At 40.0% G+C, this 64,949-nt stretch overlaps 1 protein-coding gene, 2 non-coding genes and 1 pseudogene across 6 annotated transcripts; 2 read left to right on the forward strand and 2 right to left on the reverse strand.

Moving 5' to 3' along the window:
- Positions 1-2,691: 2,691 nt before the first annotated feature.
- VEZT (vezatin, adherens junctions transmembrane protein) lies at positions 2,692-43,051 on the forward strand. 4 transcript variants are annotated; one of them, XM_049782827.1, is made up of 11 exons: positions 2,692-2,831; positions 5,446-5,528; positions 9,451-9,623; positions 12,032-12,307; positions 16,277-16,411; positions 20,013-20,163; positions 22,188-22,516; positions 27,534-27,727; positions 36,309-36,409; positions 37,492-37,699; positions 42,035-43,051. In XM_049782827.1, the coding sequence occupies exons 1-11, from the start codon at positions 2,750-2,752 to the stop codon at positions 42,547-42,549; spliced, it is 2,247 nt and encodes a 748-aa protein (XP_049638784.1). In that variant the 5' UTR covers positions 2,692-2,749; the 3' UTR covers positions 42,550-43,051. The 4 variants fall into 4 exon arrangements, with proteins under 4 accessions (XP_049638784.1, XP_049638782.1, XP_049638783.1 ...); XM_049782825.1 differs by lacking the exon at positions 2,692-2,831 and having other exon boundaries at positions 5,436-5,528; positions 16,265-16,411; XM_049782826.1 differs by lacking the exon at positions 2,692-2,831 and having other exon boundaries at positions 5,436-5,528.
- LOC126023647 (U6 spliceosomal RNA) lies at positions 20,620-20,723 on the reverse strand. The gene has a single exon (XR_007500751.1). It is a non-coding gene; the product is annotated as a U6 spliceosomal RNA (small nuclear RNA).
- Positions 25,561-25,691, reverse strand: LOC126023384 (uncharacterized; annotated as a pseudogene).
- Positions 29,339-29,445, forward strand: LOC126023591 (U6 spliceosomal RNA). Its single transcript, XR_007500704.1, has one exon. It is a non-coding gene; the product is annotated as a U6 spliceosomal RNA (small nuclear RNA).
- Positions 43,052-64,949: the final 21,898 nt, after the last annotated feature.

Consider the following 64,949-nt stretch of genomic DNA (forward strand, 5'->3'; position numbering starts at 1 on the left):
ACATTGTTTAAGAGAGACATTTGACTCATCTTCCTGTTCGTTTGAACTGTTCTCAGTCTAGTACATTTCCCACTCTTTCTTACTTTTCCAAATATAAGGATATATACCCCAAGTATGTTTAACCCCTTCCTGTTTTCTCAGCAGTGATACAAGCCATTAATTTGTGTCCCTGTGCTACACTACAAATAAGTTTCTATAGAGGAGCACTGTTCATTATTTTAGGTAGGGTAGTGTGGTCCTGAGTGAATATTTCTTCATCTATGAAACAGAAATGTCAATAGTAATAATCATGATGAGAATGATACCATTGAGAGTTTATTATGAGCCTGGTAGTTCATGCAAGAAAAATTCCCTAAGCTCTGTACACTCTCTCAGGACTTCTGGGTTCCTTATTTTTTATCACCAACTTTGTGCCATGGAGAAAACTGAACGCTCAAATTAAAATTTGCAATTATCCAGAAAATGGCTTTTCAATGGATATTCATTCAAAGTGGTGTCTTTGATAGTATTAGGGTGATTGTTCCAAAATGTTCTCTTTCACAGTTATATAAATATGAAGTATAAAATACATGCTTCCTATGTGCCAGGGACTGTTGTAAGTGCTTTATATGTTTTTAATTCCCATAAAAGCTTGTGTTATTATTCTTAGTTTACATGAGATTTTTGAAGCCCAGAAGACTATAAATTCTCATAGGTTATCCAGTTACTAAGAAAATGTTGGGATTTGAACCTATAGTCTGAGTTTGTGCTTTTTTTTTTGGGGGGGGGGGGTCATACCCGGCAGTGCTCAGGGGTTACTCCTGGCTTTATGCTCAGAAATCACTCCTGGCAGGCACGGGGGACCATATGGGACGCCGGGATTTGAACCACGTACCTTCTGCATGAAAGGCAAATGCCTTACCTCCATGCTATCTCTCCGGCCCCATGAGTTTGTGCTTTTTAACCACTTACTAACCCATTGTTAATACTTTTATTAGTCATACTTCTTTATTTATTTATTTTTGGTTTTTGGGTCCCACCGGTGGCACTCAGGGGTTACTCCTGGCTCTGAACTCAGAAATCGCTCCTGGCGGGCTCTGGGGACCATATGGGATACCGGGAGTCCATCCAGTGTTGGATGCCCTACTGCTGTATTAGTCACACTTCTGGCAGCATTCAGGAGTTACTCTAGGGTCTGCATTCAGAAATTACTCAGCAGGCTCAGGGATGCCAGGTATCAAACACAGGTCGGCAGTGTGCAAGGCAAATCCTTACCCACTGTGCTATCTCTCCGACCCCCCACTTTTAAACTTCATTTTGGGGAAAGGAGGGGTGTAGTTATCTGACTATGCTCAGGGATCTCTCCTGGAGGTACTCAGGATATGTTGTATTGGGGATTGACTCCAGGTCAGCCACATGCATGGCAAAGGTCTTATCCACTAGATTACCTCTCCAGCCCTTCATGTTCTTAACTACGTTGAGCATATAGTAGATGATATTCATTTGTTTTTTCCTTTTTCTAGTTTTTTTTTGTTTTGTTTTGTTTTTTGTTTTGTTTTGGGGTCACACTCGGCAGTGCTCAGGGGTTACTCCTGGCTCTATGCTCAGAAATTGCCCCTAGCAGGCACGGGGGACCATATAGGATGCCAGGATTCGAACCACCGACCTTCTGCATGAAAGGCAAACGCCTTATCTCCATGCTATCTCTCCGGCCCCTGTTTTTTTTTTTTTTTGTTTTGTTTTGTTTTGTTTTAGGCTACACTCAGCTATGCTTGGAGCTTAGTATTGGCTCTGGACTCAGGGATCACTCCAGCATACCTAGGGGGACCTAATGGGATGCCAATGATCGAACCCAGGTTGCCCATGTGCAATGCAAATGCCCTATCTACCCTCTGTGCTATCACTCCAACTCTATACCTTTTTTTAATGTATTCATGAATGTGATGGTATAAATAATGGTATATAATTATAAAATTATGGAGGCCAGGGAGATAGTACAGGAGGTGGGACAGTTGCTTTGCATGTGACTGTAATGTCTGTGATCCTGGTTCAAAGCATCATGTATGCTCCTCTGATTACAGAGCCAAGAACAGCCTCTGATCTTTGCCAGGTGTGGCCCAAACCACACACTCTCCCAAATTATAATTAAAACAGTCCAGTCATTTCTAATCCTTTTTGTCTTCAAGTAATAGTTATTTTTACTGTATATTTTTTAAGTATCTATCTTCAAAATTGACTATTTTGTACTCTAATACTACAAAAGCATAAAGAAACCACTTTACAGATGTTTGTTTATTATTTTTAGTTTTGGGGCCACACCCAGTGGTACTCAGGGGTTTTTCCTGGCAGGCTCAGGGGACCAAATGGGATGTCAGAAATCAAACCTGATCTGTCCCACATGCAAAGCAAATAAATGCCCTACTGCTGTGCTTTTGCGTCAGCCCAAAATTTGTTTATATTTCTAACTTCTTTGTTGATGGTTGGTACTCACTAGAAAATAAGTATGTGTGGTTTTTATTTAGAATTGTTCCCTTTTTGGGTTCCTCTGTTGATTTTTTTTTCAATACTAAAATGGCATTTAAAGCAATTGAATTCCTTATAGAAGAAATCTTCAGGAATTTGCATTTTCTGACCTTGTGAAGTTTGGTATTGAATTTGACCTCTAAAACTTTTTAGATAGAAATTATTTTAAATTTTTTTATTTTATGTTTTTTCAGAATTCTCCACTTTACCAGTACTTACAGGATCTGGGACACACAGATTTTGAAATATGCTCTTCTCTGTCACCAAAACCAGAAAAATGCACAGCAACAGAAGAACAACAGAAGCCTCCTCCAAAATCTTTGCCCAAAGTAAGGAAGCATCTCATTCTCCTGGCTTAGTCTCTGTTTTCAATATACTGATTATTTCAACTAATATTCCTCCTTACTCTCACAAGGAATGATCAAAAAATAAAATCTCCTTTTAAGCAACTCTCACACACTGGTGAAATCATTTTTTCTTCAGTTGTACAGGACTTACTGTTCAGGTTAAACACAAAACTGCTGTTTCTTGGACTATCTACATGGATAATTTGTATAATAGGGTTAGGAAATAATGAGGTGAGAATCAGCATTTATCAGTTGAAATTTCCTGGAGGGAACTAGAAGAATACACAAAATCTTTAATAAAAGCCCATCTATTTAGTTATAGGAACTGAAAAAAAAAGTAATTATCTTTTTAAAAGACAACACAAGGCTGGAGAGTACAGTAGTTAAGGCACTTACCTTGCATGCAGCTGACCCAGGTGTGATCCATGGCAATCCATATACTATGATTCCCCAAAACAAAGTAGCAACAACAAAGACAGAACAAAATTTTTGGAGATTACATTATGATATGGGTGTATCTGCTCAATTTTGAATGTCTTTCTTATCTGTAACATACTTTATATCATTAATATTTCATATTTTGATGAGATGATACAGCATTTACAGCTGAGAATCTAGAGAATTTCCATTAGTTATGTTCTATAAAATGCACTTACCAAATTCATTTATGCTCTTTAGCTATATTGACTAAAATAAGAAATGATTCTAGAATATTTCAATTTTAACAAAAGGAATTCGGGGAGAAGGCATTTAAAATTTTTAGATACACTCTTTTGAGAGGGTAAGAGTTTTTTCTCCTGTTCTTTGTAGAAAACCCTAAAATGTGAGGCAACCAAACAGGGCCCATTTGCATTATAAAAGCAAACTTTTCTAGGATGCCAGGAGGCCCTTCCCCACCATGCTCCTGATACAGGGGTCACTCTTTGCAATACTTGAACTGTAAGTACTGGGGCCTGAAAGGTGCTTTGGTCTGTGCAGTTTAGACAGTGGTGCTGTGAACACCAAATACATGTTTGTTTTTGTTGTTGTTTTGTTTATATCATTTTTTGTTTTTTGGGTCACACCCGGCAGCACTCAGGGGTTACTCCTGGCTGTACGCTCAGAAATGGCTCCTAGCAGGCTCAGGGGACTATATGGGATGCCGGGATTTGAACCACCGTCCTTCTGCATGCAAGGCAAACACCCTACCTCCATGCTATCTCTCCGGCCCCCAAATATATATAGATTAACACCTAAAAGGTGGGCATTGGGGAAATTAAAGTCCTTATATAACCATCAGTTTTGCAACTCTCTGTTTAAATGCTTTTATCTTCCTGCCTTTTTCAAATATGAGTGTTTCTGGAAAACCAGGGATTTTTAAAGCAAAACCTGTAGATATATCTAATGAATCACTTATAGATTAAGACTTGGATTTGAAAATTTTGGGCATACTAAGACAGAGAATGTACCTAAGGATCAATGAGTATTGATTGCCCCTAGTTTGTATGCATATAATAAAGGTTTTATTGACATTTGATCATTTTCATTTATGATGACTGATTTAAAATATGTAAATGGCATGACTGATTTGTAAATAAGGAAAAAAATTTAAATCGTAACTCCTCAAGATGAGGAACAATTAAAATAACCTCACTCACTAGAGAATGTTTTTCAAGTCGGCACAAGTATAGAAAGTTTTTTGTTTTGTTTTGGTTTGGTTTTTGGGCCACACCCGGTGGTGCTCAAGGGTTACTCCTGGCTATCTGCTCAAAATAGCAGGTACGGGGACCATATGGGACACTGGGATTCAAACCAACAACCTTAGGTCCTGGATCAGCTGCTTGCAAGGCAAACACTGCTGTGCTATCTCTCCAGGCCCGGTATTTCTTGTACTAAGTTCTGAACAACAGCAGTTATGTATATTTATATTTTCACTTATTCCTTTGCCCCTTTTCCAATATGTGGAATATAATAATACTCAGTGGAGGTAAAATCCATTAATTGCCATGCTCAGTGAGTGAACTACTAAGGTAAATTGAATTTGGGGTTGATATAATAATAAAACTGGTTTCAACAATTTTTTCCAAATGGATTAGGGTATCTCTACCGTAGTGTTATAGGATGAAATATTTGTAATGCACGAGAAATTGGAGTACATAGCACTTGGGGGCCATCTGTGGTACTGGAGAACAAACTGTGGTCTGACACATGTAAGACACTTAACCCCTGTGCCCCAGAAAAAAAAATCAAAAACTAACTTTCCAGGTCATGTTCCAAAATTACTGGATCAGAGCATTTAGTTTGGAGTCCCAAGATTATTTCCAGCTAAGAATCTCTTGGTGATTCTAATGTAAGAGTAAACCAAGAAACTAATAAAGAAGCTGTGTGTGTGTGTGTGTGTGTGTGTGTGCGTGTGTACATTATAAATCTTATAATAAAGAAGCTGTGTGTGTGTGTGTGTGTGTACATTATAAATCTTATAAACAGGATGATTTTTTTCCCCTACCTTTTTCTGTCAAAAAATTTGATTAATTTGTACTAAGTTAACTGCAATGCTCGTTTAGGGGATGTGGTTTAATAACCCTATATAATATTCATCTCCTTCAGCGAGGTAAAGAAAGCCTGTTAAAAGTGGCTGAAACCATCAAAAGCTGGATTGTTTCTCAGTGCAACCAGAAAGATGACTTACTGCGCAAACTGGTAGGTAGGTTTTCACTTCTTGTCCTTTTTCTAGGGGTTCCAATTTGTTAGTAAGAGAAACAATGAATCACAGCTTGTTTACTAAGGATTTGGTAGCTTGATCTTTGGCTTGAAATTCTTTGGTAACTGGGGATGGTTGAATATGTTCTCAATATTGTTATAGTTCTTCAAAGAGGTTATTAACGACTTAGGAAAGAATATTCTAATAGTTAATGAAAACTTATTTTGCATTACTAATTTTCTTTTTTTATAAGTATATTTTTATTTATTTAAACATCTTGAATACAAATATGATTGTGATTAGGTTTCAGTCATGTAAAGAACACCCCCCTTCACCAGTGCAACATTTCCACTACCAATGTCCCAAATCTCCCTCCATCCCACCCCACCCCCACCTGTACTCTAGACAGGCTTTCCAGTTCCCTCATTCATTCACATGATTATGGTAGTTCTCAGTGTAGTTACTGCCATCTCTTCCACTGACAAGTACTCTTCTGTGAAGTAAAAGGAATATATTAAGGATTACTTTCAATAACAGTATCTTGGGATTTTTGTCTCCAATGTCCAGAGGCTATTATTATTCCCTTTTATTGTTTATACTATATTCTACATATGAGTGAGATCATCTGATTTTTTTTTTTAGGACTCATTTCAGTTATCATGACAGCCTCCTGTTTCATCCAAAATGAAAAAAAGTGCTTAATTTCATCTTTCCTAGTGTGCTTCATTCTAACCATAACTTTGAACTGTTTAGCAAATAATTGGCCTTCCCATGGTTGCCTTTAAGGTGCTTTCCTTTGGGGCTAGAGCAATAGAACAGTGGTAGGGTGTTTGCTTTGCATGCAGATGACCCCGGACAGACCCAGGTTTGATCCCCAGCATCCCATATGATCCCCCAAGCCTGTCAGGAGCAATTTCTGAGTACAGAGTCAGAAGTAACCCCTGAGTGCCACCAGTTGTGCCCCACACACACACACAAAAAGGCGTTTTTCTGCTATTTTGACTTGCTCTTTTCTTTGGGGATCTAGTTTGTTGCCTTGTTAAATCACAAGATTTGGTGGAGCTCAAAGTGAGCTGTGAGAAAGTTACCAGAATTGGCACCTGCCAACACTGGTTAGCCAGACTGGAAGAGGCTGCTGAGATGGTGTCTGCTCCAACCCAAGGATTGTCCTAAGACTTCCAGTCTCAGCCAGATGCTATGGGATTCTTTAACCGATGATTCTAATTCTTTTCCGTCAATGTGTGCTGCATCTCTAGGTCAGCCATTGATTAATTAGGCTCTTCAAGGGAAGTTTTTGTTGCTCCCTTTCTTTGATTCTTCCACTTTGATCCTCAGTGTTGCTGCTTCAGGAACTTGAGGGGTTCCTTTTTCCTTCTGATCCCCAGGAAGAAAGTTCCACTTTCAGCACCTCACTGCATGAAAGGCTGCAGCTAAGAGGAGGGTTCTTTATGCATGAGAGATTTTTCTATGTCCTCTACCAGTCTCAGTACTGTCCTTCTGTTCTTGGTTGTGGAAATTACATATTTATCTATTTTTTTCAGATGTTCTTTTTCTTTTTCTTTTTTTTTTTCTTTCTTTTTTTTTTTTTTTTGGTATTTGGGTCACCAAAAACTCCTGGCTCTATGCTCAGAATCGCTCCTGGCAGGCTCAGGGGGCCATATGGGATGATCGGGATTCGAATCACCGTCCTTCTGCAAGCAAGGCAAACACTCTGTCCATGCTATCTCTCCGGCCCCTGGATGTTCTTTTTAAAGATTATTTAATAATATAACTGTAGACTTGTTGTGTTCATGGGGGAAAGTCAGTACAGGCTTTTCTTCTTGGTCATCTTCAACTAGAGCACCATGGTGGAATTCTTCCTTCCTAATTCTGTATTGCTGCAGTCTTTTTAATAAGCAGCTCTTGGGGCCGGAGAGATAGCACAGCGGTAAGGCGGTTGCCTTACATGCGGAAGGTCGCTGGTTCAAATCCCGGCATCCCATATGGTCCCCCGAGCCTGCCGGGGGTGATTTCTGAGCGTAGAGCCAGGAATAACCCCTGAGCATTGCTGGGTGTGACCCAAAAACCAAAAAAAAAAAAAAAAAAATAAGCAGCTCTAGCTCTTCCTTGGCAGGGCCTTTTTAAGACACTTCACTGTACGTGTCTCTTTTCACCATAACATAATAATAATTACCTGATATGTTTCTTATACTCGATATACTTCATTTTATGTATATTAATAACAACTGCCAGAATTGACATGTATGTTTCAAATGTTGACTTACTTAATTTTTACAATAAACCTATGAATAAGGAATTGTGATTATTCTTACTTTGCAGATTTAAAAAATGGAAGACAGATTATTAGCTGGTTAAGTTATTGGACCATATATAAACTTAGATTTTTAGTATTGGCATTTAAATTTGTTCAGTGATCCAAAATTCACAGTATATTTTTTCACAGTATATATATGTCTATATAGAAGAGACTTACTAATGTTTAGGCAAATCAGAATTATTAACTTTCAAAGTTCTTTTTATTTGGGGGGGGGCCATACCTGGCAGTGCTCAGGGGTTACTCCTGATTCTGTGCTCAGAAATCACTCCTGGCAGGCTCAGGAGACTATATGGGATGCTGGGGGTCAAATCTGGGTTTTTCCTGGGTCAGCTGCGTGCAAGGCAAACACCCTACTGCTATGTTATCACTCTGGCCCCAAAGTTATTCATTTGTTTGAGACTTCAGTGTGAATAAATTTAAACAAAACTATTGGAATATTTTTCTTAGTATAGCCAATATATTTCCCCAGTAGTTTGAGTCTATATTGTCTTAGATCTTGATCTGTTAGTGCTGCCTTCAAAAATCAGTATTGGGGAGGTTAAAACCCCATTTTCTCAGACAGGTGTGGTGTCAAAGAGTAGTGTTAGGAAAGTGGGATTTGGCAGGATGTGTTTGAGCACATCTTTGCAGAGAGAGCGCCCATTGTTCTGACTTTCACAGCCCCCTGTCAGCCGTTTTCAGTCAAGCTTCTTTGAACTTATCCCTATGTGGGTATGTAGAGGTCTCATGAAGTGTGCGCATTTTAGCTTTTATTGGAATAAGGCCATGTTCAGTTGGGTCTGTCACATGCAAGGCAAGCATCCCACCCACTGCATCTCTGAAATCTTGATATGTGTCCATTTTTAGGCCTTGATCTTGCCGTCATAATTCTTTGGTAATAGCTACATTGTTATAGTACCCAAAGACAGCATCTTAATAGAATATTTTCTGTTTCATTAAGTATGCTTAGATTTAACTTTATCAACCTACAGTACTTCACTTCTCTTTATTTTTTTAAACTTTATTGATGATTGATTGATTGGTTTTGGGGCCACACCCGGAGGCGCTCAGGGGTTACTCCTGGCTCTGCACTCAGAAATAGGGCCCGGAGAGATAGCACAGTGTATTTGCCTTGCAAGCAGTTGATCCAGGACCAAAGGTGGTTGGTTCAAATCACGGTGTCCCATATGGTCCCCCGTGCCTGCCAGGAGCTATTTCTGAGCAGACAGCCAGGAGTAACCCCTGAGCACCGCTGGGTGTGGCCCAAAAAAAACCAAAAAAACAAAAAACAAAAAAAAAGAAATAGTCCCTGGCAGGCTGGGGGACCATATGAGATGCCGGTAATTGATCTGGGTCCCTCCTGGGTCTGTCGCATGCAAAGCAAATGCCCTATCGCTGTGCTATCTCTCTGGCCCTGTCTCTTTATTTTTTATTTTACCTCTTATTGTTTAGTAATGCCTACTTCAATCTTATTATTTTGTACTTAGAGTGAAAATTAAATATACTTAAGACAGATTGGATTACTTCTTTTAGTCTGTACTGAAAATAATTCTTCTAAAGTTTATAACCACATTTGAGCAAAATTATGCATGAATTAATAACTCTTCTGGTCTTTTAATGGCAAGGACACTGGATTCCGACTCGACTTGCTACATACCATTCTGCAGCAGGAAGTCCTGTTACAAGAGGATGTGGAGCTGATTGAGCTGCTTGATCCCAGCATCCTGTCTATAGGGCAAACACAGCAAGAAAATGGACACCTGCCAACTCTCCGCTGCCTTGCAACCCCTAACATTTGGTACTACCCAGATAAAAGCTCTCCTTGGCTTGCCTATGCTTTCTGAAGCTCAGGCATCCCTTATTTTCTATATTTATATTGTAATTAATGGTTGTCCAAAATGTAAAAAAAAAATATTAAGGGGCCTTTCTAAAGCAAGTGCTATGTAAAGTGAGTCTTGACTGAAAATCCCATTTGGTTTCTGTATATGCTCAACTCAATATATTAATTAGTCTGTGTCAGATCTGACGGGCAGATCTATAATATGTACTTCTCTCCCTCAAGTCTGTTATCCATCTCCTACACGTGTATGCACTCAGGACAAGCCAATTTTTTGTTGTTTGTTTTTCACTGTTAATTGATGATGTAGTCAAATCGTAGAAATATCAAGGATAGGACGATAAATAGTTGTCTTTTGCTTTCTTTTATTTTTTGGTTTTTGGTTTTTGGATCACACCCAGCAGCACTTTCTTGTCTGAGAAGAGATTAGGGGGAACATAGTTTGGTGAGTCACACTACCCTACAATTCTTCAAGTGCTTGAAGTATTTGGATCTTATGCATAAGTTCCAAGCTGTAATCTGTTTTGTTTCATGGTTAAGTGGGATTGGAGTTTAGATATATATACAAGTACAAATGGAACTGTTATGATCTTTTTCTTTTTTAAGTAAGTTTATTAAATGAACTAAATCCTTGTCTGAGGTTTTTAGGCTTTTGGGCCACACCCAGTGCCGCTCAGGAGTTACTCCTGGCTTGGGGGACCATATGGGATGCTGGGGATTGAACCAGGGTCTGTCCTAGGTCGGGCACGCGCAAGGCAAACGCCATACCACTTCGCCACTGCTCCGACACCACTTGTCTGAGTTTTTTACACTTAACAGTCACGTTTATTGTAAATAGCCCATATTATAACAGACAGCAAAATTTAATATTTTCCAAATTTATAACTGCTATATCATGATGAAGTTGGGTTTTGTTTATATTTTTAGTTGTTGGGTCACACTGGCATTGCTCAGGGGTTACCCCTGGCTCTACGCTCAGAAATCACTCCTGGACCATGTGGGATGCCAGGATTCGAACCACCATCCTTCTACATGCAAGGCAAACTCCCTACCTCCATGCTATCTCTCCGGCCCCGATGAAGTTGGTTTTTGTTTTTGTTTTTTTGATTTTGTTTTTGGATCCACCCGGTGACACTCAGGGGTTACTCCTGCCTATGTGCTCAGAAATCGCCCTGGACTTGGGGGACCATATGGGACGCCGGGAATCAAACCAAGGTCCGTCCTGGATCTGCCATGTGCAAGGCTCATACCCTACCACTGCACTATCGCTTTAGCCCTATCATGATGAAGTTGGGGGTGGGGAGAGAAGAGAGGAGAGACTGAGACTCAAGATAGTTTTTATTGAGAACAGGGAGAGGAAATATTTGTTCTAGAAAGAACACTGGCTTTTCCAGAGCAGAAAGCTAGCAAAGAGGCACAGAGACAAGCAAGTGAGATACATGTTCAAAGGAAAATACAGGCTTGAAGGGTGAGCTGAAGTAAAGTACCTTCTCATTCAGAAAAACAAGAGCTGGAGAACTAGAGAGATAGCTCACATGCTCCTGCATAAAACTGGAGTAGGAGAGGCCCTGGGTTTGGGCGTGGCGTCCTATGTCCTCATGTTCCCAACACATGGAGATTTAGGAATTGGGAATAAAACATCTTTGGATTATAATATCTCATAGTTTTGTTTTGGTTTTGGTTTTTGGGTCACACCCGGCAGCGCTCAGGGGTTACTCCTGGCTCTACGATCCTGGCAGGCTCAGGGGACCATATGGGATGCCAGGATTCAAACCACTATCCTTCTGCATGCAAGGCAAACACACTACCTTCATGCTATCTCTCCGGCCCCATATCTCATAGTTTTTAATACTTAAAAATTAAAATTCTAAATGTTAATTTTAAAAATTAAAATGTTAAAAATTAGTATCTATAGATATTTTTCATATTAAACTAAATAGAATTAAAAGACTGTAGTTTATCAACCAGATCTGACAGAAAATTTTTGTTTGTTCTTGGGGGGGTCACACCTGGTGGTGCTCAACAGCTGTTTCTGGCACTTGGGAGACAGTGCAGTGCTGAGTATCTAACCTGGGCCTGCTGCATGCAAAATGTGTGCTCAGTCCACAAAGCTAGTTCTCTGGCCCCTAAATCTTCCTATTTTTTAATGTTTCTAATTTTAACATCCAAGCACCACTCATAGTTACCAGATAATATTTAACTATTCATACATCCTTTAAGTGCCATGTTTTCTTGTCATACTTTATAAAGAAGGCAGCATTTTATCTACTTTAGTAAGCATAAATATTTTATTGCTTGTGCTGATGCACATAATTTGTATTTCTCTAGTCTGATGGATATATTTATCTTGGTTTCTCTCTCTATTCTAGGGATGTCTCAATGCTATTTGCCTTCATTGGTCTACTCATTATGCTTCCCACATGGTGGATTGTGTCTTCTTGGCTGGTATGGGGATTGATTCTTTTTATTTATCTGATCATAAGAGCTCTAAGATTATGGAGGACCGCCAAACTACAAATGACCCTCAAAAAATACAGTGCCCATTTCGAAGAGACAGCTGCAGATAGCCGAGCTTTTACTAACCTTGTGAGAAAAGCTTTACGTCTCATTCAAGAAACTGAAGTTATTTCCAGGGGATTTATACTGTGAGTTCATTTTATTTTATTTATTTATTTATTTATTTAGATTTTGGGGTCACACCCAGTAACATTCAAGGGTTGCTCCTGGATATGCGCTCAGAAATCACTCCTGGCTTAGGAGACTATATAGGCTGCCAGGGGATCCAACCACGGTCCATCCTAGGCTAGCATGGGCAAGGCAGATACCTTACCACTTGTATACCAGATACCTTACCACTTGTGCCATTGCTCTGGCCCCTCATTTTATTTTATTTTTTTGAGGGGGTCACACCCGGCAACTCTCAGGGAATACTCCTAGTTCTACGCTCAGAAATCAGCTGGGATTCGAACCATGGTCCTTCTGCATGCAAGGCAAACTCCCTACCTCCATGCTATCTCACTGGCCCCACCCTCATTTTATTTTTTAATTACTTCTTTTCTACAACATACTTTAACTAGAATATTTATCATGATTTTTTATTTCTATATTGTATTTTAGGAAAAGTAGGCTTCTCTGGCATCTATTAGGTTTATTAACTGCTCAAGGAAGGAATACATATATACTATATGCTATATTTAATATGTAGAATGAATCTGCTTACCTTCCAATCGCTAGTAAATACTTTGACCCTGCTTTGCCTCATTCTTATTTAACAAAATCAGTCATTATCCTTTTTTCTGAACACATTTTTTATCATTTATTTATTTATTTGTTTATTTGTTTGTTTGTTTTTGGGCCACACCCAGCGGTGCTCAGGGGTTACTCCTGGCTGTCTGCTCAGAAATAGCTCCTGGCAGGCACGGGGGACCATATGGGACACCAGGATTCGAACCAACCACCTTTGGTCCTGGATCAGCTGCTTGCAAGGCAAACGCCGCTGTGCTATCTCTCCGGGCCCTCATTTCTTTATTTATGCACCATGATCACAAACATGTTTCAGTTATAAAAAAGAATACCCCCTTCACCAGTATAACCTTCCCACCACCAATGCCCCCTCTCTCCCTCTACCCCCTTCCTGTATTTGATAAAGGCATTCTATTTCTCTCACTCACTACCTTTATCATGATAGTTGTTAGTGTAGTTATTTCTCTAACTGCACTCATCACTCTTTGTGGTAAGCCTGATATCATTGGCCAGTCAGTCCTTCAAGCCTCATCTGTATTGTCTCTGGGTATTATTAACATACTGTTTTTCTTTTTCATTTTTTTTAAATTTTTTTCTTTATTTAAACATCTTGATTAGAAATATGATTGTGATTAGATTTCAGTCATGTAAAGAACACCCCCCTTCACCAGTGCAACATTCCCACCACCAATGTCCCAAGTCTCCCTCCATCCCACCCAACCTTCACCTGTATACTAGACAGTCTTTCCAGTTCCCTCATTCATTCACATGGTTATGGTAGTTCTCAGTGTAGTTATTGCTATAGCTACACTCACCACTCTTTGTGGTGAGCTTCATGTAGTGAGCTGGAAGTTCCAGCCCTCCTCTCTGTCTCTGAGGATTATTGCAAAAATGACTTTTATTTTTCTTAAAAACCCATAGATGAGATTATTCTGTGTCTATCTCTCTCCCTCTGACTTATTTCACTCAGCATGATAGATTCCATATACATCCAAGTATAGAAAAATTTTATGACTTCATCTCTCCTGATGATGGCTGCATAATATTCCATTGTGTATATGTATCACAGTTTCTTTAGCCATTCATCTGTTGAAGGGCATCTTGGTTGTTTCCAGAGCCTGGCTATTGTAAATAGTGCTGCAATAAATATAGGCGTGAGGAAGGGATTTTTGTATTGTATTCTTGTGTTCCTAAGGTATATCCCTAGGAGTGGTATAGCTGGGTCGAATGGGAGCTCAATTTCCAGTTTTTGGAGGAATCTCCATATCGTTTTCCATAAAGGTTGGACTAGACGGCATTCCCACCAGTGCTGCAGTGAACATAGACATGCAGAGGGCATTTTTGTATTGTGTTTTTGTGTTCCTAGGGCATATCCCTAGGAGTGGTATTACTGGATATATGGGATCTCAATTTCCAGTTTTTTGAGATATATCCATATTGTTTTCCATTAAGGCTGGAATAGACCATAATCTCACCAGCAGTAAATGAGAGTTCCTTTCTCCCCAGATCCTTGATAGTTCTGATTGTTCTTCTTTTTTTTGTGATGTGTGCCAATCTCTGAGGCATGAGATGGTATCTCATTGTTATTTTGATTTGTATCTCCCTGATGATTAGTGATGTGGAGCATTTTTTCATGTGCCTTTAGGCCATTTGTATTTCTTCTTTGAGAAAGTGTTTGTTCTTTTTTTCTCCTCATTTTGTGATAGGGTTAGATGATTTTTTCTTGTTAAGTTCTTTCAGTACCTTGTATATCTTAGATATTAGCCCCTTGTCTGATCAGATTGGGTGAATAGTTTCTCCTGTTCTGTGGATGGCCTTTTTGCAGAACTTCTCAGCTTAATATACAGTCCCATCTGTTCATCTCTACTTCCACTTGTTTAGACAGTGATGTTTCCTCTTGAAGATGCCTTTTGTTGCACTGTCATGGAGTGTTTTACCTACATGTTCTTCTGTATACCTTATGTCTGAACACACTTTTAAAGCCTAAATTTATTTTATTCTTATTTTTATATTTTTATTTATTTATTTTTGGTGGTTCATCCTAGGCTAGCGCTTGCAAGGCAAACAGATGCCTTACCTCTAGTGCTTTTAAAAAATGTTTTTTGTTTTTGTTTTGTTTAACTTTTAAAAAATGTTTTTGTGGGGCCGGAGAGATAGCATGGAGGTAAGGCGTTTGCCTTTCATGCAGAAGGTCATTGGTTCGAATCCCAGCATCCTATATGGTCCCCTGAGCATGCCAGGAGCGATTTCTGAGCGTGGAGCCAGGAGTAACCCCTGAGCGATGCCAGGTGTGATCCAAAAACAAAACAAAACAAAACAAAACAAAAAAGTTTTTGAGTTACATATCATTTTATAAAGTTATGTTTATAGAGGAAGAAATTTATGTCATGTATTTTGTGTTGGGAAGTAAGTAATTAGTTAGGTTAAAATTGTATTCAGTAGGCCGGGGGTATGGCATTTGCATGGAGATAGGGCATTTGCCTTGCATGCAGAAGGATGGTGGTTCAAATCCCAGCATCCCATATGGTATTCTGAGCCTGCCAGGAGCGATTTCTGAGCGTGGAGCCAGGAGTGCTGCCGGGTGTGACCCGAAACCAAAAAAAAAAAAAAAGATGGTATGCAGTAACTTTCATATATGATCATTTATAATTATATTTATAAAAGTATAGTATATTATTTGTCATTGTGGCAATTTGCCTTTTAGAAAGTGTCAGAAAATCGGTTCCTATTCAAGTTGTGAGTATCTGTGCTACCACACTATAACCCTTACTTTGCCTTTCTACTTGCATTTCCCTACTTCATTTTGAGTAAGTAAGTGCCAGTGGTAGCAGGTGGGTAAGTAATTTTACCCTAATTTTTTGAATGCACAGAATATATTTTCTCTTGTATTTAATGATTCTGTACGAGTAACAAAAACACAGCTGACGAACTCACATAATGAATATGAAGAATCTGAGTGTTTATAAAGTATTTATGCTTACCAGAGATAAAGGTCTTGAAAATTGAATGTAAAATAATACCATTTCAGTTTATTTCAACAAGCAGAAGTGGAGGTACCTATATTTAAAAAGTATCTGCTCTCTTATAAAAATATTCTTACATTTCTGCTATATTTCAACTTAAATTCATTGTTTTCCTATCAGTAAAAACTTACTAGTCCTTGAGATTTAAATTTTTTCCACTTATCTTTAATGCCTACAAGAGTTGTCTCAGGAAAATGACCATGAAAACTGAGTTGGATTGTTTTAATACTTTTATAAAGAAAATCATGAGAAGGGAATAGTTTTCTAAAGATTATTTAATTGTGGTTTAGAAACTTTAGGACACCTGTACAGTTGTATCACGTTTTACTTTTCAAGTTTTCTTGACAGGGTCAGTGCTGCTTGCCCATTTAATAAAGCGGGACAGCACCCTAGCCACCATCTCTTGGGTCTTCGGAAAGCTGTCTACAGGACTGTGAAAGCCAACTTTCAAGCAGCAAGGCTAGCTACTCTCTACATGCTGAAAACATATCCTTGTCTGTAGACTGTGACTGGAGCAGCATCTCCAGGGTCCTGAATATAGATATAGCTACAGCCTATGGGTGTGGGGACAGCAGGGTAACTGGAACATTGGTGATAGGAAATGAACACTCGTGAAGGGATGGGTGTTGAAACATTGAAATTCAATTATCAACAGCTTTTTTTTTCTTTTGATTTTTGTGCCACACTGGCACTGCTCAGAGGTTACTCCTGACTCTATGCTCAGAAATCACTCCTGACAGGCTCGGAGGACCATATGGGATGCCCAGAATAGAACTCAGGCCCTTCCAGGCCGGCCACTTACAAGGCGAATGCCCTACCACTGTACTGTTGCTCCAGCCTCAGCTTTTTAAGTCTGTGTCTCATGGGGATTTAATTTTTTAAAAAGTTGATATATATATATATATATATATATATATATATATACATATATATACACACACACATATACATACACACATATGTATACTGGGGTCACCGACTTTGAAGCTGATTTCCAGTTGCAAAACCTAGAAGTTCATTGACCATACCATCAGACCCCTATTTTTTTTATCTTTGCTTCCCTCTACTCAGAATACAGACATTTAACTGTCCTCAAGGCCTACTCCTCAATCATTGTGATTCCCCTCAGGTGGAATGGAAGGAAGGACAGTACCAAATGGAGCGAAAGTTCTCTCACATGACCTTTATATTTATCTTTATCTTTATTTGGGGAAATATACCTTCTGGTACTTGAAGGCTATTCTCAGCAGTGTCTGGTGGTGCTAGCTGTGAGGGCTGTGAGGGATACATGTGGTTTTAAGAGCCTGAACTCCCAGTCTCTTTACCCATGGAGTGCATGCACTCCTGCACAAGGAAAAAATCTAAGATGAAGGAAACTGCTTGTACTAGATTCATTGTTTTTACAAATTGCTGGAATGTGGCACATTTGAATCATGCCTAGAAATAAGCTGGCAACAGGAAATCCCCTTTCAGGCCCTGAAGTCATATTGGGTAAGTTTATATTTTGACCATGTCACTGTCTAGATGACCTGGAAGTTTCTTAATTATGTTTTGCTCTACTTTTAAAATGGCAGCAATAGAATCTTACTGTGCTTCTACTGAGAGAAAATGAAGTATTGTTTCTCAACTGGAAGCCATATATTCCCCACTGCGGAAACCCAAAATATTCAAAGGTGCTACAAGTGAAAATCATGTAAAGGTGGAGGGGAGCCTGTCATGAGAAAAGGGCCAACCAACGGGGCCATAGGAATAAAACCAGATGAGAAGGGGCTGGGACTGGAAAGAGATCGAGAAACACCTAATGTACTTCAACAGAACCAGATGTCCAGATTCAGTTTAAGACATCAAAACAACAATTAAGTTACTTAGATGGACTAAACCAAGTAACTCTCCTAGTCAGGAAATAAAGATGTATAAGATACTCATTTTGGTTAAGATTCAGAGATCTGCTGAATTGAGTCAGTGGAATGCAAACCCCTTTGTACCTTCAGTCTGCTGGGTACTATTATCACCGATAAATATATTGCTTAAAGTTTATAGAAGACTTTATGTCCTATTATATCTTCATACAGATCTGACTATATTTTTCTATTTCTCCTTAAGGAAAACCAAATCTACACTTGTATGTGATTTGCTTACTTAGTGTCACACAACTAATAAAAGGTGAAGTTGTGGGCCCGGAGAGATAGCACAGCAGCGTTTGCCTTGCAAGCAGCCGATCCAGGACCAAAGGTGGTTGGTTTGAATCCCGGTGTCCCATATGGTCCCCCGTGCCTGCCAGGAGCTATTTCTGAGCAGACAGCCAGGAGTAACCCCTGAGCACCGCCGGGTGTGGCCCAAAATCCTAAAAAAAAAAAAAAAAAAAAGGTGAGGTTGTATTTTGACTATAGGACTTCTACATAATTATACTTTTGGCATATGCTTTTATTATAATATACTATCTCCATTCAGTCTTTCCACTGCTTAAATGCCTGCTGTGTTGCAGAAAAATAATAAGAAGCTTATTAATAAGCTGATTAATAAACTTAATAAGTAGCTTAACCTACTCTTAAAGATTTTTATTTTAGCGTGGTTAGTACTTAAACCACTAGTCATATTACAGAATTTGTGCAAGGCTAGAGAAATAATATAGAAGGTAAGATACTTGTCTTGCATGTGGCCAGCTCTGGTTCGTATCCCCAGCACCATAGATGTTCTCTCAAGTACCATAAAGGATTACTCCTGAGTTAACCCAAGAATAGCAGTTCTTGTTTTTTTTGTTTTGTTTTGGGGCCACACCTGGTGATGCTCAAGGGTTTCTCCTGGCTACGTGCTCAGAAATCACTCCTGGCTTGGGGGCTCATATGGGATGCTGGGGGATTATGGGATGCCAGGGGATCAAACCTCGGTCCATCCTAGGTCAGCGCGTGCAAGGCAAACGCCCTACTGCTGTACCACCGCTCCAGCCCCAACAGATCTTGGAGCCAAAACTTGAAGTCAGAGAGACAGTACAATGGTTAAGGTACTTTGCCTTAACCAGCACGTGGCTAACCCCATTTAAATCCCCAGCACCATATATGATTCCCCAAAGCACCACCACAAATGATTTTTAAGCACAAAGCCAATAATATGCCCTGAGCACAACTGGGTGTGGCCTCCAAACAAAACCAAAATATATATAGCATCAATGTGTACATGGCAGAACAATGTGATTTCCCTGTAGTGTCAGGGGAGAAGATACCCAAATTGAACCACAAGGATAGAGGAGGATAAGTAGAAAGAAGCCAAGATAGGGAAGGAAATTGAGATCTGATGTGTGGCACATAAACTGCAAATAGTCATACATTCAGTGAATATTTACCAAATATGAACTCAGTGCCCAGCATTAAGCAAGTCAGAAAACAGAGCAAGTTGTAATGTAGTAATATAGTAGACAGGGCCCTGCCTCCAGGAATTTAGAGATTAGCCAGGGATAGGGAATAAGAAGGGATAAGCTAATACTGAATTGTGAGGTCCCTAGACCTGTTACTTCTAGATTCTAGGGACCTAGCAATGAACAAGAAAGACTGGAAGGAACATGTTTGCCAGGAGCTTACCTACTAGTGTATAAACCAGTAAGTAAGATGAAATTTGGGAATATAAGTACCTATGCAGAAAACAATTCCAGGGGAACAGGATAAAGCAGTGTTTCTCAACCTTTCCTCAGCCATGGCCCACTTCCAACCTTGTTTCCTTCCTATGCCCCATCCAACTTGTTGGCCCCTTAGTTTTTGTCCCACAGCCCCTTGTCTGTGCCATTTTCACTTGTGACTCTCATGAAATGCCTGCGGCCCATAGCTGGAACCATGTGGTCCCCCATTAAGAAAGACTGTGGGTTACAGCTTTTGATTGTATGTTTGAAGAAAAGCCTCTCCAAGAGGCTGATGTTTAAACTGAAACTTACTCAAGGAGAGTAGCTGTGTGGGAAGAATGTTTCAGTGAAGTGGTCCCACGAGAGAGAGGGAGAGAGAGACTTCTTGCAGTTTAGCATGACTGCTATCCCCTTAGTTCTGTTTTTCATTTGTGTTTTCATTAAAAGGCTTTGTTGATCACCTTAACCTGATTGAACCTACCCCCTGAACTCTGAGAGTGACAATGTAACCAACTACATCTGTGTGGTGCCTTTTAAGGAGCTGGGCCTTGGCCTTAGTGAAGAGCAGATATCAGAAGAGGAAGCATACAATCTTACAGATGGCTACCGCCTGCCTGCACTGAAGGTAATGCCTTTGTGGAAAGGCAGAAGAGGTGCCTTTGGGTTGTGCTTGTGCTTTCTGAACAAAAATGGTGCACCGTCTCTTTTCTGAGTCATTAAATCTCGTTACTGCAAGAGCTTTACACTTGAGTGACACTGCCTGCATTTGTTTATTTTGCAGTTCCTGGTATCCAACCCAGGGCCTCACTTATACACAATCTGTAGAGAGCTGCTCTGAGTACTATCAGCCGTGATCTAAAATATTAGGGCCTCGTGATAGTGCAGCGGGTAGGGCACTTGTTTTGCATATGGCCAACCCAAGTTCAGTACCTGGCAACCTGCGCCTACAGGAGTGATCCCTGAGAGCAGAGCCAGGAGTAAATTCTAAGCACCACCACCTGCAGCCCAAAAACTGGGATGAGGGGAAGGGGGAAATCAGGAAATCAGATATGTCTTGGTGAATAAACCAAAAGTAATTTTTTTTAATATGGAACGCTTCACAAATTTGCATGTCATCCCTGCACAGGGGCCATGCTAATCTCTGTATCGTTCCAATTTTATTATATGTGCTGCCGAAGCGAGCACAAACCAAAAGTAATTTATACAAAGGAAATTAAATACAATTTTTTCTCTTCTAGAGCTTTTTTAAGAAAATAGCTATTACTGCCTTTTATTGCTTGTTTTGTTTTGGGGCCACACCCAACAGCACTCAAGGGCTACTTCTGGCTCTGCACTCAGAAATCACTCCTGGCAGACTCAGGGGACCATATGTGATGCCAGAGATCAAATCCAGATCAGCTGCATGCAAGGCACATGTCCTAACTGCTGTGTCTTGCCCCAGTATTATTGTTTTTGAGTGAGTATCCTATATATGACAAATCCTAATCTAGATTATTTTGTCTCATTTAATCTAAAACCTTGTAGGTATGGTAATCTGTTTCTACAGGAAAGATTAATTCAAAGTGATTTAGCCAAAGCTTAAGTGGCTAAACTGTAAATCCAGGCTTACTCAGTTCCAAGTCCCTGAATTTTCTTTGTAAAGAGTAGTCTCAATGGGGCTGGAGCGATAGCACAGTGGTAGGGTGTTTTCCTTGCATGTAGCGAAACCGGAACTGATTTGATTCCTGGATTTGATCCCCTGCATCCCATATGGTCTCTGAGCAGACCTGGAGCAGTTTCTGAGTGCAGAGCCTGGAGTGGCCCAAAACCCAACCCCTCTCTCCCAAAAGAAGAGTAGTCTCTAACAAGAGAAGAAAATTGTCTGCCACAGAGGCAGGCAGGGAATAGGGCAGCGAGGAAGACAAAAAGGAAATTGGGGACATTGGTGGCATGAAGTGTGTACTGGTAAATGCCACGCCTCCATAAATTTTTAGGGGAATTCAGCCCACCAGATGTATCCTCAGATTTTTCTGGTAGGGTGAACTGAAATAACCCCCACGGGATTCCTCAAAAGGCCCGTTGTGAACGCCTTTTTTCCCCTGCGTGGATGGTTCTGCGTCTCAGCAGGTAAAGGGTATTGTACCTTGTCTGTCTGAAATTCAATCATGAACAGTTTTGTTACTATCTCACAGTGAGTCAATTAAATAATTTACATACACACACACACACATCAAAGAAAAATTAGGAAAATTAAAAAGAAGAAAAGGAAAAAAAGTGTCTCTGATACTGGGCTGGGAAAGAACTCCAAGGCACATGCTTTGCATGTGGAGGCCCAGGTTTGGTTCCCAGCACCACATAATCCTCTGAAGATGGCCAGGAGCATTCCCTGAACAAAGAGCTAGGAGCCCTCTTTGAAAACTTTGGAGTAAATAACACTCTTGTGTTTGTTACCTGCTGAATTGGGGTCCACATGCCTAAATGCCTTGACTGCATAAGTTTGATTAATGTTCATAGCTCATCTTGAGTTAGTTTAATCTCAGCTGTATTCGTAAAGGATAAAGGTAAAAAAAAAAATTCAGAAACTAGATAAACAAATGTTTCACCTGTTTTGAATGTCAACCTATATATCTATTAGTTCTGGTGGTTTTTTGTTCCCCCACCCCACTCCAGGTTTTATACCAACTCTGGGTAGCACAAAGTTCAGAGTTCTTCAGAAGATTAGCCCTGTTACTTTCTACAAATAATTCACCTCCCGGGCTTCTACTTACTCCAGAACTTTTGCCTCATCGTATTTTATCTGATGTGACTGAAGGTCTACCTCATGCTCATTCTGCCTGCTTGGAAGAGCTTAAGCGCAGCTATGAATTCCATAGGTATTTTGAAACCCAGCACCAAACAATACCCCAGCGTTTATCCAAAACCCAGAAGTCCAAGGAACTGAACAGCGTTCACACAGCAGTGCGCAGCTTGCAGCTCCATCTGAAAGCATTACTGAATGAGTAAGTTTAGAAGCCATATAATAGGAAATGTCCCGTGATCAGTAACCTTCATTATTGTGCCATTGTGGTTATTGGCTTATGTCCTAGCTAGAAAAAAGAAGCACAATTGAGACTTGCTGCAGAAAGGATGGTTTATAGCTACGAATATAACAGAGAAACAGTGATTTGTAAATACTATTATTTGGGGGAAGTCATTTATATAGATTTTTTTCTGATTTCAACAGAAAACCTGTAATGATAGGACAAAAGGAGGTATTGCTCACTGTATTTGACAACTATAATGGAGAATGTTTTGAGGAAAGCTGGTTTTGGTTTTGGAGCCATACTTAGCACAGTAATCAGGGCTTACTCCCCGATTTAACCCTCCGGGATCACTCCAGGGAGAACTCGGGGACCATGTGAGATTCCTAGGATAGGACCCAAGTTGGCAGTATATGCAAGGCAAATGCCTACTTGGTTATACTGTCTCTTCTGTCCTGAAAAAAACTATTTGTAAATCTTTTTGTTGGCGGGTGTGGCGGCACACTGGGTGATGCTTAGGGATTACTCTTTGCTCTACACTCAGGAATCACTCCTGGCAGTGCTCAGGGGACCCATAGGGATACCAGTAATTAATACTGTGTCAGCTGTGTGCAAGGTTAGTGCCTATCTCTGGCTCCTGTTTTCAATTCTAAAAGCCAAAAGCTTACCATCTTAGAATATGTGTTACTAGTACCAAAATAGTAAATAGAGGTATTAGATTGTAGTCAAAATTAATATACTATATTCTAATAATTCATGACAAATTTGGACACTTTCTAGTGGCACAGGATTCATTTTTTAGTTTCATTTGAAAGCTGAATTATAGGACCTGTAACTTATATGGTATTATTAGTTATATGTGTATAACTTATATATTATATATGTTATGATATATAAGATTACTTACATTGTATTATCAGCCTCTTCCTTCGCTTCATTTTTTTTTTTTTTTTTGGTTTCTGGGTCACACCCAGCTGAACTCAGGGGTTACTCATGGCTCTGGGCTCAGAAGTTGTCCCTGTCAGGTTCGGGGGACCATATGGGATGCCGAGATTTGAACCAAGGTCCGTCCTGTACTGGCATTTTGCAAGGCAAATGCCTTACCACTGTGCTATTGCTCTGGCCCCTTCGCTTCATATTTTAATATCTTAGTCTGGTTCTTTTTTCCACCTTTACTGTCATTATTTCTGTGACAACCATGAGCTTACTGAAGTTACACTGCTTGCACACTTGTAGTTGTGATGCTCACGCCCTCATTGGTTGCAGTGTTTATCAAGGCTCACACACTAGATGAGGTGCTCTCTAGAGACTGAACGCTTGCTTGCCCTCACACATTTAGGTGGGAGCTCACTGTGGGGTTGACTGCTTGGCAGTGTAGGACACAGCTTACTGTGTAGTGTCACTGAATGATCCTGAATGGCAAACCTTCTATATGCAGCCTGGCTGGGGAGCTCCAGGCTTTGCCACTTTCATATTTGGACACGCACTCTCCTGCTGAGTACACCAAAGGTCCCCTTCTGATTCAGTTTCACCAACTGAAAATGCTACTTTTCTATATTTCTGAATAAACATTTTCAAGTTTTCTTTGTTTTGATTTTGGTTTTTGAATCATACCAGAAGGCTCTAAGGGGCTACTCCTGGCTCTGCACTCAGAAATCACTCCTAGCAGTCTCAGAGTGGGTGGAGGGAGGGAGAGGGAAAAAGAGGAGGAGGGAGAAAAAATGAGGGACAGTGGCCCAGGAGAGAAAGGGTATCTAGATGGAGATGAAATGCAAAATCAAAACAGAAAAAAAAAAAGAAAATGTGAAAAAGGGACTTCATACTTTGAGCAAGTATTGCAGGTTTTGCATAGGAAGTATGAAAAAATGTATACAGTGCCACTACATGTCACCTTTCTAGATAAAGTATAGCTGCCGTAAACCAGCATGTCTGATTTGCACTGCTTTGCCACTACGCATAATGTTTCCATGTTACCTGAAATACCATTTCATACTTTGAAACTATTTTGTGCTTTGTTCTTCCTCTGTGTGTCCACTTTTCTATTCCTGCTCTCACTTGCCTACCTCCCCTCTCTCTCCATAGCACCGGTGCTTGGTGCCTGTGCCCATACCAAGGTATATAGCACAGCAACATAGACCAAAGTCTAGACAAAACATTCTACAGAAGTAATTTATCCTAACTTCACTATAGTCTGCATTTGTATGCTAAAAAGAGGGGGTCACCCGGAGCAGTGCTTGGTACAAGGAGGATGAGGGGGGTGACAGGGCATACCCTCTCCATTGATGTCTGACCCAGCCATGTGGTTTCAATGGCCAAGTTGCTCAAGAGTAGTCAGAGCCACAACTAGTAGCTCTGGGGGTTGGGGCCATTAAGTATTAAGTACCAGAAGATGGAACTCAAGGCCACACATATGCAGGGCTTGTGCTTTTTCCATTTATATTTGTTATTACTTTCTTTTTTCTTTCTTTTTCTTTTCTTTTATTTAAAAATTTTTTATTTTTAATGATAAGAACAATGATGCAAAGAAAGAGGACAAGGTAAAGTTACAGTGGAAGGACAATCATCCATAAACAGAGCTCAGGAGAAATCCCCTTGCTGACGCCTAAATTTTGAACTTACAGTCAAAGAACATTAAGAATAATAAAATAGAACCCATGTACAATTACTTTGTTCACAAGTCCCCAGATTGTAGTACATTATAACATTTCTTAGCAGTACACAAAGCCATCTAAAGCCATGAATATATGTGACTCCTTAAACATTGAAGGCATAGTATTTTTTTTTACATTTTCTTTTTTTTTTTTTTTTTTTTTTTTTTTTTGGTATTTGGGCCACACCCGGCGGTGCTCAGGGGTTACTCCTGGCTGTCTGCTCAGAAATAGCTCCTGGCAGGCACAGGGGACCATATGGGACACCGGGATTCGAACCAACCACCTTTGGTCCTGGATTGGCTGCTTGCAAGGCAAATGCCGCTGTGCTATCTCTCCGGGCCCTTTTTTTTACATTTTCATGTGCATGCATATTAGTTCAAGTTAACATCAAAAGTTTAAGTGGGTTTTTTTTAAGGTTTAGAGTCAACTCTTTCTTTTTCAATTAGCAATAATTGTACCTCAGATAAACCTCATTGATTACAATTCTACCACTGTGCAAAACTTATTAATTTCCTTTGATCCTGCTAAACTTAGGGTCCAAGCGATAGTACAACCCGAGCTGGGTTCAATCCCTGGCATCCAGTATGATACCCCGAGCTCGCCAGTAGTGACTCTGAATGCAGAGCTTATGTACTGTGAGTGTGGCCTCCAAGAAACCAATCCTGCTAAACTTGATATATAAACAATTTTTTTCATGTATTATTTCCTAGGATAGTTTCCCAAGGTGGGCAATAATATGGTTCTCTGGGTGGAGCTGGTATGAGAGGGGTACAGATAGAGGATCACACTCCGTTCATTCCAGAGTACACTGAGTCTTTTTTTTTTTTTTTTTTACTAAAACAGTGGGCAAGCCAAATAAGTGCGGGAAGTTCTGTCTAGAATGACTTTATTTTTTGTGCTTATTTGTGTTGAGTACATTTTTCAGTGCCCCCTTAAAGACTTCCTTCTATCCCCTTCCTTCCCTGCTCTCCTGCTGCAGCAACAGTCAGCTCCTCTGAGGTCTGATTCTCTTGATAGAGTATCTTTTTCTTTCTCTGATGTGTGCTTTTGGGTCTGCAATCAGCTCTGACTCTGGACAAATTTCTCCATTTCTCTAGTCTAATTGCCTCATCTGTAAAGTGAAAAGAAAATGTCATCACACTCTTTATGTTTTCCTGGTTTGTTTTTGTTTTTGTTTTTGTTTTTGGTTTTTGGGTCACAAAAAACCCCGGCGGTGCTCAGGGGTTGTTACTCCAGGCTGTCTGCTCAGAAATAGGTCCTGGCAGGCACGGAGGACCATATGGGACACCGGGATTTGAACCAACCACCTTTGGTCCTGGATCGGCTGCTTGCAAGGCAAATGCTACTGTGCTATCTCTCCGGGCCCTCCTGTTTTTTTTTTTTTTTTATGGTTTTTTCTTTATGTTTTCCATTTATTCTTAGAAGTAGGAGATGAGTTCAGTCCTTTTGTTCATAAAACTATGTGTATTTTATGTATTATGTGTCCAAGGAATAGTCATTGACTAAGTATATGATAATTTATTTAATTTATATATAATTATATATAATTTATATGATAATTTATGTATATACATTATATAGGGCTGGAGCGATAGCATAGCAGTAAGGCATTTGCCTTACATGCGGCCAACATAGGACAGACCCCAGATCAAATCCTGGCATCCCATATGGTCCTCTGAGCCTGCTAGGAGCAATTTCTGAGAGCAGAGTCAGGAGTAACTCCTGAGTGCCACTGGGTGTGACCCCAAAACAAAACAAAAACAAAAACAAAAAAAGACACATATCATGGAACTTATATTTAACCAGTGTTAGCATACTATACAATTTAGTGGCATCATTTCCATATACAGTGTTGTTGTGCCATTTGACCACCTCCTGTCTTCAGAACTTTTCTCATAAGTATATGTCTAAAACAAGTCATGGGAATCCTTAGCTTTTTGTGTGTGTGTGTGTGTTTGGTTTTTGGGCTACACCCAATGACACTCGGGGGTTACTCCTAGCTCTGCACTCAGAAATCAGAAATTGCCTCTTGCTTGGGGGACCAAAAGGGATATCAGGCAAACACCCTACCACTATGCTATCACTCTGGCCCAGCTTTGCTTTTCTTTTTTTTTTTTTTTTTTTGGTTTGGTTTTTGGTTTTTGGGTCATACCCGGCAGCGCTCAGGGGTTACTCCTGGCTCTATGCTCAGAAATCACTCCTGGCAGGCTCGGGGGAGCATATAAGATGCTGGGATTCAAACCACCATCCTTCTGCATGCAAGGCAAATGCCCTACCTCCGTGCTATTTCTCCAGTCCCTTTTCATTTTTTATTGTAAAAAAATCTATTTGTTTTTCTTTAATAGGGTGATAATTCTGGAAGATGAACTTGAAAAGCTTGTTTGTACTAAAGAAACTCAAGAACTAGTGTCAGAGGGTTATCAAATCCTAGACCAGAAATTAAAGTTGATTGAGCCCCATGTTCAAGCAAGTAATAGTTGCTGGGAAGAGGCCATTTCTCAAGTGGACAGACTGCTTCGAAGAAATACAGATAATAAAGGTATCTATGAGAGAGTTCTTTTACATTTATTTCACATTTTATAGACATATGCCATTCTGATCATATATTGGGGTTGTATCCAGGTCAGCTACGTGCAAGGCCAATACCCTACCCCACTGTACTATCTTCCTTCCCCAGTCAGAGGAGGGAGGGAGGGAGGGAGAAAGGGAGGGGAGAGTGAGAGAGAGAGGAGAGAGAGAAAGAGAGGAGAGAGAAAGGGAGAGAGAGAGGAGAGAGAGAAAGAGAGAGAGACAGAGACAGACAGAGAGAGAGAGAGAGAGAGAGAGAGAGAGAGAGAGAGAGAGAGAGAGAGAGAGAGAGAGGAGAGATAGAGAAATCCTCAGGGTCACATGAGAACCACAAGATATGGCCCAAAGTCATACATACCCTCCACCACCATATACTCAAAAACAAAAATTACTTTAAATATTTACAGATAGTATCTAAGTGGCGTAACAGATATAGCCACATATCGGTGGCAATAGTTCTTGAATGTATGGTCATTTATGTAACTGGAATATGAGAGTGCCATATTCTGGAAAGTGAGAAAGGATTCTGGTGGAATGGGGTGTGGCGCAGTGGAACAGCGTATGCCTCAACTATGTGACACTGGGGTCTGATTTCCAGCAGCAGAAACCAGAGTTGGAGGCAAGAGGGAAGCTCAGAATTTATTAGTAAGCTGCTTTCATTTGACCCAGATGTTATTATTCATTATAGAAATTTATTGTAAATTCTTGCATATTCATTTTTTAAATTGCCTAACTGAGTTGATCCTATGTTTATCCCGTCTTTGTGAGAGTAATCAGATTTATGGATAGAAATTCTAAAACCAGGGCACCCGAGGTAGCGATAGCTCAGCTGTAGGCGTTCGCCTTGCACTTGGCTGCCAAGAATGGACCTGGCTTCTATCCCCAGTATCTCATATGGTCCTTCAAGCCAGGAGCAGTTTCTGAGCACATAGCCAGGAGTAACCTCTGAGCATCACTCAGTGTGGCCCAAAAACAAAAAGAAAAGAAATTCTAAGACCAAAGGTGATCAACACTTTCTCATCTTATCAGTCATTGTTTTATCTGTAGCTAGATAAGGGATACATTTTTAGTACTTTAAACAAATGAAATAAACTTAAATAATTAAAAGTCTTAACTTTTTTGTTTCTTTTTGGGCCACACCCAAAAACACCCCAGTGTCTCTTAGGGCTTACTCTTGGCTCTGTACTCAGGGATCATTCCTGGTGGTGTTAGAGGGAAATATATGGTACCAAGAATGGAATCCAGGTATGCCGCATGCAAGGGAAGTATCTCATTCACTGTACTCTCAAGCCTGGAAAAATTTTAACTTGTGTGCCAATATTTATGTACAATTGAACTTTGTAATGAGAAGTCCAAATAGAACATTTGGGTACCTTTAAAAAAATTTGGGGGGGGGGGGGCCGGCGTGGTGGGGCAAGATGTAAGGTGTCTGCCTGCCAGCGCTAGCCTAGGACGAACTGAGGTTCGATCCCCCGGCGTCCCATATGGTCTCCCAAGCCAGGAGTGACTTCTGAGCGCATAGCCAGGAGTAATCCCTGAGCATCACTGGGTGTGGCCCAAAAACCATTAAAAAAAAAAATTTGTGCTCACTTCAGCAGCACATATACTAAAATTGGAATGATACAGAGAAGATTAACATGGCCCCTGCGCAAGGATGACACAAATTCATAAATTTTTTTGTTTGTTTTTGGGCCACATCCAGTGAGCTCAGGGGTTACTCCTGGCTATGAGCTCAGAAATAGCTCCTGGTTTGGGGGACCATATGGGACGCTGAGGAATTAAACCACGGTCTGTCCTAGGTCAGCAGCATGCAAGGCAAATGCCCTACTGCTGCTACCTACCACTGCTGCAGCCTCCTTAAAAAATTTTATATTGAGGCCAGAGAGATAGCACAGCGGTAGGGCATGCAGCCAACCCAGGATGGACAGTGGTTCAAATCCCAGCATCCTATATGGTCCTCTGAGCCTGCCGGGAGCGATCTCTGAGTGTAGAGCCAGCAGTAACCCCTGAACATTGCCAGGTGTGGCTCGAAACCAAAAATAAATAAATAAAAAATTTTATATCGAGGCACCTTGATTTCCAGTAATGTTAACAGTGGTTTCATGCACACGTAACTTCATTCCACTGCCCACCATGAGTGCCTTCTTCCCTCTACCAGTGTTTGAGTCCCTTATCTAGGAATAGAAACAATTGGCAAAGACCATTTGGTACTAGAAATTGTACCTCATTTACCCTTCCTAGTCAGTGTGTCTTAAGATTATGAGTGAGTCAGTCCCTTAAAGATAATAATTAAATCTGCCTCGAAAGGATGGTGAGAAAGCTCTAAGAACTAGTGTACTTGCTTTGCCTGCACAAGTCTGGGTTCAGTTCTCAGTACTGCATGTTTCCCCTGAGCACAGTGGAAGTGACCCCTAAGAAATGTGCCAAGAGCCCCCCCCCCAATTATTGACGTCAAATCATTTGGCCATTGAAAAGCTCTTACTTTTGCAGGAAGGGTAACCACTAGGCTTCACACAAACAAGGCAAATGCTCTAATGCTGAACTACCTCCTGGTTCTATAAGCTATTTCTTATGCTTTACATATATGTTAATTTTGTTTAGCTAATAATGATATGAATTAAGAAGTAATTCACAATTTTTGTTCACAAATGCTTACAATGGCTATGGCTTAAATTTTTTAAAAGAGGAGATAGTACAGGGGGTAAGATGTTTGTTTTGCATGAGACTGATCATCAGATCCTCTATGGTTCCCCAAATCTGGCCAGGAGTGATCTCTGAGTACAGAGACAGGAGTAAGTCCTAAGAACAGCTGGATATGGCCCCAAACAACAAGTAGTGCTTCCATTAGCCACATCTTTTTGTTAGTCATTTCAAAATTATAGGGGTGTAATGAGAATATTTTGAAGTATCACTTTTGCTTTATCTATGTCTGATCCGCACCCAAGCTGTATTATCAGCCATGTATCCAGCCTCACTTTGGGAAATGACCTTTAAGATTTAGTTGACCATTTAGTTTTAAAGTTTTTTGTCTTGGTACTTATTTTACTAAGAAGTAGTGCTGTTAGGGGCCAAGGAAATGACTCCATGAACTAGAGTGGATTCTTTATATGCTGGCATCTCCAGTTTTGATCCCCAGCAGAGCATAGTGCTCCCAGTACCAAACTGGGAGATTCTTCCACTCCCACCCAATCTCTTATATATATATTTCTTATATATATATATTTCATTGGCACTTTTGAAATTATGGACATTCTCCTTCATAGTCAGATTATAACATCAAAATTATGAAGTGAACGCTTTATAAATATTATTTCCTCAAATAAATCCCTCCATAAAGCATTACAGATTCCATTTGACCCACGTTATTATTCCTATAATTTACTTCAGAATAGAAAAAAATTAACATTCACACAAAAGTCAATCCACAGATAGTTATAGTGGCTTTATTTTATGACTAAACACTAGAAGTAGCCAAGTGTTGCTTCAACTAATGACTATTTTTTTCTTCCAGTCAAGCAATAGAATACTGGGGCCGGAGAGATGGCATGGAGGTGGGGCATTTGCCTTGCATGCAGAAGGACGGTGGTTCAAATCCCGGCATCCCATATGTTCCCCCAAGTCTGCCAGGAGTGATTTCTGAGCGTAGAGCCAGGAGGAATCCCTGAGCACTGCCGGGTGTGACACCCCCCGCAAAAAGGGGAGACAATAGAATACTATTTAGCCATGAAAAGGGAAACTACTGATGAATCAAGGTGGCTGAACCTCCTTCATTATGCTAATCAGAGTATTGCATTATACATCATCTCTTTATTAAAAAAAAAAACTTTAACCTGCAAAAAAAACGTATAAAATAATTTGAGCTGACTTTTGGGGGGGGTTGGGGCCACACCCGTTTGATGCTCAGGGGTTACTCCTGGCTAAGTGCTCAGAAATTGCCCCTGGCTTGGGGGGACCATATGGGATCGCCGGGGGATCGAACTGCGGTCTTTCCTTGGCTAGCACTTGCAAGGCAGACACCTTACCTCTAGCACCACCTCGCCGGCCCCTGAGCTGACTTTTTAAGCAGAGATGATGTCTGTATTAATGGCTACAATGAGCACATTTTGCAATGCATAGCTTTTCGAAGCGGGGTTTGAAGCAGGACACAGCAACTCTCAGCTCCAGAGACATACAGAGACATAAACACAGGGCTTAGCTTGTTATGACAGTGTTTGCCGAGGTCAAACGGTATGTGCCCCCCCTTTACGAAGCCTCACTATTTGAGAAACACATATTTGAGAAGTCCCACTATTTGAGAAGCACTGTGCTAACTGAATGAAGTCAGGTTTTTTTTATAAATTATATAATGTTCTTAAAACAGTAAGGCTTAATAGAAATAGAGAAAAATCAATGATTACTAGAATTTGAAGAAGAGAGATAAATAGAGAATAAAAACAAGTAAGATTGTATTTTGAGGTTATGGAATCATTTTAGATCTTGGCTTTCCTGATTGTGTGAGTCTATATTTTGCCTGAACTCCTAAAATATGTCAGCTTTTTTTTTTTTTTTTTGGTTTTTGTTTTTTGGGCCACACCCAGCGGCATTCAGGGGTTACTCCTGGCTATCTGCTCAGAAATTGCTCCTGGCACCGGGTGACCACATGGGATGCCGGGATTCTAACCAGCCACCTTAGATCCTGGGATCGGCTGCTTGCAAGGCAAAAGCCGCTGTGCTATCTTTCCGGCCCCATCTGTCAGCTCTTTTAGCTTCCATTCCTAGTCCTTACTTGAATGATAACACTTTGCGGCTGCCAAATGATAATTTTCTAATTTTATTTTTCTTTTTATACTTTATCACTATAAATACTTTGTTTGATACATCTTAATTAATTTTATTCATTTTTTTAAATATGATCAAAGGAAGTGAACACTGTTTTTACTGTCTGTCTGATACTCACCCAAGCTCTATCATCAGCCATTTTGGGAAATGGCCTTTAAGATTTAGTTGACCCAGGGCTGGCGAGGTGGTGCTAGAGGTAAGGTGTCTGCCTTGCAAGCGCTAGCCAAGGAAGGACCGCGGTTCGATCCCCTGGCGTCCCATATGGTCCCCCCACGCCAGGGGCAATTTCTGAGCGCTTAGCCAGGAGTAACCCCTGAGCATTAAACGGGTATGGCCCGAAAACCAAAAAAAAAAAAAAGATTTAGTTGACCCAATAGTTTTAAATTTTTTGTCTTGGTACTTATTTTATTAAGAAGTAGTGCTGTTAGGGGCCAAGGAAATGGCTTCATGGATTAGAGTGGATGCTTTGTATGCTGGCATCCCCAGTTTTGATCCCAGCAGAGCATAGTTCTCCCAGTACCAACTGAGATATTCTTCCTCTCCCACCCAATCTATATATATAACTTTTTTTTTTGTTTCTTTGTTTTTTTGTTTTGGCCACACCCGGTGATTCTCAATGGTTACTCCTGGCTATGTACTCAGAAATTGCTTCTGGTTTGGGGGACCATATGGGACACTGGGGGATCAAACCACAGTCCATCCAACATTAGCATGTGCAAGGCAGACGCCCTACCGCTTGTGCCACTGTTCCCACCCCTGTAATGTGTAACATCACTTTTTTCTTCTAGAGATTTTATACAAATATTATATTGAATATAGAATATCACTTACACTGTTTTATCATTGATGGTATATATGGTGTACGCTTTATGTACCCTTTTATGAACCATCTTCATCAACCTTAAGATATGATCAGCCTTTTCCTATGTGTAAGAGCAATTGGTAAATTGAACTGCTTACTTAAGTATTTTGCCCACTTTTCTTTCGATTTTTCATTTTCTTACTGATGTGCAGTAGTTCTATCATAGATCAAGGAAATATTCCCTCTGTGACATGAAATACAAATACTTCTTGTTTTGTCATATAACTTTGGACTGTTTACAGTACAAATTATTTTATTTTGGGGCCACACCCAGAAATGATCAGGTATTACCAGTGACTCTGAGGACCATATGGAATGCTGAGGATAAGAGCCCAGGTTGGCCACATACAAGGCAAATGCCCTCCCCATTGTGTTATTTCTCCACAGCAGTCTTCCTTAAAAAAAAATTTGTTTGTTTGTTTTATTTTTGCTTTTTTTGGCACACCCAGTGACACTCAAGGTTACTCCTGGCTATGCGCTCAGAAATCGCTCTTGGCTTGGGGCATATGGGACGCCAGGGGATTGAACCTCGGTCCATCCTAGGTTACTACTTACAGGGCAGATGCCCTACCGCTTGAGCCACCATTCCCGTTCCCTTTTACTTTTTTGGTTTCTTTATTTTTTTCTATTTTTTAACATATTTTAAAAATTATTCTTTTTTTTTTTTTTTTTTGGTTTTTGGTCCACACCCGGCAGTGCTCAGGGGTGACTCCTGGCTGTCTGCTCAGAAATAGCTCCTGGCAGGCACGGGGGACCATATGGGACACCGGGATTCGAACCAACCACCTTTGGTCCTGGATCGGCTGCTTGCAAGGCAAACGCCGCTGTGCTATCTCTCCGGGCCCAAAAATTATTCTTAAATTAAAATTGATTCAGTTCCTTTCTGGTGAAAATTCCGGTTTGTATCAATTTTTTAGTCGGTTGAGGGACCAGAGATTTCTGAACATAAATCATTTGCAGCAATCATTGTGCTAAGTCTCCTTTAATAAGAGAAATAAATATGTTCACCATATTCATCATAGTTTTACAAATAACTAATTAAAAATGTATTTACCCGAAAATCATGTAACTAGTAAATGGCAAGAACTGGAATTTAAACCAGGTGTGTCCAATTCTAGCTCTGAACCAATGTTTCTCAGCATTTTTCTCACTGTGACCTTCTGATCTTGTTTCTTTCTTGGGATCCCTCTGTGTTACAAATTGCCCCCTGGGAATAACCTGAGGGTCCATAGCAATGCCATATGGCCCCAGTTGAAAAACACTATTGCCAAAAGCTATGCATCTCACTGACTTGGTATTAGTTATTCCTTAATTTTATTAACAGACTAGTCATCTTTCCATAATTTTTCCTCAAATATGTCTTCCAAAAAATAGTTATCGTTACTATCTAAAGGTAAAAATCTAGACACTTAAAAGCAAAAAAAAAAAAAAAATCTAGACACTTAAAACAAACTTCTTGTTAAGCAGAGGTTATGAATAGAGATGGAGAACTGGATATGAGACTTAAGTAATTCTGTGGTTAGATACAAACTCCAGATTTATTTTTGGTTTGGGGCCACACCTGGCCATGTTTAGGGGTTACTCCTGGCTCTGCACACAGAAATTGCTCCTAGCTGGCTCAGGGGACCATATGCAATGCTGGGTCAGCCGTGTGTAAGCCAAACACCCTACACTGTGCCATTGCTCTGGTCCCAAAACCCAAGTTTAAAAAAGTTTTTTGTGGGCTGGAACCATAGCACAGAGGTAGGGCATCTGCCTTGCATGCATCCAACCCTGGAAGGACCCCGGTTCGATTCCTGGCATCCCATATGGTTTCCTGTGCCTGCCAGGAGTGATTTCTGAGTACAGAGCCAGGAGTAATCCCTGATCACTATTGGGTGTGACCCAAACCACCCCCCCCCCCCAAAAAGTTTTTTTGTGAGGTAATGCCCACCATGTTCAGGGCTTGTTCTTGGCTCCATGCTCAAGGATCATTCCTATTCCTAGCAAGACTAGGCCACCATATGTGGTGCTGGCAGATAAGTGCCCTACCTGCTTTCTCAGATAACCCCAACTCCAATTTTCATTAGTATTAAACTTATCTGGATGACCTTTCAAGTTTTTGTAAAATTAATTTTCAATTCTAACATCTAAAAATAAACATAATTGAGTATGATACAATATTGAAGTGTGTGATAAGGGAGACAGTGGTTTTCAGTATTTGGAAAGTTCTTGTTATGGGCACATGCTAAGGGGAGGTTAGGAAGGAAGAAAGAGAACCTATGCTTGAAGAGTTTAATTTAATAGATTAATAGTTTCTATTAATGTTATTGTCCTTTTCTGCAACTTTTTTTGTGGGGGAGGAAGGGAGACTTTGTGCCACACCTGATGATGCTCATGGCTTACTCCTGCCATATTTAGGGGACCATAGAGGAGGCTGGGATTAGAACCGGAGCCAACCACATGCAAATGCCCTGCCTGCTCTGGATGCTTAACTTTAATATTCTTAATTTATCTGTAAAGTAAGGCTAAGAATTAAAATATATACAATTGGCAAAATATTGAAACCAAGAATGATTTTTAATGGAGGTTCAATCATTTCTGTGTGACCTATTAAAGGATTTTGTTTGTTTTGTGTGTGTGTGTGTGTGTGTGTGTGTGTGTGTGATATAAAGAAATTAATTTAGAGAAATGTGAGAGGAGGGAAGGAGAGATATATATTCAAGAGAGAAGATAGGCTTTACCAGTAAGGGATAAAAATGAGAGTCCACATCTCAGGTTGGGTTGAGAGTGGGTCGAACCCCAGGGTGCTGAATAAAGTAAAAAGAAGGAAAAGAAAATAAGTAAAAAGAAAGGAACTCTACATCTGAGGTGTGACCTATTTCTTTTGAAGGCAAGACTGAAGGGGCCTGTGTAAAACCTCGCTGTGCAGTAAGCCCCCCAGCGCAGCCCTCTCTCCACATTGCAGACAAAGATCCCATCCCCGAGGAGCAGGTATGGATAAAAATTACTGCAAAACTAACCTCCCTTTCTCTGTAAGTAACACAGATAATTGTTGAACAAGCTGTCGAATTATTGTTTCTCATGGAGTTCAAATTGATAACATTTTTGTTATCAGGTCATTATGGTTAGTACCTTAAATAAGAATCCACCAGCAGATTTTTCCTATTATTTATATTATTATTGTTATTATTATTATTTTGGTTTTGTGTTATTTGGGCCACGTCTAGATGCACTTAGGTGTTACTCCTGGCCCTGCACTCAGAAATCGCTTCTGGCAGGCTCAGGGGACCATATAGGATGCTGGGGATCAAACCCAGGTCTGTTCCAGGTCGCCTGTGTGTAAGGCAAACGCCCTACCACTGTGCTATCACTCTGGCCCATAGTCTTCATATTAAATTAAATTTGAGGGCCGGGCGGTGGCGCTGGAGGTAAGGTGCCTGCCTTGCCTGCGCTAGCCTAGGACGGACCGCGGTTCGATCCCCCGGCGCCCCATATGGTCCCCCAAGAAGCCAGGAGCAACTTCTGAGCGCATAGCCAGGAGTAACCCCTGAGCGTCACAGGGTGTGGCCCAAAAACCAAAAAAAAAAAAAAAAAATTAAATTTGATTTAAAGCATGTTAAAGCTATTAAACACATTAAAATTAGTATATGACAAAAGGTACATGATTCAGTGTTGAAACATTTTATCTTGATCTGAGTAGCGTTACCAATAAATGTATGGGCATGAGAAGTGCCCGACTCTACTTGAATCACTTGTGTGTCATTAAACTATAGTTGAGCAAATAATCCTTTATCATTTTTTTTTTTTTGATCTTTGGGCCACACCCGGCGGTGCTCAGGGGTTACTCCTGGCTGTCTGCTCAGAAATAACTCCTGGCAGGCCCGGGACCATATGGGACACCAGGATTCGAACCAACCACCTTAGGTCCTGGATTGGCTGCTTGCAAGGCAAACACCGTTGTGCTATCTCTCCGGGCCCTATAATTCTTTATCTTAATGTGGAAATACATACCGATATATCTCTAGTACCATTAAAATGATCTTGACAATAAAGAACTTTTTTTTAATTTTCAGGAATTAGAAGCCTATGTAGATGATATGGACATTGACAGTGATTTTAGAAAAGACGATTTTTGTTACTTGTCTCCAGAAGATAAAGAGAGACAGAAACGTGAACATGAAGAGTCTAAGAGGGTACTCCAGGAATTAAAATCTGTGCTGGGATTCAAAGCCTGTGAGGCAGAAAGGCAGAAGTGGAAGCAGCTTCTCTTCAGTGACTATGGTAAGCGCCGCTTTCAGAGTCAAAGTTCGCTTCAGTGAGGAGAGACTTTCATTGTGAGTCACATAGTCTTAATGGTGTTGTCGAATTCAGATGTCATTTCAAGTCCTAAGTCTTTGGAGCTGTTAGATTCAGATAGCTCTAATTTTAGGGATTCCCTCAATAAATATACTCAAGAAAAGAATATAAACCAATGTAATATAATTGAGATTGTGAAATCATACTTTTTCATCACTTGATTTTTTTATTTGTTTTGGGGTGAGCAGTTAATCAAAAAATACTATTTTCTGAGTTAGTGAAGTTGGGGTTCTAAACTGTGATTTTCATTTTATATTATAAAAATATCTATGAAGGGACCAGAGAGATAGCACAGTGGTAGGACATTTGCCTTGTGCGCAGTCAATCCAGGGCGGACAGTGATTCGAATCCTGACATCCCATATGGTCCCCCGTGCCTGCCAGGAGCGACTTTGGAGCGCAGAGCCAGGAGTAACCCCTGAGCGCCACTGGGTGTGACCCAAAAACCAAATATATATATATATATATCAATGAAGAACAAATGTTACTTGCTATTGAAGCAAATAAGTAAGGAACTAGGCCACTTCACTACATCATTGGAGTTAACGATGGGTTTGAGCACTTTCGTGGGTGAGTGAAGAGAAGAGAAAGAAAAAGGTGGGCATATTTTTCCCTGCGCTTATATGTGGACCAAGTTGAAAGACTGCTAATTTTGATATTTTTTTCCTTAAATTCTTTTATTTTGCATCCTTCTCTTTGGTTAAATTTCACAGGGGGTGACAAGAGAATGAAGGGATGCTTAATACTTGGGAATATCAAACTATCAAATTTCTAGTGGAGAAATGAATTCCCAGGCATTTATGAGATGTAAAATGATATTTCCCTTCATCTTAGAGTATCTGTGTGAAATCCAAAATCACCTATCTTCCTTTCCTTTTCTCTTGTCACCTGCAGTAGATCATCATTTATACTTCTGGAGAGTTCTTCTGTGTTCTCTTCTTTAGAGCCCTGATTTTTTATGTATTTGTGTTATTATATATAATCATTATATGTAAGGCAAACACCCTATCAGCTGTACTACCACCATTCAGGCTCATTTCTTGGTTTTTATCCTTATTTCTTTCCATGGGCCTCCTTTATTGCCCTTTTTCTTAGGAGTTATAGTATTATAACTAATAAACAGTTTAAAATAGCTATAAAAATAATATATTTTTATGCTACTGTATAAATAATATAACAGCACCCTATTGGCTGGCTTCATTTTCAACACTTTCTTCTAAGCTATACTTTTATTTTATTTGTTTGTTTTGGTTTGGTTTTGGGCCCAGATCCAGCAATGCTTCAGGAGTTACTCCTGGCTCTGCACTCTGCACATGACTGAGTTTCAGTCATGCAAGGAACACCACCCTTCACCAGTGTTCTTTGCATGACTGAAATCCCACTACAATCATATTTGTAATCAAGCTGTTTAAATAAATTGAAAGAAAAACTAAAGAGATGAATGAGAAATAATATTTTTGGAAATTATTGACGCACAATAAATTCATTGAAGCACCAAAAAAAAAAAAAGAAAGAAAGAAAGAAAGAAATCTCTCCTGGCAGGAGACTCAGGGGAGGACCTTAAAAGGATGTCAGGATTAAAACCAAGTCTATCCCGGCTTTATCCTGGGTCGGCTGCATGCAAGGCAAATGCCCTACCACTATGCTGTACTCCAGCCCCTAAGTTATACTTTTATACACAGGTTCTGATAGCTTCTACCCCTGCAAACTCCTCTTATTTTTTCTCAGACATTATTTTGTCTCCCTCTTACAGTGACTCCTCCCCTTCTTATGGTGTTCTATCTAAATTCCTGTGCCTAGTTGCAAGTCTCCCCACTATACCCAATTCATTGCTGATGTACCTGTTTTCATCTCATTGTTTATCTAATTAACTGGACATTGATGCACAAAGCAGCTGTTTTTAGTTCACTTTACCAGAATTCTGTCTCTTCAATAGTCTGCCTTCTGTATGCTCCCCTCCCTGAATCCTCCTGATCTACTCTTGTTCTGCCACCTCTCCTACACTGCAGCCCCTCATGCCACAGGGCACACTAGACAAGTGAAAGAAAGGAAGCCCTGAGCAGCAGCAGAGTAGATCGAGGTTCCCAGAAGCAAGCCACCTGTTCACAGATTGGGCCCACTTATTCAAGATTTAGCCTACTAAAACCAGATATTAAAAATATGTTTCTGGGGCCAGAGAGATAGCATGGAGGTAAGGCATTTGCCTTTCATGCAGAAGGTCCGTAGTTCGAATCCCAGCGTCCCATATGGTCCCCCGTGCCTGCCAGGAGCGATTTCTGAGCATAGAGCCAGGAATAACCCCTGAGCACTGCCGGGTGTGACCCAAAAACCAAAAAAAAAAAAATATATATATATGTTTCTGACACTATTGTTCTTCACATGTTTAGATTTGTGTCCCTGTATTTGAATTAAAATCTTTTTAAATGGGGGCTTTAATTGTCTCCTACAGTGTTCATTTAGCAAATTTGTCCATTCAACAAATTTTTATTTAAGGCACTGTTTACAATGATTCCCTAGCACATAGCTGAAGAGACACAAATTTCTTAGACTTAAACACTTTCAGTTGGCCTGTTATACTGAATATGTCCTCCAGTCAGCATTGATCAGGAATGTCAAGTAACCTTTAATAGATGGGGGTTTTTTCCTTAAAAACTAGCAGAATTGGGCCCGGAGAGATAGCACAGCGGTGTTTGCCTTGCAAGCAGCCGATCCAGGACCAAAGGTGGTTGGTTCGAATCCCGGTGTCCCATATGGTCCCCCGTGCCTGCCAGGAGCTATTTCTGAGCAGATAGCCAGGAGTAACCCCTGAGCACCGCCGGGTGTGGCCCAAAAACCAAAAAAAAAAAAAAAAAACTAGCAGAATTATAGGTTGAAAAGGCACTAATTATAAATTTGTATCCTTTTTATTCTTTAGTATTTTCTTCATTTAAGCTTAAAAATATCCCTTGACAGTCTCTAGGCTGTTACAGTGATGAAAGTAGTATCTTTTTTTTTCCTTTCTAGTATGTGCTTCTTTAGTTTTCATTTGAAAAGACCATAAAGCTGATGTGAAAAAAAAAACAAGCTGCTGAACTTATAAAATGCAAATTTCCCATGAAAAATCTTGGTACCTCTCCCAGAGTCGTTTTCATCTCTGCCTACAGGGGTAAAGTTGGAATGGAATTAGAGAGGGAAATTCTACACTGGAACCTGTGGTGGGCATATTTTTCAATTGTTGCTACATTCATAGTGGAATTACAGCAACTTAGGAATCTATTTATTGGAAATGAACACATTTCTTTATTTTTGGCTTTTGGGCTACACCCAGCGGTGCTCAGGGATTACTCCTGGCTACCTGCTCAGAAATTGCTCCTGGCAGGCATGGGGGACCATATGAGATGCCGGGATTCGAACCAACCACCTTAAGTCCTGGGTCGGCTGTTTGCAAGGCAAACACCGCTGTGCTATCTCTCCGGCCCCAGAAATGAACACATTTAACAAAATTATTTGCTATTTCTTCAAAGATAACACTGTGTTTTTGTTTTTGTTTTTTTTGCTTCCTGCTTCATAATCTGTTATGTACTAATCCTTCACATTCGGAGGAGAGACTACCTAGCAAGCACCCTAATGCCTGCTGCCATCAGGAGGGGATAACTATACTTTCATTTCCCTTGAAAGGATGCCTTCTGCCATATGGATCTATATGATGCCTGTGTTATGCTTAGTCTTTGATCTTGAATGCCAAATTCTATTTCACTTTTTTTCCCTGTGGCATTTTAAGATTTTTGTTGGGTGGTCAGCAAATAAGTTGGATTGTTTCAGATTTGTTACCCATGCATGCTATATTAATTTGTAAGTATGCATGTGTTGAAGATATTACATCATCGTCATCATCATTATTATGATTTTAGGCCTTTTATCTGACACATTGTTGATGAAAACCAACGATTGTAATTGTTTCCCACTCCTAGATACCAATTCCAAGTCTAAATTACCTATGTGGGACTCAAGAATTTCTATTTCTTTCAAATTTCTGTTTAGTCTTTTGAAAAGAGTATATATAGGGTGCCTTTGAATCTTCATTAAAACCTCATCTCATTTAATTTTTGTGGCATTTTATTTTGTTTTGTAAAGATCGCTGGGTTTATAAATTTAAGTTAATTTGACTAGGAGGTTTTATTTCACTTTTCTTTATTCTTTATAAGAAAAACTACTGGGAGTTTAAAGCATCAATGGGTCCTTATTATTTTTTTTCTTTTTTTCTTTGTTTTTTCCTTTGAAGCTGTGTTGAAACCATTGTCTCCTGTAGACCCAGTGGAACCCATAAGTAATTCAGAGCCATCCGTGGATTCAGATATGGGGAAAGTTGGCAAAAATGATACTGAAGAGGAAAATAGTGAACCTTCCACCAGTGGCAATGAAATAAGTAGGACTGAGTATCTCTGTGAAACTGCTCTAGATGATAACAATAAGGACAGTTCTACAAGCGAACTCTTCCTCCAAGGGACTGAAGAAAGTGTGTGTTACCAATGTGAGAGTGAAGAAGAATCTCAGCAGGCAGATATAAGGGGCCTGGCCACTGCTCACTCGGCACCCAGGGACACTGTTCAGGCCTCCATTAAGGAGAGGCTGGCACAACTACACTTGTCACCAGGTTTTACCTTCACTGCTGGCCTCGCTGCAGAAGTGGCTGCTAGATCTCTCTCCTTTACCACCTTGCAGGAGGAACAAACTTTCGGTGATGAGGCGGAAGAACAAATAATAGAAGAAAATAAAGATGAGCTAGAAGAAAAGTAAGAACCAAAATTCACATGAAGGATTTTATATGTAAAATGCCTTTTATGAATGTGTTTTTAGCTTCATGGTATACCACTAGATATGCCACTGGCAAGGGAAAGTAAGTGCAAGTTTACTATATCTAAAAACTAAGATGTAATTTATATCCATCTGATCTGAATAGACACAACCTAGAAATGGCAGGTCCATAGGAAAAATCATGAATGATAAGGGCTATGTTGAATGAACCGCTGTTTAATTTGCAGCACAACTGATCGGTCTTGGAAATTCTTGGAGTATATCTAATAAGAAATAATAATCTTATCATTTCTTGCCCGAATTTGCTACCACAAAATGACTGGGATAATTCTGAAGCAAGAAAGTGAACAGTTGACTTCTTTATACTGTATTCTTTCAGTTAATAACTGCAGCCTGTTATGTTAATAACAAGTTGTTTGTATTTTATTTCCATTTATACCAATCGTAAAGATGCAGGCTCTGAATAAAAAGAACTGAATTCATATGATTGATGTGTGCTGGGATTTGGAACTAAAAGGTAGTTTCAAACGTTCTGAAACTTCAGGAGGGGGAAAAGTTGTTATTGGGATAGAGCACTTTCTTCGGGTTGTTTTCTTTTTTCTCTCACATGTGTGTATCCAGGAGTTTTAAGATGACTTAATGATCTTTAAATAGAAAAACATGGCTATTGTAAGAATTACATTTGTATATGTTTCTTTTTCTGTTCTTTCTTTTTACAATTTAGTACCAACGGTTCAGTGCCTCACAAATGCAAGGTTTGTGCTCTACCACTGAACCAAATTCCTGTCCATGTTGCAATTAAGAGGTGATGCTAAAATGTGATCTCTGTGGTCCAAGACCCCATCCTGAACTCTGCAGAAAGCTTTTTTCATTTTTGTTTCTCTGTTTTTCTATAAGTAATGGGCACTGCTAACAGAGCTGCTGTTGATTTCTAGCTGTGCTGCCCTTGCCACATGAATGGGATTCCAGAGGCAGCCAGCCAGTGTCCTGAAAACATCCAATTTCCTATATCTGACTTACAAACAGCCTGTAAGGTTGCTTCTAAACAGGCCACCCTCATCTGCTTGCATTTTCAAAGAATGTTGTTTTTAGAAGTATACAGAAATTATCTGGAGAAGCTGTAGGAATTGCTTAATTAATGCTGCAGTCCTAGAAAGGAAATTACACTGAGTCTACATCATTTATAATGTTTAGAGACACACTTCAAATTTCTGTAGCATCACTTTGAGTAAATTTACATCTGAAAAGGATTTTATCTTTTTACTATTTCAAAGACATATGATTTTATATCATGAGGAAAAACTTGGTTCTATTTTATATAGTTCTTTGTACCATTAGTAATTCTAATGTCTGTTGCCAAAAATTACAGGACATAGCCTAAAATTAAGTACTTAGGAATTACATCATAGAGGGCCAGAGCAACAGTAAAAGTTCTTGCTTTGCATGCTGCTACCCTGGGTTCAATCCCCAGGACCCCACTGGGTCCCCCAAGCCTGTCAGGAGTGATCCCTGAATGCAGAATCAAGAATAAGTCCTGAAAATTACTGGGTATGACTGAAAAGTAAAAGCAATTGTATCTTGGGTTTGATCTATTTATCACTTAGAAGAAAAAGCCTGCATTTCAAGGAGGAAAAATTGTATAAATGGCTAATACTGTATATTCTCGAGTATAAGCCAACCCCTTTAATTTTACCCTAAAAGCTGGGAAAACTTACTGACTCGAGTATAAGTCAAGGTGGAAAATGCAGCAGCCACTGGTAAATTTCAAAAATAAAATTACATACCCAAAACAATTAGAATATTTGAGGAATCAGTAGGTTAAATGTTTTTCAATATTTATTGCTAAAGAAAAACTATAAACTAGCAACCATAACTTTAAAATGTTAAATAAAATGCAGAAAACCATAACTTAACAGGTAATCAAGCTAAAATCAAAAAGGTTAAAATCCTTCAAAACTCGATTGCTCCTCATTATCATCTGTATGTCCAAACAGACCTTCAGCTGTATCTGATATGAGGGCATCAGCATAGACATTGTTGTCATCATCGCTGAGTTCACAGCTATCATCATCACTGTTGTCAGTCTCATACAAAATAAAATAGCTCAGTGTTAAAATAGCTCAGTGGCATCCAGTTCAGTTCAGCCACCTACCTCTTCGGCTCAGCGGGGACTTGTGGACTGTGCTGAACCACTGCCCCCTCCAGTAGATGGCAGGAGATGACTGGAGACTGTGTGCATTTGACTCAGTGCACCTGTATAACCCGAGTATAAGCCAAGTTTGGTTTTTCGGCACAAACTCGAGTACATACGGTATATCTTAATAAGACTTCAAATATAGTTTTTTTTAATTACTCAGTTTGCGAACTCCTTTCTTCCTTTAGATTTGGAAAAAACGCATCTAGAAAACCATGGTAATCTTTCTCATAACTGTAGGAAGAATTGTTTTAATCATTTGTTCGTTTTGTGTTTTGTTTTTTGAAAAAACCACATGTGGCAATGATCACAGCTTATTTCTGGCTCCTCACATAGAAATTACTCCTGGCTGGCCCAGGGGACCATAATGGATGCTGGGGATAGAACCTGGGTAAACCACATGTAAGGCAAACACTCTACCCACTGTGCTATCACTCTGGCCCTGCTTTAATGATTTTTAATTTTTTGTTTCATTATATATCTTTGGAGAAGGTATCTTCATAATATTATATCATTTGTATTCAATGCTAGAGTGATATTTTAATAATGAAAGACAGTTTTTTGTTTTGTTTTTGGGTTTTTTTTGGGGGGGGTTGGCCCACACTCAGGGGTTACTCCTGGCTTTGCACTCAGAAATCACTCCTGGCAGGCTCTGGGGACCATATAGGATGGCAGGAATCAGGACTGTACCAAGTAGGCTGCATGCAAAGCAAATGCCCAACCACTGTGCTATAACTCTGGCCCCCAAAAGATAGTTTTTTATAATTCCAGTAGAAGCTTTTTTGTTTTGTTTTTTTGGGGGCCACACCCATTGATGCTCAGGGGTTACTCCTGGCTATGCCCTCAGAAATCGCTCCTGGCTGGGGCCAGAGAGATAGCATGGAGGTAGGGTGTTTGCCTTGCATGCAGAAGGACCGTGGTTTGAATCCCAGCATCCCATATGGTCCTCCGAACCTGCCAGGAGCGATTTCTGAGCATTGAGCCAGGAGAGCTGTCTGGTGTGACCCAAAAAAAACAAAAATAAAAAAGAAAGGAAGGAACGAAGGAAGGAGGAAGAAACGAAGGAAGAAATCGCTCCTGGCTAAGGGGGACCATAGGGGATGCTGGAGGATTGAACCGTGGTCTGTCTTAGGCTAGTGCTTGCAAGGCAGATGCCTTACCTCTAGCACCACCGCTCCAGCCCCGACACTTAGGGTTTTAATGTACAAAGTTACTGTGCCATACCACCACCAAGGAAAATCACCAGATTCACTATCTGTTAACCACACCTTCATCCTTTTGCTCTAGCCTTTGTTTTATAACTAAGTAGCTGGTATGAGTGGGTCCAGATTCTTGCTTGTCTCTCTGATATGAAACTCTCTGATTATTTTAACATTATATTGTCTCTATTACCTGACTTCATAAATAATTTTTTTGTGTGGTTTTTGGGTCACACCCAGCAGTGCTCAGGGGTTACTCCTGGCTCCATGCTCAGAAATTGCTCCTGGCAGGCACGGGGGATCATATGGGATGCTGGGATTCGAACCGATGACCTCCTGCATGAAAGGCAAACGCCTTACCTCCGTGCTATCTCTCCAGCCCCAAATTAAATCTTTATTAAAACTAAATGTGGGGCCCGGAGAGATAGCACAGTGGCATTTGCCTTGCAAGCAGCCGATCCAGGACCAAAGGTGGTTTGTTCGAATCCCGGTGTCCCATATGGTCCCCTGTGCCTGCCAGGAGCTATTTCTGAGCAGACAGCCAGGAGTAACCCCTGAGCACCGCCGGGTGTGGCCCAAAAACCAAAAAAAAAAAAAAAAAAACTAAATGTACTTAGACCTCCTTAGTAACCAATAAATTGAGTTACATTAGAAGTTACTGGAGTCAAGGAAGTTGGGAGAAACATTGAATATAGATTATTAAGGAAAATTTTGGAACATGGGTTTAGAGCATACAAAGGTCCAGGCCTGCATTTAAGTCCTAGATACATTGTTTGAAATCTCTGCATGCAGTTGATTTAATTGTGTCATAGGGAGTTTTCCCATTAAAATTCAAAATCTCCAAATTGCTAAATGATGTGTGCAATTTCTGAAGTCTCAGAAGTAATTAAAAAGGAAAAATTAATGAGCTGAAATAAAGGTCTGATTATAAATGTGCTAGTAAGATAGGTCAAAATATTTAAGACTCAATTTTCTTAAAATGAACATACTGAGCTGGTGTTCCTGGTTCGAGCCCCAGCACCAAGCCCCTGAGCTCAGATTCAGGAGTAGGTGCTGAGAACCACCAGGTGTGGCCCCCTTGAAACAAAATAACAATTATAATAAGAAGAATGATAATAATAATAATATCAATAATATTTTGAATGGCTGGAAAAATAATACAGGGTTTAAGGCCCTGCATCGCCGAGTACAGTCCTGGAGACCCCCAAGCTAGGACCTGTCAGCCCTATAGGGCTTTTAACTTTTAACTACCAACCAGAAAAAGGAGCTGGGAGGAGCCTCCAGGCATACTAAATCACCCACCCATTCCTGATTTGGTTTTGTATTTTATTATTTCACATAATAAAAGTGTTTCATTTTAAAGCATACATGAAACTAAGATCTGCTACATTCTCACAAAATGAGCTTAAGAGTCTTAATTATAAGGGATCCTTGAAATCACTGAATCTGGTGAATGACTCTTGCACAATGAAATAGTAAATATTTTGGTAAATTATTAGAAAGCACAAGGAAAGGAAAGTTCAATCGTATTATATAACTTTACTCAAATAAATAATAGAAACTGTAGGAAGGAGCAGGGGAGGTTGCTCTGCTTACAGGAGCTCCAGGCCTGGAGCCCTGGCACCGTCACCAGAGAATCTCCCTGAGTCACCCCAGAGCACTAGGCCGTCAGGTGTGGCTCAACTTCCACAGAGTTAACACTGCTTTTTTTTTTTTTTTTTTTTTTTTTTTTTTTAGAGTTAACACTGCTTAATTCAACTACATCATCATTGAAATTAGTGTCAATATCATGCCATGAAGGACAACCAAAGTATATTAATTTATTCTTCTACTCCTATTTAATGAATAAATACCAGGTTAGAACAATAATACAATGGATAGAGCATTGTGTGTGCCTTGCACACAATAGATATAGGTTAGACTCACCCTGGTACCACATGTGGTCAGTCACCTGAGCACAGAGCTAGGAGTAAGCCCTAGGCATCACCAGGTATGGCCCAAAAACAAAACAAAGCAATCAATATCTCTGTCCTGCATACTTACATTAGAAAGTGAAGCTACATATACTTTAGGAGAGAGAGTACAGGGGAAATGTTCTACATACCATATATAATAAGCCATTAATCATTGACAAATGACCAATTCATATATGTTAAAGATCAGATAACTGAGGCATATTCATTTAATCATGAAAAATATGGTTTGGTAGGAACTTTTCTAAAATTTATGTTCCACTTTTTTTCTAGAGTATTTAGACTATACTGAACCCTTTGTTACATGAATGTCATTTCCTGTAATGACTTGCCTCTCACAGGTAGTGAGTTGGTCAGATGTACCTGCCCATTATCCCGAGGTCCTCTTCTCTGCTTTGTGCTATGTCTGTTTTTCACAGTCTCTCTATTTTCTTTATAATCAGCTGTCACTTTGTGCTGCTGCTCTGTGTGCCTGTCTCCAACACTAGACCCCTAATTTGCCACTTCCAATCTGTTGTGGACTGAATAACCAGATTGCAACACTTGCTAAAATTGTGGCTAAAAGAAGAGTTAGTAGAATGAAGAAGGCTAAGAGGCTCGTCTGTCTGTTCAAGTTCATCGACTTTGTCTGCTTAGTATCCTTCAGCTTGCCTCTCATTCTTTACCTAGAACATGATCCAAATACTTGGTTGACTTGCTGGTCATGTGTTTGGGTATCAGTTCTATTTTTCTTTTTTTTTTTTTTTTTTTTTGGGTCACACCCGGCAGTGCTCAGGGGTTACTCCTGGCTCCATGCTCAGAAATTGCTCCTGGCAGGCACGGGGGACCATATGGGACGCTGGGATTCGAACCGATGACCTCTTGCATGAAAGGCAAATGCCTTACCTCCATGCTATCTCTCCAGCCCCAGTTCTATTTTTCTATATGTAAATGTTTTCAGAATTTAGCTACGACAGAAAATCTGACTATATAAAATATTGTGTCTAACAAAATATTAATATTTATTCTTGTTCTTTATTCCTAGTATAAGACTTAAACAGGACTATAAATGTGACTTAATTCTGTTCACTAAGATATAGTATTCTTGGTTTGAGACTAAACATGCCTGCCTGCTAATTTAGTAAGAACTGGATAACTCAATATTTGGAGAATGAGTCACTCTAGATCAGTTTACTTTTCAACTCTTCAAGCATTAAAACTTTTTAAAATAACTTCTGAAGACAGTATTTTTAAAATAACATGCACTGCTGCCTTCTAAAACAACATACAAAGTATTTTTGAATTGTTCTTGATACTACAGTAACCAATAAACTAGTTATTGACCAATGTGTGTCCCTTTTTTAAGTGTATCCATTCTGCCTGAATTTTAATTTTCAGTTTTGAGGTTTTGTTGTTGTTTTTGTTTTTGTTTTGTTTTGTTTTGTTTGGCATTTGGCTTTTGACCACATGTTAATGATCTCAGGATCCACTCCTAGCTCAGTCCTCAGTGCTTCTATGTACTCCACCACTGATGGATCTTGCTAGCCCCAGGATTTTAGTTTTCTTGTTTTCAATAGTTGATTCCTCCATTTATATTACTTTTTGCTCAAGTGTTCAGTAGCATTAGACCTTCTCCACCTTCACAGTGCTCCTTCCAGTCTATTTTGGTTTTGGAAATTGGGTAATATATGATAAAGTATCAAAAGGGAAAGTGACTCAGGGTAAAAAAAAAAAACCTGAGGAACAGGGTGTGACTGAAATGCCTAGGATATATGGCATCTCTTACTCTTTACCTATTTCATTACTATCTTCAAAATAAGTTACTAGATTATATAATTCTCAAAAAAAATGTAGCTGTTACTGTTGTTAGTTTTATCTTTCTCTAATTTTTTAGATCTGATTAAAAATAGTCCATTGATTTTAGCATTTTCTCTAGTACTTACTATTTTAACTGGATTCCATATCTGCTGACAATTCCGTTGGCTTCCTTTTTGATTTAAAAATATATTGCTTCTAGAGAAATGTACCTTCATTTCCAAATCATAATGTACATTAAATATGGAAAATAAAACATTCATTATTGATATCATAGAGAACTGAGTAATAAGTTTTCATGATTCACTGCAATTATATCACAAGATTTTATATTCATTATACTTCTTTTTAAGACAATAACTTTTGGCAGCAGTTGAATTTTTAAAGCAACTACTCAACTCCATAGTAGTTAAACTTTCATTCAATTAAATGCATGCTGAAAGCTTAATGAAGGTTATTAGTATTAGATCAAGTGATATTGATGAAATCTAAATTCCCATTGTTACTTTATATTTTGTATGTCCAAATTATCATTTAATATGTTAAGTGATAAATCTTGATTTTTTTTCTCTAATGAAAAGCAAACATGAGTATACATGTTAGTTATTTTTGCATGTAAAGATGGAGTAAATATGCTTTGAAAGGAATATTTTACATTGAACAACTTTGTTTTACCTACAGGCTGATTGAGTTTTGATAAACATGTTAATTCACTCTTCCATCCTACTAAGAGTAATTAAATTAATCTACTTATTTTGTATCCATGCCTGACAGTTTTTAGTTACTTTAACTACAGGAAAGCAATTGGAATACATATTTGTTATAAAAAAAAGAAATGATGATCCAAATCAGTTTCTTATGTTGAGACTGTTTTTTACTGAATAGAAATGATGCCAAATCTGGGTTAATTATACAAGGAGAAAACTTTTCTACTTGCTATAAATAACATGTAAATGTAAAAGAGCATGAACTGGTTCCAGGAGTTGCACACAAAAAACAAAAACACTTAACATAATAAAGAATTGATTTTATGGACAGTTGTTTGATAAGTTAAAAATCATGTGATTATACTTTATGCTGTAAGTTTATGTTTTTGTTTTTGTTTTTTTTTTCTGATTTTTTGAGCCTGGAGAGAAATCCCAGAGCCTTATATATGCAAAAATATCACTGAACTTCATACCTGGGTTGTTTAGTTGTGTGTTTTTTTTTCAATTTACTACTTTACATTGTATTGCTATACATTGATATATTAGTTTGTTCCGATTATTGATTATCTTGAAAATGTGTTATCCACATAGGACAGTATTTAAATTACATATACATATGACCACACTACTTTTAAAAAGTGATGTGGTTGTATGAATATATATTTCCTCCATATTTATACTTTCTCTTTTATAGTATTTTCTAAAGGTTTTCTAGCTATAAACAGTTGTTTGTATGAGTAGTATTTTTAAACTAAAACATGCTGGCTAGAGATATATAACAGGGTGAAGGTTGATCCCTTGCTCATGGCCAGTCCTGTAGGACCCAAGAGCACCCCTCATCTTTGGACATTTGCATTGCCCTGCCTGCCAGATTGGCCAATTGCTGGGCAAAAAGGCTAAAATATGTCTTTCTTTTTTTTGTTGTTGTTGTTTTGTTTTTTGATTTTTGGGTCTCACCCGACAGCGCTTAGGGGTTACTTCTGGTTCTATGCTCAGAAATCGCTCCTGGCAGACTCGGGGGACCATATGGGATGCCGGGATTCGAACCACCAACCTTCTGCATGCAAGGAAACCCTTACCTCCATGCTATCTCTCCGGCCCCTAAAATATGTCTTTCATGTAAGTTTTTTTTTCTTTTGAAATAGCCTAAGAAAAGATTGGGGGCCAATAGTGCATTTGCCATGCATATGGCTCACCCGGGTTTGATCCCCAGCATCCCATATGGTCCCCTGAGCCTGCCAGGAGTGATTCCTGAGCACAGAGCCAGGAATTTTTGTGTGTGGCCAACAAATCAAAAGAAAAAAAAAAAAGAAAGAAAGAAAGAAAAGATATTTTCTTTTCCACCTTTCAATTTCTAAATTGAAGTATTTTTTGTATTTTTGTTACAAACCTGTACCTTGTATTCATACTGTGACTTCAGTAATTCTTACTTGGGCACAGTACAGCATCTGGCAAGATCCAGAAAGCTTCAGAAAAGTTACTCCCATCTCTCAAAGATTGGCCTGTGGTTCTGGCATTGGCCTTGGAGTTTCAAAGAGTGAAAAGCCCAGAAGTCTCCCTGAGGTGAAAGCACTCCTAAGGAGTTTGGTTTTGTTTGGGTTTGTTCTAGGTATGGTCCCAGGGATCCCAGATCAAACCAGGCCCCTGGGCGTATCCTAGAACCAACCTAAACGCGCGCATCATTCCAGGAGCAACGCGAGTATGAAGAATGAAGATAACCTGGGGCAATTAAACATCTGACACCCTCTGCCGAGGTCCGCTCTCTCCTATGTGTGCCTACATTTTGCAGAATGTTGGTTGATTACTCCTGAGAATGTCTTACTGTACTTAGACGTGATCATAATGTTTCAGAGTCAAAATATAATGCATTGTGGGGCCGGACAGATAGCATGGAGGTAAGGCGTTTGCCTTTCATGCAGAAGGTCATTGGTTCAAATCTCGGCATTCCATATGGTCCCCTGAGCCTGCCAGGAGCAATTTCTGAGTGTGAAGCCAGGAGTAACCTCTGAGCACTGCCGGGTGTGACCCAAAAACAAAAGGAAGGAAGGAAGGAAGGAAGGAAGGAAGGAAGGAAGGAAGGAAGGAAGGAAGGAAGGAAGGAAGGAAGGAAGGAAGGAAGGAAGGAAGGAAGGAAGGGAGGAAGGGAGGGAGGGAGGGAGGGAGGGAGGGAGGGAGGGAGGGAGGGAGGGAGGGAGGGAGGGAGGGGGAGGGGGAGGAAGGAAGGAAGGAAGGAAGGAAGGAAGGAAGGAAGGAAGGAAGGAAGGAAGGAAGGAAGGAAGGAAGGAAGGAAGGAAGGAAGGAAGGAAGACAAAATATAATGCATTGTGCTTATCAAATGCCAGTAAGAATTGGTTTTACAAGTCTTATTAGATCTGTTTTTAGGTTTAAGCAGCACACACTCTAAATCTCTGGTGATTGGCTTCTGTTTTTGCTTTTCTGAAATACTTTCTTCTCCATAAGATTCTGTCAGCCACATTTAACATAAATGTTTCAGACAATGCTATCTAGCTCAATGGCATGTGATTTCTAACCCCTTGTTTCTAGAGATGACTGACTGCTTTTATTCTTTTAATTTCTTATGAAATCTCTTACTTATTGAGGTTCTGATATGAGAAGAGGCTCAGTATTGTGGACAGAGCACTGTTGTCCACATGCCCAAATCTGCTTTGGTGTTGGATAAAGACCATTAAGGATGACAGTGGAAAAGTGGGGTTTTTAGCCACATACAAAACAGTGTTTTGTAAAATGGGTTTTTAGTATATTTATTTCCATCTTCTAGCTGTGAATTTTTAAAAATAACTTGACCTAGTTGGTTTATCATGTGGTCTCACATTACAGTTGCTATGTATGTTTTCCTGTTTAATTTCTGAATTTAGAATTTCTAAAGAGTTCTTAAATCAAGCATTATATACTCCCATGCAAAGATCTCCTTTGGGAATGCTGGCATGTCAAGATTTAACCCATGTTTGAGACAATTACAGGCAAATCAAGGGTTCCATGGGTTATAGGGACCCAAGTCTGTTTTGTTCCTCAGCCTTGTCACTGGAGGAGAAGGGAATGGTGGTTTACTAACCCGAGACTGGACCAGAAGGTCACTGTGGAAAACCCCACCCTGGGCTGAGGGCTACAGTGTGGCTATCACAGAGATGCTTTACCCCAGGGATTCTTTCATTTTAGCCATTGAGATTTTATAATGTTTACCCTTCTCCTAAGTGTTTGATAACAAAGCATATTGGGGCTCAAATAACTTTCATATTTTTATTTTTTTATCAAGCCAAGTTATTTAGATGTTTTTCTCATAAATTTAGTGCTAATTTATGCCCAACTTTTCTCATTCGGTTTTCTCCCGTGAATAATATAGAATTAAATAGGTTAATTCTTTTGTTCAGGTATGCCAGAGGTTGACAATTTTTTCATCCGAATAAAAAATATTCAAATTCAGCAACTTTGTGTTAGTGTACTAAGATGTGTACATAGTTTCTGATGTTTCTGACATAGCCTGAAATGTGGAACTTCTCTAAATATATATAGTAAGTGTTCTCGTTATGGAGGGTGAGGAGAGGTATAATATCTTCATTATTATTTAAGAATATATTCTACCGGGCCCGGAGAGATAGCACAGCGGCATTTGCCTTGCAAGCAGCCGATCCAGGACCAAAGGTGGTTGGTTCGAATCCCGGTGTCCCATATGGTCCCCTGTGCCTGCTAGGAGCTATTTCTGAGCAGACAGCCAGGAGTAACCCCTGAGCACCGCTGAGTGTGGCCCAAAAACAAACAAAAAAAAAAGAATATATTCTACCAATAATTTAAATTTTTTCTTTTGGTCGATTATGTTTTAGATCAGGGGTCTCAAACTCAATTTACCTGGGGGTTGCAGGAGGCAAAGTCAGGGTGATCCTTGAGTGCAAAGTCAGTAGTAAGCCTTGAACATTGGGGTGTGTGACCCAAACAACTAAAACAAAACAAAACAAAAAAAGATTCCACTAGGGCAGGGCCACAAAATGTTGTACGGAGGGCCGCAAATGGCCCACGGGCCACAAGTTTGAGACCCCTGCTTTAGATAGATATCTAGATATATGTACAATATCTTCTCCCACATGAGCATTTTAGAAATTATAAACAGTACTTCTTCGGTCACTATATTTTGTCATATTGAATTTTGATCATCTCTTTACAAGGATTTTACAAGAACCCAATAGTAGGTTTCTGTATGTATATATTACTATTCTTCCTTAATGTAATATATCTCTAATAAAATTTATATTTTTATACCTTTGTTGAGTGCACATTTTGGGGGTTTTGTTTTGTTTTAATTTTGTTTTAGGGTCACACCTGATCGTGCTCAAGGGTCATTCCTGATTCCTCACACAGGAATCACTCCCGATAGTGCTCAAGGGACCATATTGGGTGCCAGGGATTGAACCCAGGTCTGCTGCATGCAATGCAAGCGCCGTACCTGCTGTACTATCACTCTGGCCCCATGTGTGTACTCTTATTTACTTGGGTATTTGCAATATGAATTATCCTCCAAGCTAAAGAGTCTGTCTTCTCTTTTTCTTCCCTGATAATATTTTTCAGAATTTGTTACTATATCATTAAAATAGAGCAGTTTTGATTTGCCTCTCCCTGATGATTAGTGATGTGGATCATTTTTTCATATGTCATTTGGCCATTTGTATTTCTTCTTTGAGGAAGTGTCATTCAACTGCCTCATATAACTCATAACTAAAAACATCAGACTGCATTTTAAAACTCCATTTTCACCATTCTTAGAACTGTTAGCCATAGTCTACTCGAATAATTTTTGTTGATTTATATAAACTCCCTGACAGCAGATATTCTGAATCAAGAAGGAAGTTAACATCCAATAAAGTACTTTGGGAGTGAAGTAACTGATTTAAATTTTTCTAGGTTGTTCTTGTGAACAACTGGCTTCCAAAGATTGAACACTAGTTTAAAATAAAAATAGCCCTTTTAAAACTGAATTTGGGACTAAATAAAACACTTTTCAGAAGAGATTTGGGGCAAGAAATAGATATTTACAAAGACAATCATTAAAAGGTAACCTTTGGTATTTACTGAAGTAGGAAATAAAGTAGAATGTACTTACTCTACCAGATTCTGAAGTTATTGGGTAGAAAATATCCCATATCATAATCACTCCTTGTCTTCACAATTTGCTTTTGAAAGTCTGTAGCAGATGTACTGTAGCCATTGAAAATGAAGTTGGCAAATAGTAGTTTTCCCTGAATGTACATCTATAAAAAAGTGAATATACTATTTCAGAATCTGTTTGTACAAAATAATCCTAATTGTTTGAAGATCTTAAATGTGTCCCTATGAGAAAATGTTAGTGTTTTATACTTTGGTGGGATGTTGGCCACACCCAGTAGTGCTTAGGGGTTACTTCTGACTCTGCTCTCAGGAATCATTCCTGTCAGTGTTTAGGACATTATGGGATGATCGGGATTGAGTCTAAGTTGGCTGTGTGCAAGGCAAATGCCTTTCCTACAGGAGTATCTCTCCCACCCTGAAAATTGTTAGTTTTTATACACATGAAATAGACATCAAACATATGCCTAGAATATGACTATGTGGTTGAAGAGGACATATACTCAATTTTCTCAAAGTCCTAACTTAGTATTAAAGCCAAATCTAAATAGAAAAGGTACCAGTGTTTATTCATCATTCTGATAAGCTGCCTGGTTGATACATTTCTTTTTATAGCTAGCATCAGAAAGTCAATAGTAGGGCCCGGAGAGATAGCACAGCGGCGTTTGCCTTGCAAGCAGCCAATCCAGGACCAAAGGTGGTTGGTTCGAATCCCAGTATCTCATATGGTCCCCCGTGCCTGCCAGGAGCTATTTCTGAGCAGACAGCCAGGAGTAACCCCTGAGCACTGCCGGGTGTGGCCCAAAAACCAAAAAAATAAAAAAAGAAAAAGAAAAAGAAAAGAAAGTCAATAGTAGATAAGAACCTCTATTGGACAAGTGAGAAGCCAGGGACACATTCAAGATCTGAAGTTCAGTGCCTCCCCAACTCCATAATGTCAGCAGTAGCACTAGAGACCCCTAAGTTCCAGGCTGACTTGGGACCCTGAAGCATCACTGGGGTGACTCTGGGCTAGGTCATAGGACCCTGGCATTGAACTGTCTGGCCCAGCTAGCCTAGCTAAGTACCACTAGGAGTGAACCCAGGAACCAGAGCACCAATTGGGAAGATAGAAACCATAACCCTGCTTCTCTAATACAGGCAAATCACTCAATTCTATTGAGCCAGTTTTCTCTCCACAAGCAAGACTGACATTAGGATTTATAAATTGATCTAACCTCTAAATTTACCAGGTTCCTTATTAGTAAAGAAATACGGCTTTACTATGTAAATCCAAGTTTTGGCTATTGTGAATAAAGCTTCAATAAACATTAGGGGTTCAAGTTTTACATATTCCTTGTAAAGCTAGTGTTTATATATCCATTGGACTAATACCTCAGAGTTGTATCAGTGGATCACATAGTATTTACATTTTAATTTTTGTTTTTGTTTTGTGATCACACCCAACAGTGCTCAGGGGTTACTCCTGGCTCTATGCACAGAAATCATTCCTGGCAGGCTCGGGGGACCATTGGGATGCCGTGTCACCCACATGCCAGGCAAATTCCCTACCTGTTGTGCTATCACTCCAGCCACTACATTTAAGTTTTCAAAGACTCCCCATACCATTTCCCAGAGGCTACAGAGTCGCCCCAATACCAACAGTACCCCAGTGTTCCTAGACCTCTTCCTCACTAGCACTTGTTTTCAATCTATGTCATTGTGAAATTGACTTGCATTTCTCTAATAGAGTTTTTCAACCACTGTGCTGCGGCACACTAGTGTGCCGTGAGATATTGTCTGGTGTGCCATAGGAAAAATTCCATTTTCATTTGTAACGTGCGGTTCGGCTCACAAATAGACTAATCATTAGATTATTTCATAATAAAGTAATTATAAAATAATTTCTTTGTGTTTGATTCTTTTTCAAGAGAATTACTTTATATATAATCAATATAGGCACAGAGTTAAAATTTTTTTAACATTTTCTTTTTTTTTTTTTTTTTTTTTTTTTTTTGTTTTTTGGGTCACACCCGGCAGTGCTCAGGGGTTACTCCTGGCTGTCTGCTCAGAAATAGCTCCTGGCAGGCATGGGGGACCATATGGGACACCGGGATTCGAACCAACCACCTTTGGTCCTGGATCAGCTGCTTGCAAGGCAAACGCCACTGTGCTATCTCTCCGGGCCCTTTTTAACATTTTCTAATGGTGGTGTGCCTCGTGATTTTTTTTTTTCATGAAAAAAGTGTGCCTTTGCACAAAAAGGTTGAAAAACACTGCTCTAATGCATGATGCTGCATAATTTTTCACGAGTCTAAGACCATCTCATTGTCTTCTGGAAAAATCTTTTCATATCTTTCCCATTATTTGGGAGTTACTTGTTTTGCTTTCCAGTTATGTGGATTCTATATATATTTTTGTTTGGGTGATGCTAACCAGGTGATTCCTGATTTTGTACTCACAAGTCCCTCACAGAGATTCAGGGAACCATATGGGTGCTGGAGATTAAACCTGCATTAGTTGTGTGCAAGGCAAGAGTCATGCCTGCTGTACTATTGATCTGACCTCTCTTTACATATCTTAGATATTGAGCCCTAGTTAAGTGTATGGTATGCAAGTATCTTCTTCTAACTTCAGGGCTGTCCTTTGGTTTGTGAGAGTTTCTGTGTAAGAGTGTAAAAGTCAATAGTGTAAAAAAATTCTGTGTGTGTAAAGAGGATTTTTTTTTTAAATGTAGAGGCAGAGAGATGGCTCGATAGGCTAAAGCACTGCATGCAGGAGACCTGGGTTCAATCCCTGGCAATTCATGGTCCCCTTGATCACCACCACAGGGACACCAAATACTGAGCTGACAGTAGCTTTTGAGTATCTTTGGGTACAACCTAAATGTTTAAGGATTACATGTTGAGGCTAGAGCAATAGTACAGCAGGCAGGGTGCTTGCATGTGGCTGACCAAGGTTCGATTCCATATTGTTCCCTTAGCATCCCATATGATTCCCTGAGTACCTCAGGAGTGATTTCTGAGCACAGAGCCAGGAGTAAGTCTTGAGTACCACCAGATGTGGACCAAAAGCCAAACACAAAGAATTACATTTTAATTTCTGTGATCTCATTTGTTTTCTTACATTTATTTCCCTTATCAGTGGAGTTGAGCATCAAATAGATCTCTAATGATGAGGTCCTGGAGTATATTGCTTGTGTTTTTTTCTGTGTTTTATGGTTTGGAATCTCACATTCAGAACTTAATATACTTTTTAGAACCTAATATATTTTTAGTTGACTTTATATGTTTGGTATTAGTGGTCTGGTTTCATTTTTGTGCATGTGACTGTCCAATTTTCCCAACACCATTTGTTGAAATGTCCATCTATTTTCTTTTTCTTTTTAATTTTTTGAAATATGTTTCTTTCTCTGTCTCTTTCATTCTCTCTTTCTCTCTCTTTCTCCCCTTCTTCTCCCACCCCAAATGCCGGGTGGTGCTCAGGGTTTACTCCTTGTTCTCTGATCAAGGTCACTCTTGGTAGTACTAGGAGGAAACAAGTTAAACACTGGTCAGCTGCATGCATGACAGTTGCCTTTCCCACTGAATTATTGTTCCATCTTCCATAAAATGGTAGCATTGGGGCCGGGCGGTGGCACTAAAGGTAAGGTGCCTGCCTTGCCTGCGCTATCCTTGGACGGACCGCAGTTCGATCCCCCGGTGTCCCATATGGTCCCCCAAGCCAGGAGTAACCCCTGAGCGTTACTGGGTGTGGCCCAAAATCCAAAAAAAAAAAAAAATGGTAGCATTGAGTTGACTTCTTGTAGCCAATTTTCCCACAATAAGCAGAAAGTACTTGGATGGTAGAGGAAAATGTGTAACTTAATAAACATACAAACAGCACAGCAAACTTTATATTCAGTTTATCTCAGGCTAAGTTGCAACCCATAAGAAAGAGAGAAAGCTTTAGTGTTATGGTTTTCCAGAAATAACGATCAAAATCACAGAGCAATATTAGACTAAACACAAAACTCAGATTTATAGATATTGGGACTGGAGTGATAGCACAGGAAGTAGGACTTTTACTTTGCACATGGCCAACCCAGGCCAGTCCCCAACACCCTAATGGTTCCGAGTCAACCAGGAGTAATTACTGAGTGCAGAAGCAGGGCTCAATTGGTGTGGCCCCAAAATCAACAATAATTTATAGATATACATAGACCAGAGTATGAACACATTGAGAATCAAAATGTCAGATTTTTCCTTAATGAAATGTTGACTCCCAGTTGAACATCCAGATTAGAATGATCTTATCCAGAATACTAAGAGCTCTTGGTATTTTCCCCCATGACCTCATATTTTAAAGAATTTTATCTTTCACATTATCTACTAACTAAATCTATAAGATGTGCCCCACCCTTAATTTTAACCAATAAAGGCACTTGGGGCTACATAGTTTGAGTGTGCTATATGCTAAGCACTATTCTTTGTACTGAGGGCACAGCAATGAACAAAAGGCTTCTGTCTTCACTGAGTCCTGGAGGAAGAGTCAGGCATAACTTTCCTGGGAAATAGGAACTGGCAGTGCTAGATCAAAGATTTCAGAAAGGAGAATGGAAGAGAGGATGCTGGGGAGCCTTCTCCAGCATGCAAAAATGGTCAAATCAAACAAGATATATCCTGACAGCTCTAAAGTGAGACAGTGGCTGATAGAAACAGCTGTCAAGGGGCCGGAGAGATAGCATGGAGGTAAGGCGTTTGCCTTTCATGAAGAAGGTCATTGGTTCAAATCCCGGCATCTCATATGGTCCCCTGTGCCTGCCAGGAGTGATTTCTGAGCATGCAGCCAGGAGTAACACCTGAGCAATGCCGGGTGTGACCCTCCAAAAAAAAAAAAAAATCAAAACCAAACAAAAAAGAAACAGCTGTCAAATTATTCTGGTTTCTGGCCTTTCATGGCTTTTGATGACTGACCTCCTGACATCTCAGCCTTTCCAGCCTCCATAGTGAGTAGTGCCATGTCCCAAGTAGGCCTGGTCTCTGGGCTGAGATCTCCGGAGCTACTTAGGATGGAGAGGGATAAATTCCTGCCCTGTTGGAGGCCCAGTTCTTCACCCACATTGGACTTCCTCCAGTATATAAACAGCCCAGCTCCACAGTTAATCTCAAAGAGATGTCAAGCTGCTGAAACACCGAATTCTATAGCTCCTGGAGCATGTAGCTGCATATGCATACAAGCAATATTTCCAAATTTCACAGTAATAACAGCCTAGCAGGAATACAGCAAATTAGATGGAGGAGTTGCATAGTAGTTCACTATTATCAGTGAGTGAAAACAATAACACAGAAGGCTCAACTAGCAACTAACAGCTCAGTGAATCTTTTTTTTTTTTTTTTTTGGTTTTTTGGGCCACACCCTGTGACGCTCAGGGGTTACTCCTGGCTATGCGCTCAGAAGTTGCTCCTGGCTTCTTGGGGGACCATATGGGACGCCGGGGGATCGAACCGCGGTCCGTCCTAGGCTAGCGCAGGCAAGGCAGACACCTTACCTCCAGCGCCACCGCCCGGCCCCAGCTCAGTGAATCTTTAATGATTTCATTCAGATTTGCCATTTTGAGATATATATATTGTAACAAGCAAGTATTTTATGCCAGCTAAGGAGGAGGTTGGGAGGAGAACTGGGGACATTGGTGAAATGTAGGTCACCTGATAGTTGGATTAGTGTTGGAACATTGAATACCTGAAACAACTCTATTATGAACAACTTTGTAAATCATGATCTCTAAATAGAGTTTTGAAAATTGTGTAAAAAGAAGAAAAATGTAAACAAATGGTGAGGCTGGAGTGATAGCACAGCAAGTAGGGCATTTGTCTTCTATGCAGCCAAACCAATCTAGGTTCAATCCCTGGCATCCCATATGGTCCCCTAAGCCTGCCAAAGAGCAAAGAGTCAGGGTGCCCCTGAGCGGCACCTGTGTGATTCAAAAACAAAAATAAAGTGAAGAAGTGGGTTCAAGTCTCCTGTCTCCTGCTATCTGGTATCAGTTTTTGTTCCTTCTCAGTGCCCCAGTTCCTTGCTCTTCAAGAACAAGTATTCCCACTTGACAAGGCACTGGTAGTTTTAATGGAGAGTGAGCCTGATCATTATTCACTATTATTCTCTTAATAGTTATTTCCTGTCTCTTTATCTTGTGCCAACATTCTCAACAATTCCTGGTGCCTGATCTTGAGTGGAAGTGACCCCCTTTCCTGCACAGCTCCTTAGATGGACTAGACTGCAGTGAAGAGGAGGTGAGATTCACACATGCCACAGGGACTTAGAACAATGTTGGCTACTGTCATCTCATAGGAAGTTCTCATCTGTCTTTTCCCTTATGCTGTCATTGTGATGTCTGTGGAGGGGTGTGGGGTCTCACATGGTTGCAATGCTCATACCCATTTGGCTGAGGTGCCCTAGAGAGTGCACAACTAGTTGCAGCATTGGGAATCACGAGGGCTGCAAGGAATGCTCTGAGAAACAGGGTCCACTTTCTGGTTTGCCTATCTATTATTACTGCCTCAGAGGCAAGTGTGTCTGTATTATTCCTATCTGTCTCACTGGATCTTGCTGCTCACTGTGTTTGGCTGAAGAACCAAGCACATATTACATCTACTCTGATAAACTAAACATGAAGCTCCTGTTGATGTCCCACAGTGCCCAAGCAGGAGTTTTTCAGTGGAGTCACTTCACTGAACACCTGATTGCTGTCACCTCACAGCCACATTTCAGAGCAGGATGTATACATTATTTTTTACTAATTTTATTTGTAACCTGTTGTGTGTGGCTTTTGATTTATTCTTTTTAGAGTTCATGTTTTTATTTTATTTATTTATTTTATTTTTGTATTAGGGCCACTCTTGGTGGTGCTCAGGGCTTACTCCTGGCTCTGCTCTCCAAAATTAATCCTGACAGGATTGGAGGGCTAAATGGGATGCTGAGGATTGAACACAGCATGCAAGATAAATGCCCTACTCTTTGTGCTATAACTCCAGCCCTTAGTTCATGTTTTCTATTTTCCTAGTATATAGCCATTGAAACACTGTGAATGCTGATACTTAGTAAATAGTATAATAAATCCCATAAAGAATACCTATATAATGTTTTAAAGGTGTTTTTAAAAATAATGAACCCTGCCCTTTTCATTATTTTTGCTTGTTCAGAATGGATGGTAACGAACGGAAAGATTCGAATTCAGTGAAGTAGTCTTGCCAAAGCACAGTAACCACCGACAATTCCCATCTCATAGATTAGGAAAGAAGCTCATAAATCATTGAAAGATCTAGATGAAAAGTTCAAGTTTCTTTTTTTATTTGTTTTGCTGACACACCCAGAGGTGCTCAGGGATTACTCCTACCTTTACCCAGGAATTGCTCCTGGCAGTGCTGGGGATCAAATCCAGTTTGCTGTTTGGGAGTTAAGTGCCCTATCCATTGTTCTATTGCTCCAGTACCAGATTCAAGTTTCTTTTTTTTTTTTTTTTGGTTTTTGGGCCACACCCGTTTGACGCTCAGGGGTTACTCCTGGCTATGTGCTCAGAAATCGCCCCTGGCTTGGGTGGACCATATGGGACACCGGGGGATCGAACCGCGGTCCTTCCTTGGCTAGCGCTTGCAAGGCAGACACCTTACCTCCAGCGCCACCTACCCGGCCCCAGATTCAAGTTTCTTAATAAGAACTTTGATTCTATAAAAATGCTCTTTGATTTCAAATTATATGTTGTATTCTATAGATTTTGTCAGTTTTCTCTTATTTTCCTGCTTAGACAGAAATTTCTATGTATTCATATCCATGGATACAAATTCACACACACACACACATCCCAGCAAACCACTTCAAGCAACATAGTCAAATTCACACACACACACACACACACACACACACACACACACATACACACATATCCCAGCAAACCACTTCAAGCAACATAGTCCTTTGATCTGCATTTAGGATCTGCATTTAGTTATAGAATTCTTAAGTTAATTAATGGCCCAAGAATATAGCTTAATAGTCTGAGCACATGTTTTGCATGCAGGAATTCTGGATTCCAGCCCCAGCACTGCATCATCCCCTGAACACTACCAGGAGCAACCTCCAAGCACTGATCCAGGAGTAGCCTGAGACCCTCAGAAATGGTACTGGTGCACATGCACACACACACACACACACACACACACACACTCACACACACACACACACACACAAACATTATTTAACTGGGAAGTATATTCTCTGACTGATATCTCAGTAATGGTGCTTGCACATGTGTGTGCACACATGCTCTCACACACACATATATGCAGGCACATAAATTAACTGAATTGGGCAGTGTATTCTCTGATCGATGTCTGCTCACACCATTAGAACCACTCACCTCATTGCATTAAACAATCTTCCCCCCACCACTGTCCTCATAAACTTCCTTTCTTACTCATGGGGTTGGTATGGGAATGTCTTTGCAAAAGCATTTTTTAAACTTAAAAGATATTCTTGTTATCTAGTTGTAGCATCAGTCTGTCCCACTTTATCTGACCAATGTCAGTGAAAGGTGAAATAAATGTTTTTTTTGTTTTGTTTTGTTTTCAGCCACATCCGTTTGATGCTCAGGGGTTACTCCTGGCTAAACACTCAGAAATTGCCCCTGACTTAGGGGGGACCATGTGGGACACCGGGGGATCGAACCGCAGTCCTTCCTTGGCGAGCATGTGCAAGGCAGACACCTTACCTCTAGCGCCACCTCACCAGTCCTGAAATGTTATGTCACACCAGATATGGTATTGTTCCTGGAATTGAATTGAGTGGAACGGGAAGACTTTTCCAAATGACTCAAACCAAGCAAACAGTCCCCCCTCCTTCTGCTCCCACATACACACCATTTTCTCTCTTACACTCAATCTATAAAATCTCTACTGACCAATTATTGACCTAATGGATAACTCAATGAGAGCAAAGTCGGTCTAAGCATTCTAAAGCATTCTCTGAAGCACTCACCACTCCACCTTAATGAAAGGCCCCCAAATGCAATGTCTTCATAAAAATCCTCTTTTCCAGGAGAAGAAATGTGTTCCTAAGGATAAGCAGACCCCTTTCAAACACTCTTTCCCAGGAGTCCTAAAATCTTACTGCTGGCCTGTGCAGCTAGCATACATTTCACACTCCCCGCCAGGACACCAGGGTTCACATTTCAGCCCTGCCTTGTGTCACCCTGAAGCCTCAGTGTTCAAGCATGTAAAATGGAAACAAAGTTAAGATTGTTGTCAGGGCTAGAGAGTATGCAGTGGGTAAGCTGCTAGTTTACATGTGTTGACCTGGGTTCAATCTCCAGCACCTCATATATTATCCCAAGCACTTTCATGAGTGACCCCTGAGCACAGAGACTGGAGCAAGCACAGAGAACTGCTGAGTA

Source organism: Suncus etruscus, chromosome 11 (genome assembly GCF_024139225.1).
Source record: "Suncus etruscus isolate mSunEtr1 chromosome 11, mSunEtr1.pri.cur, whole genome shotgun sequence".
NCBI classification, from domain to species: Eukaryota; Metazoa; Chordata; class Mammalia; order Eulipotyphla; family Soricidae; genus Suncus; species Suncus etruscus.

What these genes read in the sequence shown, in the direction of transcription:
- VEZT (XM_049782827.1), top strand. Translation starts at nt 2,750, where the DNA reads ATGCTCTTCTCTGTCACCAAAACCAGAAAAATGCACAGCAACAGAAGA. An exon ending in ATCCCATCCCCGAGGAGCAG is followed by an intron (nt 36,410 to 37,491) that starts GTATGGATAAAA and finishes TTTAATTTTCAG; the next exon opens with GAATTAGAAGCCTATGTAGA. An exon ending in GCTTCTCTTCAGTGACTATG is followed by an intron (nt 37,700 to 42,034) that starts GTAAGCGCCGCT and finishes TTTCCTTTGAAG; the next exon opens with CTGTGTTGAAACCATTGTCT.